We start from the raw sequence: 72,089 nt of genomic DNA, 5'->3' as shown, positions 1-72,089 counted from the left end.
CTGAACCTTTGTTTCATTTGGCCAATGGCTCTGAGGAAGACGAAGGAGACTTGTGATGCCTCTTTTAGGCTCCAAGGTTGTCCGAGTAGAGGGGGTTTGAGCTCCAGCAGGTAACAGCCTTCTCAAAATCAATTTATTCCTCTGATCTGAGAGAACTCTCAGATTGAAGGTAGTACAGATAACAGAAGTTTTGTCCAACTGGCCAGTGCCCAAGCAGTATATACACTTCTTGTGGGCATTGAATTGAGAATCTTATGCCCACAGGTAGTGCACTTCTTGAACCCAGTAGGTTTTTGGGTTTGTCTGACACAGAAAGCAGCAGCAGAGTCACACACACAAGAATTTACTTTAATTAACAAAAACACACACCCTCACACTCTGAGGCAGACAGCGGAACCGTAACTTAACTTCAGTCCCTGTCACCAGTGAGAAACTTTGCTAAATATGAATACAGTTAACTTTTTTAAATCCAAACTATCAAGTGTTAAACAACTTTAAATTTTTAAACTCTAAACTTTAAACCTTAAATCTAAGCTTTAACTTTAAACTTCAGCTTTAAACTCTAGACTATATATTAGAGCTACTCTACACCTAACCACACACATTATAAAGAACACACAAAAAGTTTAGAAACTATTCCAAAAGGAAGAGCTACACTATCTAAAACTAACTAACTCTACGATTATAAATAAAGAAAAAATATTACTGACGGTGGAAGTGAAAACACTATTAAAGGGTATCACCATGAGAGGTTGGATCTTCCATCAGTCTTTGATGGCAGCAGACAAGATCTGAGGGCTTTGAGATGCACTAGGGGATTATGGGTAAAGGGAGGAGCATGAGTCTAGTAGAATGTGACTGAGTCAGATCTGAGACCCAGTGGTTTGGAAGAATGAAAAGGACAACATCAGATCTATTGTTCTATCTGTAGATACAGAAGTTAAACAGAAGACCTGACAGTACAATTGCAATACATTTTAAATGCTATTGAAAGTGAATGAATAAACAGCATGGATTTTCAATGGTTTTCTGATATATATTACAAATCTCATTATTACTTTTCAAACATTTTGCTATTTAATTGGCACCTAAACAATGGCCCCTAGGTGAAATAATGATGCACACATTTAATGAAATTCTGTAGTAAGTTTTATATACTTCAGCAGTGCCCTCATACTTGTTTATGCATAACAATAGTTCTCCGTAGTGATGCATTAAACATTAAGAACTATTGGACACTGAAAACAGAAACATTTTATCAAGATTAATTAAGAACATTATATTTGCAAACACCATAGATAAGGAGACCATGGCATATCGCCAATGAAGGTCTACACATTACTGCATAAAGCTGTCAAAGACACTAATACCAAATTTGTAGCTCACTGTGCCCAGCTTCACTTTTTCCTGCTGTTCATGGGTATATTAAGCAGCATTTGTAAAGCTGATATATAGGGAAGATATCAGTAAGCCACTGTGGATAACATGTGTATGGATAGGCAGGGTACCTTGTGCTAAGGATAAGGATTAGTGATTGTTTATATACTACTGCATATAGTACTAGTGATTCATTGCAGTACAGTGTGACACAGAAATACCCCATAAACATGAAAGGAGACAAATGAGCCGAGTGGACAGCAGCAACGGCACTAAATCAGGTTCATAAATCTCATCAAAATATAGAGAAACTGTGTCACCTTTGACATAATTTATACTTCATATATCACAGATGGTTCATTATATGTAAGAAATAACTGGTGGAAGGCCTATAGACTGCTCAGTGTACTTATCTCTTGTGAAAAGTGTTTATGCAGGAGTCCTCCCATTCACTTTCAACTGGTCCCAGACTTCCTTGACTCACTTATTTTAGTGTATTCCACTACTTAATCTTACAAGTCATTTTAAAGTCCACACCTTCTCAAAAAATTTATTTTTTAAGTCTGACCTGAACCTTCTTTTTTCAGCTATTCCTTCTATCACATTGACTCCTTCATTTTTCCTTTTGACTGCCACTCATCACCTGCTTCCAGGTAATAAAAGGAGTATTTAACATCATCACCAAAACTTGATTGTGATGTTGTGGGTAACCAGCATTCAGAAAACTCAAAATCTCCTGCAGTGTATGTCATAGCCCAGTGATGCAGGGAAAGGCATCTAGTTATGCTGTCAATGTCAGAGGATAACATAGCAACCCAAGTGGTGGAAAGGTCAGTGAGGTAGGGAGGTTGTTATGGCCCACTGCTTGTATGCCTCGGTCATGGGAGGGCTGATGTCTTTTATCTGTGAAGCAACTCTTAGAAAATCCTTAAGAAAGCTACATGGGAGATGACCATGGTAAGTGCAGGTATGCACACTATCAGGAACAGAATGATGTGGTGCAGTGGGGTGCAGTGCTGGACTGCCGATCACTTGTGCAAACATCCCCAGCCTTAGCTATATGGGGATTATATCCTGCCGTGGATATAACAGCTGGACAGCTTCCAAAGCTTCAGGGAAACTTTCCACATACCCAGACTATCAGGCAGCTTCAGCTGACCCCTGAAAGGACAATGCTAGGAAGAACAAAAAATAAATAACCTTGGCATAAACAACACACCAAAAAACAAAGGGGATGGAGGGAGAGAGTGGATACTGCAGCAGTGATCATTTGAACATTTACTGTTATGGTAAGTTTACTTACACAACTGTACTATATTCATCATATTGATCACTGCTGCAGTAGCCTTGGCTATATGGGTACATTACCATTGTTTACTACACTTGGGAAGGAGAAGATTCCAGGAGACCTTGGAGAATAGTTCTTGCAAAACTTAATCTAGACCTAGAGAAGGAATCAGGCTTATAGTGCTTTGTAAACATTTGTGTAGATTACCAAATAGCAGCTTCTAGAATACTTCTAGAATCCAACCCTTTCCAAAAAGCCATAGATGAAGCCAATGCCACTGGTAGAGTGGGCCTTGACCTTGCTTGGAATCATTTTGTTGTGATGAGTATATCATTATAAAAGGTAACAGCCACAGACAAACATTTTGAAACAGTCTGTTTTGACAAAGGTTATGCTTTTTTCTTACCTTCACAAGAAATGAGCAATTGATCTGTAGATTCTGAAGATTTAGTTCTGTCAGGATAATACCCGAGTTGTCTGTGGACGACTAAAGTATGTACTATCCTTTCTCTGTCATTTTTGGGTTTAGGAACAAAGGAGATATATAGTTTGGCTTAAACTAAGCTCAGATACCACTTTAGGCATAAAAGAAAAATTAGTTCTCAAGGAATCCCTATCCCCATGGAAAATGAGATAGGGTTGACTCACCATAAGAGGCTTGCAACTAAAATACTCTTGCAGAGGTCAGAGTAGTCAGTAAAACTGTTTTCCATGTTAAGAACCTCAAGTCAGCCAGGATAGCCGATTCAAATGGAGCAAATATTAGTTTCTCTAACACACACACACACAAAAAAAAAGATCCCAAGGAGGGGCCACCCATTTTTTTGGAGACCTCTTATGTAAATCCCCTTTCAAAAACTTTTTAACATGAGAATGCATTGAAAGAGGAGGCTCTATGGGCAGAAATGGCTGATAAATTAACCTTGATAGAGGAGTAAACAAGGCCATAATATCCTAACTCACACAAATATTGTACAACCAGAGAAAAAAAACTAGCCCTGAATCAGTGCTGGTTGTGTTGTTTATACCAACTAGAACACATTTTCCATTTGCTAATATATGAATTTGTAGTAGCAGGCTTTCTTGCCTCCATTAGTGCCTGCTGCTGATCTTCGGTAAACAGGTGCCTAAAAGGAATTAAGACTCGTATCATCCAGGCAGTCAGCTGAAGTTGATTGGTGCCAGGATGTACCCAACACCCCTGTTCTTATGTGAGTAGATCCAGTCTGTGAAGAAGCTTCTAGTAACTGCCCCTGGTAATTACCAAAGGAAAGAAGAACCACAGATGCCTGAGCCAGAAGGGAGTTACCAGAATGATCTTGGAGGATGCCTCTTGAGTCTTCAAAAGTACCCTGGATATTAGTTGACAAGGTAGAAAACATGCAAGAACATTCCTGTCCAAGGAAAAGAAAAGGCATCTGTCTTCTAGGTCTTCTTGCATAGATTCCTGGAGCAGAATCTTGCCAGTTGATTGTTCAGAGAGGAGGTCTTTTTGAGGAATGCCCCACAGATAGATCAAATCTTGGAAGACCCTCCCCAATCTAGTTTTCATTCATGAATATCTACCCTTGTCCCGTGCAGCTTGTCTGCCACACAGACTTGCTCTGACAGAATGTAGAATGCATGTAGAGTGAGGCTGTATTGTGAAGCTATACACAAAGCTAACATGGCTTGTCTGCAAAGGGAGGTATGGCCTGATTTCCTCTTTACTTGCTGATATACCACATGACTCGGGTATTGTCTGTAAAAATTTGAAGAGGTCTTGGGAACCAAAGATATTTCATAGAGTTGAGTGCCTTGATCGGGACAAGCATCCCTTTTACACTTACATGCTTGCATCTGTTTTTGGTGTCTAACACATCTTGCACTTTTATCCCTCCTGAAGCTGATTCCCAGGCAACATCTGAGACATCTGTGGTTACTGACTGCTTTGGAACAGGAAGGGAGAAGGGAAGGACTCATTTTAGGGATACCTGTCTCTACCAAATGACTTCTCTTCTGACAAACCCCTGCACTGGAATATGAAAAGACAAGGGGTAATGGTACTAGGACCAAAGAGACTTTAGATACTACTGTATCTTTCTCATGTGGAGCCTTACTTGGGGTATCATGAGAATCAGAGAAACCATAATATCCAAAACCTTGAGGTATTCCCTCACAGTGACTGAAGTATAAGTAGAAAACTCTGGAAGTATATTTGGATATAGCTGTATTTTTCCTTTGGAAGAAAATCTCTTTGAAGTGTGGCATCTAACTGACACCCCAAAAACACAATCCTGTGAGAAGGAATCAAGAAAGACATTTGAATGTTCTGTTGGAATCCCAACTTGTGTAAGAAATCTCTCAACCAAGATACAGATTCTGACACTTTGAAAAAAGACTCTGCAAAGATAAACAAGTCAGCTAAATATGGAACAATGTGGATACCCTTTAGTCTCCAATGAGTTATAACTGGAGCTACACACTTTGTGAAGACTCTTGGTACAGTGGATAGTTCAAAGGGAAATTGATAATGTAATCCAGGCACACAAAACCTTACAAAATGCTTGAACAGTGTGATGATAAGCATCTTTTAAATCTAGTGTTACCAGGAAACTTAAATGAGGAAAAAAAGATAACAGGTTGTGAAGTGACATCATTTTGTATGTGGGTGCTATCACAAACAGCTTTTGGAAAGAAAGAACTAGTCTTCAAGCATTTTTTTCTTTGGCACTAAAACCATCCTTGAATAAAACTCCTTTCCCACCTGAGAAGTAAGAACTTGTTTTATCACTCCCTGGGATAATATGTGAAGGAGGACAGGTGGAAACATAAGAGTTTACTCTGGAGGATGATGAATTACCCCTTAAAAAGGATGAATTTCCTCCCATTGCCAGCTGCATCCCTGATGAGCAATCTTTAGAACACATTTGTCTGACACTATCAGTTGCCAAAACGAAAAGTGGAGATTCAGACTTTTATGAAAGGAAAAAAAGGGGCTGCCAGGTTGGGAAGGAGAACAAAATCTCTTAAACAGTCATTCTGACTTATTGAACTGTCCTTGGTTTTGGGAGTTTCCAGAATTCTTCTTGGAACCCCTTTGCCATTTCTTCTTAAATCTCTGTTTATCTCCATTTTGTTGAAACTGTTTATGTTGTTTTTACCAAAATTAGATGGAGTAACAAAGCCATATTACCATGTTCACATTTACAAATATATATTTCATTAAATGTTATAAATATTGTATTCTACAGAACATTACATAAATTATTAAATTACTACATTTTCTCAAACCTCATTCCTCCTCCAAAACATTTTTCTGCATATATTTGTTCCCACAACTTCCATTTTTTATGTAATTTGCTTCTAACCTTTACTAAAAATATCACTTCCCTGTTCTTTTATCTCTATTACAGTATTCACTACTTCAAGTATAGTTGGTTTAGATTTTAATTTCCATTTTCTATAAATTGCTTTTTGGCAGCCACCAGAATTAAAGGCCTTACTATGTCTAGGTAAGGTTACCACCTGTCCCTCTTTGAAAGGGACGGTCCCACTTTGGGCAGTTGTGTCCTGCGAAAAAACTAAAAAAAAATGGCAAATGTCATGAGATTTTAAGATAAAATATATTTCTTAAGTTTTCTTTAATAGTTGCACAAAACAGTTATTTTATATCTGGAATACATAAATATCATATGAAATAGTATAAGCAACTCAAATATTACAAAAATAAGCTTTTATTTGGGCAAAAAAGTGAAGTTCTGTCCTTTGCACTGGCCATGGGTATGTTTTGTCCTGCAAAATCTCACATTTCTACAAAAAATGTCCCCCTTTGGGCATTTGAGAAGGTGGCAACCCTATGTCTAGGCAAATCCGATTCTGTATCCTATCTCAGAAAAATAATTTCCTTAGTTGCACTAATTTGCTCTGTATACTGTAGGGAATTTTTAAAGTCTGCCAACTCATTACATTCCCAGAACATATGTTCCCATTTACCTCTTTCTTCCCCATCACACATCTAACTTTTGCCATCTAACTGAGGAAAAATACTTTGGAGTCTGATTGGGGTATAAAATTATCTATGCAAACACATCTGGGCAAAAATCCTAAATCTTCTAGAATTTGTTGCATATTTGGGAGCCATACATATATCTTCTCATCATCTTTTGTAAATTGCATATCTACTCTCTATTCCCAATCATTTCTAACCTCTCTGATTAATTCCTATACTTATCTTGCAATATTTCATATGCCCTACGAATTATCCTTTTTTAACAACAGCTTCTGTTCTAGGTTCAATTAAAAACTCAACCAATACAGATATTTCATTTAGGATTCCCCTATCCCTTTCTCTTTGCCTTTACTCAGATATCATTCACTGATAAGGGAGGCAATCACTAGCCTGCATTTCAAATATCTTCTTGGCCTCTTCCCATTTTATTACCTTTCCTTCTCTATTTTTTCCATTGTTTTAGTTCCTTTGCCAGCTTCCTGCAGCAAATTCCACCACCCTCTTGCCTATTCTGTGTACCCCTAATTATAGCCATCCCTATCAGCAGACTCTCCTTTCTGCATTCCCATGTTGAATTAGTTCTTAGTATAATTTCTGAATATGATATTTGGCATTACTGTTGTTATCCTCTTTAATGATCTGCATCCAAATTCCCATTCTTTCCTTCTTGCTTGAATTACGTCCTGCATCATCATTCATTTCCACTATGAATTATATCTATCTGCTTGTGTTATGTATAAGAACCTTAATTATGTAGCTGTAAAATATCCCTTCAAATCAGGTATGATTTCATAATTATTTGAATTCTTCTCTTTTTCTTTTAATAGGGCGGCTTCCTTATAACATTCCCTGTCTTTTATGGCACCTAATAAAACTACCCACCAGGTATGTAGTAATCTTTTATGTTACTTTTCTCACTTTTTCTTTCTTTATTAAATTCCTTTTGATTTATAATATTTTCTTTTTTCCTCAAGGTATTCTCCCTGCTTAAAACAAAATTGGATTCATTAGGAGAACAGGCGTTCCCATTACTTTATTTCCATCACAGACTCTCCCAATGCACTTCTATGCATATGCGGTTTTCCACTTGGTATTCACAGTGGCATAAAATGGTGGCTGCATTCTTTACACAGGTGATACATGAAGAATGTGCCGGATACCACTCCAGTGTTTTTTTAAACATATCATTTTAAATGTCTTTCCCTTTAAATATAACTTAAATGATCATCATAGTTTCTTTATTGTAAACTTCTCCTGTATCAATGATTTATATGATTACCTGACTAAATAGCTTTCCACCATCATAATGAATTTAATAATATATCTCTCAACAGGTAGTTCTGCCTACAGTAGTGTTTGCCATGTTATGAATGTATGCTATCATATATTACTTATAACTGGGTCTGTGAGTCCCTTTGACTATATTTCCTCCTGCAGCCTAGAAAATATTTGAGTTCTTTTTCTGCCTGCAGTTGCACTACCACAGTGAACTGAAGTATGGCCATTTCAGCCATATGATTTCTGTTACCAGTTGACTACAGTGTATAAACAGCTGGGTTATATCGAAGATGATATGGTCTGGCATTGCAAATGTATGTCACTATGTGTGACCTGAGTTGTCTTGTACAATTAACTGCATTAGAAATATATTTGGCTGCACCTGTGGCCTAGTTTGGGCCTGAAAAGGTCCTTCAGACTAGACCACCTTCCGGGTTTACTAGTAAGCAAACAGATTTATAAAATGAACAAAGGACCAGCATTTGACACCCACATACAGGTGTGTGTGTGTGTGTGTGTGTGTGTGTGTGTGTGTGTGTGTGTGTGTGTGTGTGTGTGTGTGTGTGTGTGCATGTGTGTGTTTGTGTGTGAGTGTGTGTGTATTGGTGAATGGGGGTAACTCGATGACTGTTGACATATTCTTTGTCAAACTGTAAAGCAGCTACTGACATTGCCTGGGTTACCTGCACTGTAAAATAAATAAGGATGGCTGTGCATATTATAATATTTCAGTTTGCTTCAACTACTTCTCCATTTCCTTTCTGAACATTGTTTACATCCATCCCATATCTTGACAAATAATCTGTAGTCTGAGTGTCTGTTCCTGATTTAAAATGTTGCATAAACATACACTCTTAAAATGACAATGACCATCTCATGATCAGCTGATCTAGAATGAATTATTATTAGAATAAGCAGAAAATGCATTTGTGACATATATCATGATTTTATATAACCTATTTAATTGCAAAACACTTTTTTTCCATTGTAATGTAATTTCCAACCCCAAAACACAACAGTGTTCAAGTCCATTGAACTTTTGTCCTAACACAGTTCCTAATCCCACATTTGAAACATCAACATTCAAGAAAATTGGCTTTGAGCTACATGATATCCTTAACTAAAGAGCATTAGACAATTGTTTTATCTTTTATGTTTCTTTGCAGAAATGATTCCACATGGTCCTATTACATTTATTTAATAATTCTTTCAAAGAGAATGTGTTTTTTGTAAATGCAGAATTAATGTTAAATAATATCCATTCAGAACTAAGGAGAATTGAAACTGACATATAGTTTGTAGAGAACATATTTTATGAATAACCTGTAGTTTGTCCTGAACTGGTAGTATCTTCCCCTTTTCCCACATGAATCCATAAGTGTTCCCCTTCCTGTATGCAAAATGTAAACTTACTTTGTTTAGCTACTAATCCAATTTGCTGCAAAAGTGAACACACCTGTTGAATATGTTGTACCTGTGAGTTGCAGTATAAACTGAAAACAATATCAGGACATAATATGTCATCTTTTAATCACCAAAAAAGAATATGTTCCATGTAAATCAAGTTCCATTCGTACACTGCATCACCCTACTGGATTTTAAAAAGCAATATACCTCATACTTCCAGATATAAGAATTTGCCCATATCCATATTGCCAATCTAGTGAAGAAAATATTTTGCTTGTTCCACTTGTTCAATGAAGTCTATCTTCTCTTGGCACAGAATATGTATCAAAAGATGATTTTGAATTTAAATATTTGAAACCAGTACAGGTTTGAATGCTTATCAGTATTTTATGTTGGCATACCTACCACTAGAGAGACCCAATCACCAGCAGGTTGGTTTAGTTAGGCCATCTTTCAGCATTTGATACAGCCCCTATTTATCACCCTATTTATCATATTCTTATAGCTGTAACAGAATCCCAAATAAGTGCCATTTTGTCTAAGTATCTGGCTTCCTCTGAATAAGAGAACTACTTTCTGTTATCACACTGGTTTGTTCTTAAAACTGTGGATATCTTGCTATATCTGTCATTATTGTTCTTTCTGTCCTTGTCGTGAGGGTCTGATACCCAGTGTATATTTATCAGACTAGCACTTTCACTTCTATGTTTTATTTTCATTTAAGTGATTTACTGCATGGAAAAGAAACTAATGTGGCATAGCTCATTTTCATTAGAGAAGCAGGACAAGCTGTTCAGCAGAATTTACATATTACAGATATAGATATAGACAAGCAGATGTGGCATTACAGGCAGACTGAGCAAGAACTCCAACAAATTATAGAGCAATGGAATGCAAAACTGTGATCCCACATAGGATGAAACTAAAGCACAGATAAGACAGTGGTAATAGCAGAAAACTGGGGAAATCAGAAGAAGCTGAGATTTGAGATAGAAGGGAAGGCAGTGGAACAGGTAAACAACTTCAATCATCTGGGAGGGGTGGTTGAGAAGAAGGGAAGTCTGAATGAAGAAGTCAAAGCTAGAATCAGAGGGGCTGCAGCCAGCTGGCACAGAGTATCAGGTGTAGTCTATGACAGAAGAATGCCAAAGAAGCTGAAAAGTAAGGTTTACAAGCTATTGGTGCAATCAGTACTACTGTATGGTACAGAAACCTGGGCAGTAAAGCCAGAGCAGATGAAGAAGCCAGAGGTGATAGAAATGAAGTGCCTGAGAAGGATGGTAGGATGTACTCTGTGGGACAGATGAAGAAATGAGGATATAAGAGCATGTAGCTCCAATTGCAGAAAAGATCAAAGAGAACAGATGATGGTGGTTTGGACACGTGCAGAAAAGCAGAAGACAACCTGGTGAAGAAGATTTGGGACGGACAGAAGATAAGAGGAAAGGCGGATGTCCAACAAAGAGGTGGATGGATTGTGTGAAAGAAGATCTGCGACAGTCAGGCATAAGTATCAAAGAAGGCAGGAGTGTGGCATTGAATCGAGAGAGATGGTGACAGTTAACATGATACGCTGACCCCATGTAGAAAAAAATGGGAAAAGGGGGGGCTGATAATAATGATGATGATGCTAGACAAGTAGAGACAAGGGAAATGTTCCATTTGCTAAACAATACTGTACATACCTAGTCATTACAGATGAAATTTATTTTACCCTCTGATAGCAATGGCAATACATATTCCCCAGTATGAAAATATTTTTCATTCACAGTTTTATCATAATATATAAGCTTTCATTCTTGAACTTACCGAGTATAAAAATGTGCCGTGTTGTAATACTTCTCTAATTCTGTGGTTAAGGTACACCAACATCCTACCAGAGTTTTATCCTGTGGCTTATCAGGCTGAGTCATGGTTTCCTGTGTCATGTCTAACAAGACTCTGGGATATTTCCCAAATATTAAATGGAAAGGAGTGAATTTAATCAATACCTGATGACTGTCATGATAAGCTTACCTTTGTTGTGTGCTTATCATTCAACTCATGCTAAGCACACAACAGCAAAGGTAATATAACATCCCAGCTGGTGTTCCCTTTGTCTACAGATTTATGAAGTAGCCATTTCATAGTTGTATCATGCCTGTCAGTGAGCTCATCTATCTGAAGACGATATGGTGAAATTGTCACTGGGTCCGTCAGCAAAATATATGAAGCTGTAGCATTCAGACCTTGATGTGTCAAACATCCCAGTTATAACCCAACACATTTTGCAGTGATCAATCCTGAATGGATAGTTTATGATAGCTTTATTCAGTAACTCACCAAAGCCAATCTGTGATGATGTCCCCTTCCTGACTAATACAACAACCCATAACAAGCATCCTAATAATGGAAAATGGAGCCCTAGGAGGAGCATACAGCATGCAGTAGAGCTTTTCTGGTTACTGGTGCCATTTTTTGATTTACTGAACAAAAGTGGTAATACTTCTTAAATATCCTTAGTCATTATGGTTCAGTATAAAAAGTATTGCCAAATTATTTCATAGGTATTGTCAACTCCCTGCCTTAAAATTCCCTTGTTCCAATCAGAAACACATCTTGTGGGAATTTAAGAGACTGACAGATGACAAATTTCTTCTGCTAGTATTGGATTTTCACTATCCTAACATTTTCAGTTTTTCTTGAAGCACTCTAAAGAACATGAGACATACTTCTTTTTAAAGCATATTTTTAAATTATAAGATATTTTTTCTAATATTTTATGCTCATTAAGTTTTTCTTTTTTTCATACTGAGCATAAATTATTTAACTCACGAAATAGAATAATAAATGTTAATATGAATATTTCTTGGGACGTAGTCTTTATAACATTCTAAAAGTTAGGATAACCCAACCAAATAGCTACACATGGTATGTAGCAATGGGAAGCAGTGCTTTGGTTAAAATCAGAATTTCAAACATTTGTAATGTTAGCACAAGTATCAGAATTGTTATATGATCGCAGAATGCTGGCATTACTTAATGGGGGTTCATGGTACCATAGCGATTGGGAATTTGCCCCTTCCCAGCAGTTATGTGATCTCAGAGTAGGTGTGTATGTGTGTGTGTGTGTGTGTGTGTGTGTGTGTGTGTGTGTGTGTGTGTGTGTGTGTGTGTGTGTGTCTGTATTAGGGGTGTGGGGGCACAGCCTCCACACATGGGTTGCTCAGTGGGCTTGCCCCATTGCAAAAATACATTTTTTATGTTTTTTCTATATTTTGACTTTCATTCTCAAGCTTCCACTCTATTAACTGCCAAGTCATATGTAATGCTAAGGGAATAATTTTAAATGTGTGTGCTGGCAACCCAGGTAGTTACCATGACTCACATATCTGGCACACCTCGCAACTGTATCAGATGTTCAGCTGGAGTGATATCCCACAGGCATAACTCTTAACATCTCAGCTCAAGAAATCTGGACAAAGCCAGGACTAATAGGGGACAAAGGTCCAAATATAGGAAGAAGTTTTAAAAACTGCTCTTATAAATGTAGAAAGTTGCTAGAATAACAGGTTTAGAATTATTATATATTTTCTGAAGTATATGAAGTTTGAAATTCAAATATCTTTTATTATTTACTATTATTTATTGACTTCAAAGTTCAATAATTTGTCAGAAAAAGACAAATTGTATGAGAAACAGACCAAAAATATGAGGCAAAAACCTGGATAGCTGAAAGGTATGCTCACAGAGTCATTTACTGGGGGATGCAGGTTATGCACTGGAACTATGTAATTGACAAAAACCCAAACCACAAAATTCTCCGATGGATGTGGAGAAAACACTACCGAGGTAGTGGAACCTGGCAGTCACTCACAATTGCTGATAAAAATTACGTAGATGTTGCAAAAAATTACGAACTGGAGCAGTGAAAATATTCTTTCAGATAATTCACTCGACAAAGACTCCGTGCTATTGTCACCGTTTATTACAAGTATTACCTAGGTTTCGTCCGTCTCCACGGACTTCATCAGATTACATAAACTGTGATATACAACCTGCTTATATATCTTAGATCAACTGAATAATTAATACATCAATTAAGTTTAATTAAATTAAATTGATTAATCAATTAATCCTGGGCATACGCCTTTCATTTAAAAACACAAAAAAAGTGTATATGTGTGTTATGTATGTAATAGGTAATATAAATCTGTATAAAAAAGTTAAAATTTATTTAACATTGTCTTAACAATCCACTTGAACAATCCACTTAGGACAATATATAGCTATGACAAATGTTATTATATACCGTATATAAAAATAATTTAAAATTTAATATTAAAATTTATACTTTATAAAAAATTGTGTATCAATGTTTTTTAATTATGTATATAACAAACAACGTTTAATATTGCATATGGATGTATAATATGTTATGAAAATATATAGATATGTTGAAAACATAAAACATGTTGTCTGTATGAGTGTGTACATCACTGGATATATTGAATAGCCAGCATACAAAATTAAATGTATAAAAATTATGAATATATAAATCCATTAATATATACATTTTTATAAATATATATGCATTTAGTTAAAAACTTTATAAAATAAAATAAAAAATAATCTATGTACATATGAATATATACATTGTGTGCACATCCACAAAATATTATTGAATAATGTATGTTGTATGTCAATCTACTTATACTACCTTCAAAATTATATATGTTATCTTCCTTTGATATTTTTTGTTATCTTCCTTTGATATTTTTTAATCTAAGAATGGGTTTAATACTACAACACTCGTTAATACCAGGCCAATTGTATGCATTCAACTTAATCTGCATTTTTAATTCTTCTGCATCCAAATCATAGGTGGTAATCCTACCTTGTTGATCCTTAATAATTTGTGATGCCCCGAAAAATCTAAAGTAATGATTGGTATTCTGTGTAACGTGTCTTGCCAATGCATAGGACGAAACCTAGGTAATACTTGTAATAAACGGTGACAATAGCACGGAGTCTTTGTCGAGTGAATTATCTGAAAGAATATTTTCACTGCTCCAGTTCGTAATTTTTTGCAACATCTACGTAATTTTTATCAGCAATTGTGAGTGACTGCCAGGTTCCACTACCTCGGTAGTGTTTTCTCCACATCCATCGGAGAATTTTATGCACTGGAACTATGGCTGATGCCCATTGAAGAACACCATAGTGATGAACACACTCAAACCAGAAATACCATAGAGCATGTGTTTGGGCTGCTGAAGTTGCGGTTCCAGTGCCTAGATAACATCTTGGGGAGCCCTGCAGTACAATCCAAGAACATGTACTGAAATATTCACTGTCTGTACCATGCTTCAAAACATCATTCTGAGAGAGCAGCTTCAGCAGGATGAACAAGAGGAAGGGGCCCACATCCCACCACCAATGGCAAGGTCATCACAGCCACACACAGGTGAGGAGTCAGAGGGGGAAATCAACAGTACTGTGGATGTAGGCAAACATAGGCATGCTCAATATGCCCTCCCACTGGCTAAGAGGCAATGCATAGCACAGTCATTCATGATATAAGGGACTAAAACCTTCATCCTTTGCACATACATACAGTAATACTGATGCAAGGCAATGCTCACAACCTTTATCTACCCATGTAATGGCTGTGTACTGCTAGCATCAGACAGAGTCAGCCTTGAAATGAAACTGTGCAACTGCTGGATTAACGTGTTGAACCTGGAGTGTATTTTGTAATAATATGAATGCATGGCATATTCTTGCATGTTGTTACTTGGTAATATAAGCAAATAAAAGGTGGGTGATTTGTACAGAGATGACTTTAACATGTGACAGCAGAGACTTATGTGACTTATATGTGTCCAGTATCAAGTAGTAGGCCTCGGGCATCAAAGATTCACACATTCATACCTCTCAAAAGTACTGATGGTCACTGAATGTCCTCAGTTTCCCCTCATACTTTTGTACTGCAAAATCATTAAAGAGAGAAGTTAGAAAGTAATGAGACACATTTCAGTTTCAAACTTCACAATCCTCAGAAGATTATTAAAAATACCGATGCAAAAAAGTTTTGATTCTATCAACTGTCTAACTTCCTAAGACCAAAATATGTCAAAAGTACAATTAGCTAAAAACAACAGAAATGCAGATATACTAAGCACTAAGTCGGCTATGCACTGTGAGCATCAGACACAAATGATATGTATCTCTGAATCCAAAAGATAGAAAACAAGGATATGGCACAGTTATCATCACTTGCACAGGGTGGTGTGTGTGTGTGTGTGTGTGTGTGTGTGTGTGTGTGTGTGTGTGTGTGTGTGTGTGTGTGTGTGTGTAAGAGTGAGACAGCATCAGGATAATTATTCTTTTTGGCTAGGAGCCTATGAATGGAGAGGTTTGCTGTCATGTATGAAAGACAAGTGTACATTTAAATGAAGTAAAAACCTTGTGAGTCTTTAGCACCTAGGCCTCCTTCAGACCTTCACAATCACATATTTGGTTGAAGTCACCTAACATCAGCTCACTGACTCAGCATCTTTCCTTTTCCATAATGTTGCATCTATTAAGGCTGACACAAAAGGTCAGTGAGTGAGTGTGAGTAAGAAAGAGAAACAAGCAGACATTCGGATAAAGTAACAAATAGCCAGTGAGGCAAAATGAGCTGTAAGCTTCATGGCTGAACCATGTAACTGTTATGGGTGTGTCTGTATGGGCCTTCCAGGTGAAATGGATGTGTGAGTGTCTGCAGGAACAAAGCCAAGCTCTGTGCTAGTTCTACATACTGGTATGTCAGACAGGTGTGAGACATACATAGTAGAGGTGGCAGTTCATCGTTTTTGTACCTAACCATAGGAACCGGCTCTGCCAGGAGTTGCATTGGCATGTCCATGCTCATGGTCAGATGCACTGCTGCTACCTGAACATGACTGATGTCTGTTGAACAAGCTCCCCTCACAAGGATGCCCAGATACATGACCCCATGTCCTGCCATGTCTGGGTGTAGACACCTCAACCACTGACAGAGCAGTGGAAGTAGTGCCACTATGGGAGCATGATCAGGCATGACCACGTCAGCTAACATCAGATAATGTGGCTAAACTATGCCCATGTGGATGGCATCCCCATTCTCCCAGCAGATGTTCCATGACAGACACTGCCCATTCCAATGTGTCATTCATCCAATCCACTGAATTAGCAACACAGTGAAGGCAGTCATGCATGTCAGCCTGTGCCACATCTACAACTCTAAGCATTTCTCTGGAGGACCTATTGGAACGTGCCTGCACCTTACGAAGGCCCTAAACATATGTCGAGTGGCACGGGAAGACACATCTGTATCAGGTGAAGAATGGACAGCAGACCTCCTCTGAGCACCCCTAACAACCCTCCTGCATATTACCTTGTCCACACTTTGGCTACAGCTAGAGTCAACAGGCACTGAAGCCGCAGTAACCACATGTCCCTAATTGAGTGTCTCATTTTCCATCTGTCCAATATCTGAGGGCTCACTGAAATGGGTTGGTGTAGGCCTACTGGCTGTGTCCAATGAAATTACAGGGGATGGTTGAATGTCAACTTCAGTGTCAGATTCAACATCTGCACTCCCCAAATGTGCCTCTGTTTGTCCACTATCATCATTAGAGTCTGTCAATACTCTGACATCAGATGGTAAGAGTTCTACACTTCCACTGTCATGATCACTTGTGATAATAAGCAACAAACACAGGAAAGAAATCAATACCTACACTACCATAGTCCAATATATTCTAACAAACTAACAGTGGTGCCACTACTACAGACAGTACAGCAATACACACAATAGTCTCGACACCCGCATCACACATATGGATAAAATAAATATTTCTTTCAACTGCTCATCAGTACTGACATTAAAACATTTGGCTTACCATGTGCAGATGATGCTATGCTTCTTATGGATGATGGTCCTGGAAGAAGTTAAGAAAAAGGTAAGGATACCATCATCACAATTAACAGTAACACAGGGGGTTAAAACATTTTGCCCTTTATATGTCCATTAATGCTTTTAACAAGAACTTGGATGACACATCCACCCTAATAGGCCCATGTGTAAACAACCAGAATGTATTGCTAACTGTATCAATCTACAAGTATCCCCCACCAAATGAATTTAATGTTAAACAGAACTGAAGTACTGCTGTCAGTTTTTTACTATACAAGAAGTATTTAACAACTGAGGTAGGTAGGCCTACCTGGAAGCTCCTCCTGGGACATACTTATCCTCCCTGAAACATGTCATCAATGACATGCTGTTTTGCACTTTACAGTGAGCTGTCTGGATCACTGACAGTGGACAGGAACCCTTCATTTGCTTTTAGCGGTGGGCTCTGTTGCAGCCCCACTGCTACCCATCCATTCATGGGCTACTGCAGCTGCTCTCCTCTGTGCTGATGAAACAATGTCAGTGACCCTATGGCGCACCTGATCATATATCTTGTTCTGGCCATATACTGCATTCACATCAGCAACTATCTGCTGACAAATTTGCATTCTGCCTGACAAATCCTCACATCCCCTCTCAAGCAGAAAGGCACCATGATGCCTAAATGCTTCCACAATTACTTCATTTTTAAGGCAACTGAAGGGGATTCCGGGGATTGGGTCGCATGGGTGCCATAGTCCTAGGTGACGTAAAACACAAAAAAGGATAATACACATAAATATCACATAAATAAAAGTCCTGTATAGATATAACACATAAAAGGTAGCATTTCATTATTACCCATTGGAGAAACATAAAACAGTCAAGATATTAAAATATAAAAAAGGAATTGTGTGGTTGTAACATATTACAATTACATGCAAATCAAGGTTAGATCCAAAACAAGGAGAGTAACAATAGCCAGAATCTTGTTTGTGCCAAAACAAAAATGCAACTTTGCTCCCCACCCCCAAAACAGCAGGCCAATGACACATTTTTCTAACAAACCATCAGTGAAATGCTAAAAGTGCTGTCAAATAAACTGTCCCTGAAGCATGTGTGCATATTTACCATAGAACATTCCAGTTTAAGCTATTGCCAGTCATGTCTAGCTGTGCCCAATGCCAACACTCCTCTAGAGGTGTGATTGGTCCATCCTAGAAGGCTAAAACTTCTGTGTCATTGACAATGTAGGATATTTACATTTTACAAATATAACCATAGAAGAGTATACAGAGAAAAGCAATTGTAACATTAGCACTTATGATGTGACTTAATAAGGCTGTGCATCTGAGAAAGTGAAATGCCCTGACAAACATGCCCATGCCATCAGTACACTTTTAAAAATGCATACAGATAAAAGTAACATTTGTTAATGTGTGTGTATATATATATAAATATATATATATATATATATATATATATATATATATATATATATATATATATATATATAAACAGATTTTTCTTATTGACATTTCAGCATATGCAGTATACAACTGAAAAATGAAAGCATACCTTATCAAGATCAGTAGTCTTCTGTGCACATAAATCCCAAAGTAATATCTTCTTCTGTGTTATCCACATAAACAAGTATCCTCACCTTCAGGTTTCCTAGCTACATGGTTCCCTTTTTATGATGTAGATTAAGGGCTGTGAGCATGGTGAATATGCAAATGAGGTATAAACTCATTAGAATTGCTGAATCCCAACTACTTGACTCTGTGTATCATATGTAAACATAGTACAAGTACTCCCTCAGTGTTTGTTGCTAATGGATTGCAACTGTGAAAGAATACTGGTATGGAGAAATAAAACATAGTAGCAATTTAGACTCCCCTACCTCCAGTGGGTGTGTCAGCCAGACTAGATTTAAAAAGTGTAGAAGTAATTGTATCAAGGTTTTAAATGTAATTAAGCAGCACACATTTCACAGTTTCTATTCAGTAACATCCAACCTCCCCTTCATTTGTTGACAACTATATATTATTGCCATTTAAAATCCTCACACATTTTAAGGACAATGATACAGAATGGCTTTCTGACTGCATGTCTCTGATTACTAGTCTGATAAGACAAGAATGAGCAGCAAACACAAAGAGAAGACAGAGCTGCATTTATATAAGCAATAGTCATACATGGTTGTGTGATCACTCAGTGCACTACATCTGAAATTAAAACATGTACAAACAACTTGTTATATATTTTGTTATTACTGTGGATGATGCTGCAGTTGGTTGTATGCACAATGATTTTAATTCTCTGCTGCAAAGCTGTTTGTGTAGCAAAGAGGGATAAGACACCCTTACTGTATTTTGAAGGTTTATTGGAGTGAGAGTTTAAACCCAGACCTGTGTACAAATATTTCATGTGTACCAACATACATTTTGTAGTGTGTATTTCATAATGTCTCTTCTTCATTTCAACTAATCCCCCCTTTTTTAAATGACAGTGTTTGCGTGGTGTGCAACTTAGTGCAAACAAGGCAAATGGTGAAACAATGAATGTCAGGTTTAGCTGTGCTTATTTTGTTTGTGCAATGCTTAGCAGTGCACAAACCTGAACTAGTGGCCCACACAGGAATCAGACAGAACACCTGCAGACAGGACATAGTGTAAAGGTAAAAAAGGATGCATTGTTACAGTTTTTGCTTTCCATCACACAATGCCGCTAAATGACATGTGCAGCAGTTAGCATGCTTTCCCAACATCCATAGCCATTGAACACCTGCAGACAGGGTACTTACAGTCAACAGTTTAAAATATTCTATTAATTCTGTTGGGCACCACACAAACATGCTAAGTGACATTGTGTGGCAGGTAACACACAGAACTTAAGAATGAGTAGGGAATTATGCATCCATCTACAGATGGCCTTGGGTTCTAATATAGGAAGTATAACATGTTTTTACTTTTGTGACAGTCCAGGTTTTAGTAGTGAACAGGAAATAGACAAGTGTTATTTCAACATTCTTATGGTGACAGGTATAAGTGTAGAGCTGCCATACACATGATCCTAGGTTCTAATACAGGAAATTCCAGACATTTTTACTGTTTCTCCATTTCACATTATATTCAATCTCACTTATAACACTTTAGATTGAATCATAAATAGTGGAGCTGATATGAATTATATGTATGAGGGATAAGACACCTTTTCTGTGTTTTCAGATGTATGACTGAGGGTATACTGTCTACTAAGTTTGTATAAGTATAACTCTGCCACCTGAACTTGGATGGCCTTCACACTTGACACATACACAAATGACTCTATATAGAATTACCTTATCAGGTCACACACATACATGGTTAACACCTCAGACTGTCACCTGTATTTATGAATGATTCATGACTGTATCTGAGAAGCACTTCTTTTGTGGCAAAGATGGAAAATCACTGCTGCAGAAGAAAATATTTTGTCTCTCATGCATAGTTTTGAATCTCACACTGTAAGAATCAGTTTTATCAGTGTATAAAACCAAACCAGAAATGTTCCAGGACATGAAATTTATGCCACCAGTGCATCTCTGTAAAGTTAAATCACTTAACAGTTACAGTAGCGGACACTGCTCAAACTAATATCAAGTGTCAGATTAACCTTCCAATTTCAAAAATTGTTTTCTTCCCTGCTTGGCACTGTTGCTCTCCACTTTATTATGCAAATATGGTTGGCATTGTTTCCTGGGTTTCTGCACTACCAGTAAATGCGATAACAGGAATTTGCAGGAAACCATCATTTGTCATTGCTCTACTTTTGGGATTAGACATGTCTAGCATTAGACGGAAAGGTTCCAAATTTAGGGCACAGAGATGGAGTGTTCCAGAGTCCAAAATATTTATTGGACTCTTGGTAAAGTGCCAAAGCCAAAGGCTTTTGCGAGGACTATTCTGGCTCCCAGTACAAGTCTGAGGCTTGGAATAGTCTGGCTACTGCTGTATACAGTACGACTGGCACCCCATGCACTGGAGAACATTTCAGTGACTTAAAAAGGTGCAAGAGGGATAAACTCAACCAATGGTTGGATGAGTCTCAGACTAATGACATTCCACAGTTGCGTAAGTATGCTAAGAAAGATAATTTATAATGCATTGAAATATAAACATAGCCAAGATTGGTGTGCACAATTCTCTTCTGTGCTTTTTTGTTCATAGCTAATCCTGAAATTGAGTTGAATCGGCATACTCATGTTCATCATTTGGAGAGAATGAAGGAAGCAAGTGGTATGCATGCAGCACAAGAAAAGTATTATTGTAGCTTTAAAATTAAAGAAATATTTTTTGTTTTCTATACAGAGAGAGAGAGAGAGTAGCAAAGTAATCATGGATATACTTACTGTAAAAGTAAGTGTGCATGCAAAGGTCTGTAGCACACACCAACTTTAGGAGTCAAGTGTAAGACTGTAGTCAGAGGTTGTGGGTTCAAATGCCACAAGTAACAACTATATAATACTGTATTTCTTTAATAATATTACAAAAATTAAACTCTCTACAAGTGGCATAAATGCCCTGCTGTTAACTGTAATCTCTATAAGTGGACCAAGCATATGTGAAATATATGCACATTGCAAGGATTAATTTGAGCAATTCATAATTATAGTTTGTAGTTATTAGGATGTATACTTAAATATAATATGTCAGATAAAATACTTGTATAATTATGATAATGCATTGTATGTCACATATGGCGGTACTAATTTTATCTCTCTTTTTTTCTTCTCACCCCAACACTTATCTCTTTTTTTTATGTTCTAATATGTGTCATTAAAATGTCTCCATGTTATCTATCTGTAACAAAAAACTAAATGCTTCACAGCACAGCAAGGTAGGTGAGCTTCAGTGGCTCAGCCTGCCCGTACTCCACCGGCTCCAGCACCAATGACCAGCACATCCGGGACCCAACCTGGCAGCACTGCCTCTGCTGGCCCACCTACCTGAGCCCTCAGGTAGTACTACCCCAGCAGTTGACGCTGTGTTACCCTTCGAGAGTATTGGCGGAGGTGGGGATTTCATCACCTGCCAGAAGATGCAAGGCTTGGTGCATAGGATTGTGCACACCTATGCCAGATGGAGAGGCTGCTCTCCCTAACAATCCATAGGAGAAGATGACGTGAAGCACATCAAAATCCATTGGAGTAAGAGGACAGTAATGACTGTCTCCATGTTTGATAGGCATTGTCCCATCCATCACCCCAATCATGGTGTCCCCCAAACTTTTGCATCCCTCACTGTCCCTATGTCTTGTCTTGTTTGTCTTGTTTGTTGTCATTTGTTTCCTCATCTACCCAACATACCTGACCCAGGCATGCCAATGTCTCTTACCAAGCATCCCTCTCTTCCTGAAGTAAAAAAAAAAAAAAAAAAAAAAAAAAAAGGGCATGTGTCCCACAAAAAAATATCATCTCATATATAGATATCCATTTCACACGTCTTCTTGACACACTTGATTTGACTATGCAACAGGACTGTATTGTTGTCACTCCTCTTTGTGGAGAGGTGACAGTCCAAATTCAGTTAATATTCCGTACATATTTTTAGTTTACACTTTTAAAGAAATGGATAACTATGGTTCTTTCCTACCTCCCTCTAATGGACATTCTTATATTACTTTCCCTTTGTTCTTCCCCCTGCTTGCCCCTATTTCACCACTTTCCTGTCTACCCAATTTTAACACCTATAATCTGGTCAAAGAATAGAATCATACACAACACACACAAGTACCAAGAAAACCGATGGAGCCCTTCACTTTTTCGCCTCTATGTTTGCCTAGTGTTTGGCATTGTGTACGAATGACAAGCGGTGGTGAAAGGCTCTTTTACTGATGTGCTTACCTCTGTGCAATGCTGTTTAAATACTTTGTGCTACATCAAACTATAGCAAAACATGGTGAAGCTAGAGTAATGTAAAATTGCATTGCTTTATCAATATCTATTTAAAACTAATATACCTGAATTCAAACCTATATCACCTGGGCTCAAAAATGAATGCACCAATGCATTTACACCTGCTGCCATATAATCAGCAGGTGTGTTTCATGCTCTCAGTACTGAGAACTCTCAGAATTTTAGCAATGATGCTCGCATTTGCACACTGCATAACTATGTGCAAACAGGGAAAGCAGTAGAAATGTGTATCTCACATGCACATACACTTTGCCAACCATAGAGCAAACTGACTGCTCACCGTTGCACTATGCAAAGTAAATAATAGCATTTATTACTTTTGTTTATTGTCCATTAAATCGTGTCATGAAACTAGATGTAAAAACATAAAAAATTAAGGCCCTATCTAAGAAAATATGACATATTTAGAATGCAGCTATGTGCTACCTCCACCCATGCACTGCACCCCTGGTCTCTCATTACTTGTTCACAAATATATCAACTACACTACATACATTAATAACAAATGTGTTATAAACCATGCACATCATTAGATTGATAATAACATTCAGATTTTGAAATACTTGTAGTAATGTGGACACCTGGTTGCATATGGTTTGTAATGCTGTCTCTTAAAGCATACCTGCACATTAGAACTCAACCACCACATACTACACATTGTATACTCATCAATCTGGTAACATGCAGAGCTATCTTGACAGCTGAACATGCCTACACATCCATTTCATGCAGTCCTCCCAACATCTTCTCTCCAACATACAGTGCTGATGTCATCCACTATAAGTTGTCCTGCAACCTTGTAAAAGTCAGGCTTGTGCTGTGGAACTTGCACAAAATACTATGTTTTCCAGTCTGTGTACTTAAATAGGTAGGAGTTCTGTCTCACTGCAACCAACTGGGGTGTTTGAGCACTTGATTGACATCAGAGAGAGCATTTTATACCAGCATGTGAGACACTGCTATTTCCATTTTCTCCTCACCAGACACTGGTGATGTCTTCAGCTATTAAGTGTTGTCTGATGCTATCCAACTCAGACTTGAATTGTAGTGCTTGCCTTAAATACAGAGTTCTCTAGTTGGTGTATTTAATAGGTAGGGCTTCTGTTTTCACTGCAGTCAGCTGGTGTGTGTGTGTGTGTGTGTGTGTGTGTGTGTGTGTGTGTGTGTGTGTGTGTGTGTGTGTGTGTGTGTGTGTGAGTGTGTGGGTGTACACTTCATTGACATTAGAGAGAGCATTTTATGCCAGCATGTGGGACATTGCTGTTACCATTTTCTCCTTACCAGACACATATGATATCATCACCTATAGCTGATTTGCAGGTGTGCAATATTCACATCAGCAGAGAGTCAGAGACCGGCCTGTAGGCCAGGCACAAGTCACTTCACCCTATATGATACAGATTACAGTGACAAGGCTTTCAGTCTATCCACATCCATCATGGCATGGTTTGTAGGGCCTGTATTTTCTTGGTGAGACATTATGGGCCTTTTCTATATGGACACTAGTAATATCCTGGTTGTGTGCAATAGACATGTATGAGATGTTAATGTTGTATCCATGTCTTTTACATTTGTTAGATGTCCTGAAAGAGGTCATCAAAGGCATGCATGATCAGAACACTATTATCCTGTGGAACCTGAACAGGCCAAGGCATTTGACACAAATCCACTCTGAGGCATTCACTCAACACTGTCAGATGCGGCCATAAACTCCTATATCACCAAGTGGGTAGACCACTGGTTCAGATACATGGCATGTAAACATGTTGAAATATGTGAAGTGACCTATATCTCTGGTCCAGTGATCAAGTCTTTACATCAGGGCTGTCTAAAAGGCCCTTTCCTGTACATTATTTAAGTCACAGATCTCCAGAATGACATACACATACTGTGTATGTGTATGCCCAGAATGACATACACATACTGTGTCCAACAGCTGTCTGGAGGACTACAGATTGTGGGCAATCATTGACTCCACCTGTGATATTAGTATGACACAGACAGTATCAACACAGACAAAGATTGCTGCCACAGCCATGACAACACATGAGATGAAACAAAAACATGGGGGATCTGTTACATTATGAAAACAAATGCACAACCAAAGGGTAACATAGACATCACACCCTATAATCAGGCCAAACTGGTATGTCACCTGTGTCCTAGGGTAGATGGTATGTGGAACATCCACCAGCATGTGGCCCCAGTGCAGAGTATTACCTTGTATGTAACACAACTACTCAGTATGTGCAGAACATCCACATCAAAGGTCACAATTCCTCCATAGTTCACAGCCTTCATCACACCAATAACTGAGTATAATACTCCCTTCTTCATGTACCACCATACACATCTTCCAGTGATGTGTAATTGAAGTGTAACACCTTTGCCACAGTGAGTTGTCACACATCTCATTGGCCATACCTGGGTATTCTTTTTGTTACATAAACATTACTCTCTGATGGTATGTAACACCCATCAAGGTGTTACACCAGATACATGTGTAATACCTGTTCTGGTGATGCACACAGTACATACATGGCTGTTTGACAACATTGATGGCATGAGTTACATTCATGACAGTGTGGATTGTGCCATGGACGGTGTGCTTGATTACCCTCATAGATTCCTGACATGTCATAAGTAATTGTACAAGTGTATCCATGCATAACCATCTATGATCATTCAGAATCATATATGTTGTGTCAGAGACATGGGATTACTGGTGGTATTATTCTGATATTGTCCATGATTGCGCATGCTTCTTTTAGGGTTGTCCATGGGCCTGTAACTGTGTCCCACTTGTTGGAGACCTATGCTGACATTACACTCATATTCAGGCAAATGAGTTTGCACAGCTTCACAATATGCACCCAGCATCAACTGTATATAACATCCCTGATAGATGTCCTCTCCATTGCTCATGTCAGGATGCTTATCCGACAAAGACATCTTCTCCATTGTTATGTCACCTTATCTGACAGTCACATAATAAACCATTTTACTGTGATGTCTGTACTGTACCATGTTGATATGTGACTAGTGTTCCTGCTACAACTATATTCTTTTTAAATACCTTCATCTGCTGTACATTATAATGTTTCACCTGTCCTCTTTCACTGTGTTCATTTCTACAATTCATACGTGTGTCCCTAAGCAATACACACACTTCCCCTGACTGTTTATTTTAAATGGTAGTCCATGTGCCCTTACAGATCATTTGCACAACTTTTGTACTGAATGGCTGGAATGGGATTTCACAATACTCTGCACTTTATACACTGTTCTGTACTGTGTTTGGACCATATGCATTACTATATAATAAACCCTGTAAATCATTGTGACATTCTGTGCAATCCTGCTAACCTAGATTGCTGTACTGTAAATAGGTTTCTATTCCTGTTGTTTTACATAGTTTTCTCATTGGCAATATTGTTGCCAGCCATGAAACTGTTCTTGTTTATATTTAAATGTAGTGCGCAGCATGACTGTGTAATTACTGCTACTGCTTACTGCACAAACACATAAATGTCATGTAGGCTTTGCTCAGACTACACAGAGTTTATTGAGTCCCACAGATAATCTTTCATTCTCTTCTGCATACACTGGTAATGGCATTAATAGATAAGTGGTAATATTTCCATGTGTACACATGAAATTTACTGCTCAACAAAATATGAACTCTCCTAGGGGAATATAATAAAAGTTTGTTTACCTCGTGTATGAAAAAAATAATTTTACTTGTTTTTAAAAGTGATTTTTACATTCATCTGAAAAACAGTTTTGTCTATGGTATACATAGAAAGGTGTGCTGAATTATATGAGAGAAGTGTTAAAAACAAAGTTTTGATTGTGGCAAAAAGAGTGAGAGTTAAGAGGATCTCTGTGATACAATTGTAAAATTGCATAGATGTATGCATGTAAACAATGCAAATATTATGCTAATGGAAATATTTAGATATGACACAATAAAGAACTCCCACTCTTATTGAGAATTGTTGTAAGGTCTTTTACACCCACTTTAGCTACCAACAATTTAGGCAGATAACACCTCAGTCAGCTTAACATCTCATCTGAATGATGGCCCATTGAAAAGTGAAGCACCCCCTCCCCCCATGCTGCCCTACAGTATCAGCACTGAAAAATTAATCTACACACCTAGTATGGTAATCAAATGCACAGCCTTCAGATCTTCTAGCATCAACATCAAATGTGTTACTTGTTGAGACACTTGTACTATTATATGATTTCATTAAAGAAGTCCCATCAGACACTGTCGTTTGAAGCTATACTCTTGGGAGAGTAAAGTTTCCTGTTGGTGGGTGATAAGCTGCCACTTAACTTATCCGTTCAGCATATATCATTTCTTTAACCAGTCACTGACTAGAACAAGGTAACATTTCTAAATAGTGCTATGACAAGTAACTACAGCACTTGAAGACCATGTTTATTCTGTGGTGGAATGTAACAAACACAGTTCTCTTGTAATTTAGAAATCATTTCTCAAGCAGATTACTAGAAACTGGAAATCATTTGTTGGAACCATTGCAAATATGCATCTGATGTAATTTACTGTTTTATCATGAATTTCTTGGATACCTTATATTTATTACCATTTGCAACGAATAACTGCCCATATACCTGCAGTGAGTTAGACATGTAGCCAGATGATATATCTGATGCTTTTGAAGTCCTTGATCCCAACTTCCACATATTCAAATATAATCAGAAAAGTCTCATTATCATAATATGGCCAGGACATATCTGGTAGAGCCTTGCAGTACTCTCCAGGCATGTGTGCCCCCATCTTCATAGTATGTGCCATGCTACACAATATGATCCTGCGGAAACAGCTGCAGCAGGGACAGAATGGTGAAGGCCCTCACAGCCCACCACCATTGCCAAGGGCCCCACAGGCACAGAGTGATTCAGACCACAAACAATCTGTGCCAGGCCCAGTAGGCAGATGGAGGTGTGCCCAGTATGCCCATGCCTTGGCAAAGAGGGAACATATAGCACACACACTGACAGTGTAGGCACCTATGGACTGACATCCTTCTCCACCTGCACACACAGTAAACATGGATGGCACACACACACACGACCATCTGTAAATTGTTATGTATAGGTGGTCTACTGTGTGCATCCTACATAGGCAGCCCTCAACTATTATATACACAACTGCCATTGGCACAAGGTAAGTCAATACCTGAACAGTAAATTAAGCTATCAGCGTGTGTCGATACTGTATGTATAGGTTCATAGATACATAGGTAGGTACTTGCCTAACTGCCCGAGGCCATTCATAAGCCTAGCAAAAATGTGTCTGCTGTCGCCACTCCATTGATTAACTAACTGTCCTTCTGTGGAGCAGAGCCAATTGCGGAATCCCTGGGGTGTATCCACTGTTCCCCACCAACTCTGTAAGGATTCCCTGGAGTGTTAGTGAGGGGCTTTGTATATTGTAATTAGGGATATAGCTCCAAAGCATGGGGAGTACCCATGACAGGAATCTGTCACTCCAGCATCTTCCAGTTATGGTTGTGGCAAGGTGTAGCTCATTAGTGTGTGGCTCACTGTGACATGGATTTCTATAGGTAGAGCATATCCATTAAGCCTGACTTGGACACGGCTTTGTTGGCCAGCAAATATCATCTCTGAGTAAACGAGATGCCACTGAGTAATGCAAGAGTTTATGCAGTCTGGCAGCATAGGACACATGTCTGAGGGCATTATTCCTCTTGGCGAGGTACGTTTGTGGCCCTTCCATCTGTTGGATGTGTCTTCTGAGGTACATCCAAAATGGGTTATCATGCTTGATGATGGGATTGATGAGTGATGAGTAAAGGGGCACAATAACCTCAGACTGTTTAGATGCAAACCCTTAAGTAATCAGATGGCCTACATAGACAGATGTCCTAACTACTTAGCAGATATGATTGTCAAAGGAGAGATCACTATCTAATGCAGTCCCCACATACCCATTACGTCATCTGAATTATAGTGTCTGCCACTCGTGTTAATATGTGTGTGTGTAGTTTCCCAAAATGGAATGGCCATGCAGTATGTGGCTTTTAGCTGGAGGCCATAACTCTGACACCCTGTGTTGGTCTATGTGAGGCCCCTTGAAGGATGTCTGTGACAGCTGGACTGTCAGTTATGGCTCCCAGTTTGCAGTAATCACCAAACACGGTCTGCTGTAGTCCACCTGTGTTAGCCCGTACCTCTGAGAAGTATATGGCAAACAGTAGGGGTCCCAGGACTGAGTCCTGTGGGACACCAGTTGTAACTGGTCATGAGCTGGACCTGGAGGCTGCTAGGCTTACCATGTGGATTCTGTGTGTAAGCATGTTGGCAAACCAACCTGTGATGTATGGGTGTATGCACTGGCTGGTGAGTGCAGAAATAATACCTGAGTGGGGAATGGTGTCAAAACCCTTGGCGAGGTCCAGGTAGTATGCGTGAACTACCACACCCCACACCTAAAGTCTTGGTGACTGTAAGATGTCAAACAGGTTCAGTAGGCATGATCTGCACTCAGTCAAGCTGACCTGGGTTGGGTGAAGTGTCTGGAGGTTACCATTGTCTATGTTAATGAGTGCCATGAGGATGCGCTTCATAGCCATGCAGATCAGGCTACTCAGGCTTATGGGGTGGTAGTTACCATGGTCAGTTATGTCACCATCTTGGTGAAGTGGAATAGCTGTTGCCATGTGCCATTGAATGGCGATGTAGCCTGTGTAGAGGCTGATGTTGAATTGCTGCTATATTAGGTGGGGGGTCACTTTGTCTTGTAGTGTTTGCAGGATGCATTCTGGGACACCATCTGCCTCCATTGGTGCTCTGTCATGTCATTTGAAAGGGCCATTACCACCTGTATGTCTCAGATGTCTGGAATACCGTACATTTTGGGTATTGTTGTGGGCCCTGTAGGGGGTGAAGCTTGCACCGAATGTATCATCAAGTGTGTTGGTGATATCAGTAGGGTCAGTACATTCAGTACAATATTGCACCAGCACAGTGCAAATCTGTGTGTTACTGCTTAGATCCTTGACATAGCGAAAGGAGCCTTTGTGGTCATCTTCTGAATCCATGCCTATTTACCTGTGGATGTCAGCCTTGGAAGATTACATGAGTAACATAAGTGTCTTACTAATACTGGTCGCGAATGTCTCCATGTCTTGGGATTTGCTGTTGTTCTGGACTACTGTCCTACTTCAGTTGTATAGCCTGTATATTGCAGGGGTTCAGCAGACTGGTGTCCTTGTGTAGGAGTAGCGAGTCCTGGTTTACCATTGATGGCACGACCCATACATCTTTGTAGGTGCTTATAGAGTGCATTTCTAATTCTGTTTGTATCTTGAGCAGTGTCATCTCTGAGCATGGGGGCTGTGAACCCTCCCACCTCTGTCATTAGTACTGTGAATTTAGCTGTAGGAAAGGTATTCACTGTGTGTTCCTTGGGTGGGGGAGATGGTTGGGAGTGGAAATCATCAGTGAATAGTTCATGGCCAGATCTAAACAGTGAGCAGTTTACTTCTGCTGTAGTGCACCTGTTGCACATGTCAGTGATTACCACTTCTAGTATGTTTTTACCTCTTGTTAGTCCATCTACCAACTGATACAGGCCATATGAGGTGATAAATCCCAGGAAGTGCTGGGCCTGGAAGTGAATACTTGAGTTGGTTATCCAGTTAAGTGTAGGGTAGCCGACATTGACCAATAACAGGGTGTCTGATAGGACTGTCATGTTTACCACTGTCTCCAGATAGTTGTAGTGGTGCTCCTGGGTCATGGAGGGTTATCTGTAGCAGCTCACAGTTTGCATTGCAGTCGTGGCTGATGTTAGCTTCACATGGATGATCACAGAGGTATCATGTTGCCCCACTAACTTGGAGGTGTAGGTATCCCCGATGAATATGGATACACCCCTTCCATGTCTGTGCCAGTCCATGTTCAGTGGCTGGAATGTGTGTTATGGGGTGTAGTCTGGTAGTGCCGGTGTGCTCACGGGAGCCTTATACAGGTCCCAGTCACAGAACAGATATAGATGTTGTCCATACTGAGGGGTGTTGTGAGCGCGTGCATGTTGTGAGTACTACTGCTGGTGTTGAGTAGCCTAACCCTCATTGATTCCACTATTGTGCAGGCAGTTCATGGTGGTGAGATTCACTTGTAAGACCTGCCTAAAAACGGCACTATGGGGGTGCCAATAGCCTTGCCCAGTATTCCAAAGCCTGAGGCTGACACATGCAAGTTGGTATGGCATTGTTGCAGGCATGTTCCCCGTCTGTGCTTGTGTCCCATCTTTCCTGTAGGTAACCTACTGGTAAGCAATACAAAGCCTGAAACCTATACAAGTCCACTAGCTTCCAAGATAGCCTTTTGAAGTGATTAAGTATCAGTAGTCTGTATGCTCTTGCTGTACTTAACTGCTGTCTGACTACATGGTGATTTTACACTGTATATTGTGATCAGAAAACTCTGTATAATCACATATGATGTTGGAGATGGCCTGCACTGTAGAGGTTCACAGATAGGTAGTAGGCTATCTGCCCAAGGGCATTTAGAAGCATAGCTACAGTGTGGTGGCTTTATCTGCATCATTGATGAAGTAACTGAGCCTCTGTCAAGCATAGCCAATGAAGTGATTCCAGGCAGAGTTGCTGGAAGCTGTTGAAGACTGGGGTGCTGTAGGGTGATAGGGGCACATAGTGATCTCAAAAGGGCATGTTAACATGACAGCCCAACAGCATTCAATTTTCCCAACAGGTCTTGCAGCTATAAAACTGGAGTGGCTCCCCCACACCCTGGCTGTATTTTTCTGGGACACATGATCCCAGGGATGTATATACTATTGCCCAGTCACACATCAAGGTCTCCCCTGAAGTGTGTCAGTGAGGGGCTATGCCAAACGTAGTTATGATGTTAATGTATAGTCTCCCAATTCATGTGTTGTCGGTATTTCAAGAAGCTCAATGGGTGTGGGTGGCTCCACCTGTTGTGTAGCCAAGCTTACACATAGGATTCATGGACATAGGAAATAGGCAGAAGGAACGTTAATGTCAACAGTGTAATGGCTACAGCATTTGCATAATATCTGTGATGTTGTGGTTCAAATCCCAATAAAGTCAGAGATGTTTTACATGTTACATAGTATACCTTAACCACAGCTTGCATATATAGGTAGTATTCCACAGAATAATAAACATTTGGAACACACATAAACCCATGTGTGCTGGAGAGTACAGTTAACAGACCATGTAATGTTATGTGAGCACATAGTGAGATGTTACGTCACTGAAATGTATCTATCCTGAGTAGTTAGCAGAAGTGGCCATATTTGTGTGCACAGGTTGTAGGATGTAAAGTTTGTTTAACTGTGTACAACCGCTGGTATAATGTTGCACAAACACCTTTAAACCTGCTTATAACTGTTTAAATTAGCCTTATTCTGTAGTAAAACATGTCTAATACATTGCAGGTGTTGAACCCTGGACCATGCACACCATAGTCATGGGACCTACCACTAAGCCATCATATCTGTATACATCCACAAACCGGGTATATACTTGTTTTTTACTTTCATTTGGCCTGTGGTATCTGTATACATGGTAAGTGCTCGTTATACTACAGGCATTTCACAGTACAGACCACAAATGGGACAGTCACTTTGTGTACATATGTACAGTACATTGTAATGTACTGTAATGTGTGACTCAACATATACAAGTCTACATATGTATAAGTGTTACAAATTAATACTAAATATATATATATATATATATATATATATATATATATATATATATATATATATACATACATAGGTTCATAGGTAGGTACTAGGCTATTGGCCATAGGGCCTATATAAGCCTAGCCAAAAAGGTACCCTGGCTTTCATCACCCAAGAAAATTATTTTCCTGTGCCCCATGTTGAGCAGAGCCATAGACGTGATCCCTGGGGTGAATTTCCTATTTCCCATCCAATCATCATGATTTTTCTTGAAGAGTGCTAATAAGGAGCTTTGTTTGCTATAGATAGTTAATTTGTTCCAGAGTATGTGAAGTCTGTGGGACAGGAATCTATCCCTCCAACATGTTCTGTTTCTTGTGGTGACAAAGTTTAGGTTTCTAGAGCGTGTAGCTCGGAGGGATTGGGATTGTTGTTTAACAGCTATGTATGGACTGTGTGTGCACCACCGGAACAGATATCACACATGCATCTGATGTAACACCTTGATGGGGGTTCCGCTCTATCAGACAGTAATGTTTATGCAACAAAGATATTACCTCGGTATGCCCAATATGATGTGAGACAGCTCAGTGTAGCACAGGTGGTACACTTCAGTTACACATCATTAGAAGATGTGTAGGGTGGTACATGAAGAATGGTACATTGTACTCAACTGGTGTGATGAAAGCTGTGAAATATGGAGGTAGTATGGCCCTTTAGGTGGATGTCTTTCACATATTCAGTAGTTGTGTTACATACAGTTAACCGGCACCCATGGAGATTGGTAGAAACCAGATAACTGCAGTTTCTGGTTGCTTGAGAGTTACTATTAAAAATAGGCCTGACTAATACTGTACCATATACAATTTGTTTGGTTTGACTTGTCCTCAGGTTGGGGAGAGTGGGAATTTATTCCTATCTTCTTTCTTAAAGCTCTAAAACTCTAAAAACGTAAGGTATGTTTCTGCAGGGGAAAGCAGAAAGTGCAATACAGGAAAATTGTACTATACGTCACTGATGTGTGCACATAGAAATATGTATATATCTATATATCTATACATATATATATATATATATATATATATATATATATATATACACACATGTATATATATATATATATATATATATATATATATATATATATATATACATATAAACATCTATGAACACACTGTGACACAGAAGCATTCCAAATGGATAGAATTGTATGCAAAACACATGCAGCTCTGGTATTCTAACTATTAATATTAACCTAATTCCCTATGGTTGCTGTGTATGTGGAGAATGGCATGGGGGAGGACCGCCAGCTAATGGAATATGCATCAAGGAGGGCCTGTGTCGGATGTTCATTACGTGAACTGGAGGGGTACACATGGAGTATGGGCACAATGTAAAAAGGACACAAAACAAGAACCATTCTCATCCATAATACACCCTGTCAGGTCACATTGCAACACTGACTTCAACAAACATATGAACATTAACAGGTATCATACATATGTACACCAAGTGACTTACACATTTGTTTGCAGTAGTGAGGAACTGTTGTAGTACACTGTACACACTAAACACCATAAAAGTTGTACACATCTCAGATGCCTCAGTGGTAAAGCCAGTGAATGTGATGTTCATGGTCCTGGTTTCAAGAACTGCAAGGGCTGTTATGTAATTTTGAGGTCCCGGATAGGGGATGTTGGATGCAGGTTATTAAAGCACTTTTAAACAGACGTTAGTGGGTTATTGCGCCGGTTAGTGCCGGTAAGCGGTGCTTAAACATGACTACACGGATAAGCGCCACACAGGTTTAACCTCTGCTGAACATCGCGCAAATCATGGGCAAAGCCACTCACAATTGCTGAAATGTGTGTTAATCACCCTTGCACTAACAGTGCCTGCTCTGAGAGGTAAGATGACCACTACCAGGATTAGAACACGCAACCATGTACACAGTCTTCACAATAACCTACCGCTAAGCTACCTGAGATGTACCAATGGCAGTTGTGTATTCTGACAGGCTGAAACACAAAAGGGAGGATTATGTGGGAATAGGACAAACCGCTATGTACCCAATGAAAGGTGTATGCTATATCTATCTATTTATATATATATATATATATATATATATATATATATATATATATATATAAATCAACATATATATAGCGAGAGAGAGAAAGAGAGATATATAGGGATATACATATATATGTATATATATAGATAGGTTAACAACATCTACACAACCATGGAGGTACATATAAACGGAATACCTACCAAATACCGAATGCTTGACATACCAACATGCGTAATCATGAGGCTTAAAGACCACAGTACTGAAACACCAGAAGCATGAGTTTTAAAATCCCGATGTTAAGGGACTTTTAATTAGTGCTTCTGGTGTTGTGGTTCAGGTAGGTTACTGTGTGTAAGTGTGTTTCTGAGGGCTTTAGTATGTGTAAGTGTGTGTTCTGAGTGTGTTGTGTGCTTCTGGTGGACTGTAATGTGTGGGTGTGGGTTTGCTTTGTGTGTCTGTTTGTGTGATCTTGGAGGTAGAATATTAAAGTAGGGAGGTGTGGGGGGCACAGCCACCCACATGGGGGTGTAGGGGGGCTTGCCCACCTGCTCATACGTAGTGTAGGATGGTTTGTTTGGATGTGGTGGGTAGCAGTGTGTCTGTGTGTGCATGTGTATGTGTTCTGTGTTTGTGTTACTTTCGCGAGTTTGACTGTTGCAAGTTTGAGTGTTCAGTAATGTGGGATTTGGGAGTCTAGGCCCGGTACTGTGGGCGTCGGAATTGTGTGCGTTCGGGATTCCGTAGGTATCCCGTATACAGCGGTTGAAGTGTTCATATATGAGTATAACATGGACCATAGCAATCACACATTCCTCCACGACCAAACTATATGAACAAAGGATATGGAGGGTATATGCCTATACACTATTACAAATATGTGCTATCGACATGAGCCAAAGATAGGGTTACCACCTGTCCCACTTTGCGAGGGACAGTCCCTCTTTGGGTAGTTGTGTCCTGACCAAAAATATTAAAAATGGCAAATGTCCTGAGATGGTAGGACATAATTATGTCCCATATTTTATGTAATAGTTGCATAAAATAGTTATTTCTGTATCTAAAATACCTAAATGTTACAAGAAACAGGATGAGCAACTAAACTGCTACAAGAATAAGCTTTTATTTAGGCAAAAAAGTAAAGTTCTATCCTTTGTACTGACTGTGGGTATGTGTCGGCCTGTAAAATCTGATGTGTGTCCTGAAAATGTCCCACTGTGGCCATTTGTAAAGGTGGCAACCCTAGCCAAACAGGGTCAGTCACCAACACAACTCCAATGACTGCAAATACCTATGACAGAAATACACAGTCAGCTTTCATGTAGCAACACTTTATTACATTCCGATGTATTGCTGAAAGGACTCAAGGACTAACATCACCTGCATGCTATACAGGAATCATTTAACAGTGCCTTAATGAATCGGCCTGCAATTACCATAGTATTAGTCCACTAAAGGATAGGTGTTCAAATAGAGAAGGAACCCTCACACACATATCGAATATGTATAAAAGCAGTTCCTACACACCTGCATTTGCTATGTACACCCACCATCTCCCCCACACCCAGACCAATGCAATGCATACTGTAATAACATCACAAATCATTCACTCACTATACGACATCTGCATAAGCCTTAACATACCTTGTCAGAGACACACTAACATGGCCCTATGTGAAATAGTTGCTGTTATACAATGGAACAGCTGCTGATGTTACAGTGTTTGTTTGCACTAATCCTGTTTAAGAAGGTTGTATGTACACCAGGAAGTGTTACCAATTACTGATTAACAGCACAGTATGATATACATGTACACCAAACCAAATATGTCTGGTGAGCACACTGTAAACCACCTAACATTATATGCATAGCCATACAGCCTTGAGCTGCTCAAACATCCTTGCTAGACTGAAACATCTGCAGAAGTATCAGGTACAAACAAACCCTGCATAAGTAGCAATGTTCTGAAATATAACAGCTGTACTCATATGTAGAACAATATCTTCTAGGCATTACACACAATCCACGGGAGTCATGAAGCTAATATATCTCTCATACCTCTCACCCTGGAAACATCAAAAATCTGGACAAGGCCCATGAAAAATAGGTACAAATCTGTACACTGATTAACATGTAATTTGCATACATAATTACGTAACCCCACCCGCTCCAATGGAATTGTGGGATACCAACTTTCAAACGCAAACTGAAGAACAGACAACCAAAATATGGCACCAGTGTTCCCCTGCAGCCATTCCAATGTCCCATTACCTGGCTATTTCTCCCCATTTACCATAAACACTAATGTATGCATACTGCTTTACTTCTACAATGATTATTTGGATTTTATTTTTACATTTCACAGCACAGAAATGCAGAAACAGTAATAGACATCATCTGGTAAACAATGCAATACTGTCTCACAATGAAAATAGGCTTGACATTAAAACTTCTCTGCCCTTGAAACTCACATTCATTGAAACAGCATTGAAACCCACACCACATCCAAAGAAAATGCATCTGGCCAGTGGTGGATGAAGATTACCTTTAGGCAGTTTTCAAATCATTGGCCCCTTGCACACAGTACAAGAAACATACATGTGTTCTTTTCTTTATACACCTTCCTGACTTTATTAAATTATATTCCTTGTATAATACAACACACTTGTTAGAGCGCATTTTAAATTTATTGTTTGAACATTTTGCCAGTAGGCTGTACTGTAGGCAATGAAACAAAACACACGAACCAATAATGAAAAAACTGTCCAATTCAGAACATTTCCATCATAGAAGTCTACTTCCACACCCACACTATAAATAGAATGTCAGTAATGTAAGCCATAGGCATCTTGCTCAGCAGCTCCACATATTTTCAATTTCATTTTTTGGGGAGAGGGGATAAAAGTTCAAAAAATCTGGACAAAGCTAAGAACAGAACTCTCAACTCTTAGCAGAAAAAAATGTTCTTTCTTCTCATCATAGTTCTCAACTCAGTACAAAAAAAATTTGGACAAAGCTCAGAACATAACTCTCAACTCTTAGCAGGAAAAAAAAAACGTTCTCACTTCTCATCATAGCTCTCAACTCCTTCTCATCATAGCTCTCAACTCTTAGCACAAAATAAATCTGGACAAAGCTCAGAATGTGATACTGAGTGTGATATATGTTTTTTTATCTCTACACAGAATAACAATAAATAATTATTGTTATTCATGCTGCCATCTACAGGCCAGACTACAAAACTAACTCTAGAGGTGCATGCTTTTTTCATTTAAATCACTTAATAGATCCTAAGAGGTAGCGTATCTCAGAACAAGTCTATGCCATGGTTTGCAGGGCCCAAATTACCCTCAGCATCAAAGATGTAGTTATAAATAAAGCCCTGACCAGCACTGTAGTTTGCCTAGAAAAAAATGCAATAATGATTTTTTTGTAGCAGTAAAAAGCTCTACTAGAAGTGTGCAACAAACAACAAACAGATTACTTTTGAAAGTATAAATATGACCAATGGAGAGGGAAGCCCATAGCTACACTCACATTTTTAAACATTAGCAAACAGTTCTTAAAGCCACATTTAGTAGCAAACATAAAATATTATCAAAATCAGGACTTTAAATGATATTCACAGTTTGTTTCAGGACTTACAGTGAAAACATGTTGTTGTTGTTGTGTCTTTCAGCTTTTCCTGGTTAGAGGTCACCACAGCAGAACTCCGGTCTGCTAATGGTTGGCAGTTGATTTTTACGTGCTGAGTTGCCAGCCCTAATGCACAACCTTCAACGAAGGTACGCCCATTCATGCATGTCTCCACAGAAGACGCTCTAGCTGAGAATCGAATGGGACAATGTCTTGCTATGAGGCGACAACGCTACCACAGCACCACCACCGGGTAATTTTAGATCATGACTGCTTTGAGCTGTATTTGGTTAAAAACTTAAAAGTTGTATATCAAATAAATGCACTATTCAGTGTATAGGCATTAGCTGATATTCACAGACATCAGAAATAGCATGGCAGATCATAATTTTGTATGAGAAAACTAGTCTGCAGTGTAAAACGTAAATATATTATGTTGCAAAATATAACAAGCAGCAGGTAGTGAGAGGCACAGAACAAACTAAGAAATGCAGTAAAATAGGGCTTAGCAATTATACATGAAATACATGAAAAGAAGTAAATATGGTAGTATGACAGTGTAACCTGTAATGTGTATAACACAGTCAGCTTAGAAATGGTGGTGGCTAGAGGGACATTGGGCTTTACAGTCAGCTTAGAAATGGTGGTGGCTAGAGGGACATTGGACTTTTTTATTCCCTGTACTTTTCACACACACACACACACACACACACACACACACACACACACACACACACACACACACACACACACACACACACACACCAGTTCAAGCTTACCCTGAAAATGAGTAGTTCCTCTGCCGTTATCCCTGCTCACAAACAAGTTCCTCTGCCGTTCCAGCTTTGCAGTTCTGCCTGCTAGCAAGTTCCTCTGCTGTTCCAGCTTTCTGCCATTATTCCTGCTTGCAAAACAAGTTCCACTGCTATTCCCATTCCCTCCCACTCGCAATTCAATTTTGGACAGCCGGAAATGATGATGTGAGCTCCTTGAGCTCAATTCCGACTGGTTGGTAGCCTGACGGAGCTGAAGTCATCGCGCATGCAATGATGTCAGTTCCAACAGTGCGAAAATTAAAAAAACAAAGCAAAAAAATCAGAAATGAAGGGGTGCCACTCAGGAATTATGGCACCCCTTCATTTGGACCCCAAAACCCAGTAAAAACTGAGTAATTCGGAATGGTTGGGAGGTCTGATATCTCTGTGTCTCTCCATATAGCTGTTGCAATACATCACAAACAACACATACAGGCCGTCCTCCTCAAAAGTAAGGCAAAGGGACAATGCTCAAGTGGAGTACTCAATTATACACCACTGTTGCCATGGTATTGGCTAATGGAGTAGCTGCACAGCTGATGTGCATGTAATTAACTACTTTGGAACACCAAATTGGTGGTCAGGATAGCACATGTTACTGATATTTAACTATAAAAGGATGGCTTGTCACACATTCAAACCATCTGTATATACCAGCAGAACATTACAAAGAAGATTGAAACACAAACTGAAAAAGACTGAAATAACAGTCAACGACACTTCATGTTACTAATAAGGTATGTAGAACACTCAGTATGTCTGTGTATGTAGTGCCTGTTCTGTAATAATTAAAGTGTATGCAATGCATATAGTGCAAACAGTTATCTTGTAGTGATGTATTGTTGAGCATAGTAATGCTTGTAGTATTTATGTGTGTACTGCTGTAGGTCACAAGGCAAACACCTCATACACCACAAGGGATGCTATATAAGGGCTTTGAACCCAACATTTCCTCTCCAGCCATTGTCAGTGGCAGGGTTGGTCCAACAAGTACGTGCTATAACAGTGGATAGTATATGTTGATATATTGTAAAAGTAGGCATATGTAGGGGTGTATTACTGAGACTAACATGTCGAAGGTGGGCCTACTGTGCAATTATGATTTGCATTGTGGGATACTGTGCCAATAACTGTGTAATGTACAGTATTGTAGGCAGATATGTATTACATTTTACATAGCATTACTGTTATGTTAGGCAAACATTAGTTATGTCTATTGGCATTTACAATACACAATAACAGGATACATATGACTTGTAGTCACCCAGCAGTTTATCAGCATGATAGCAAAGTAAAATGAAAGAGCTAGTTAACTATCCCTGCACATAAGACATGTAATAGGTTCATAGGTTCATAGGTAGGTAGTAGGTTGTCTGCCCAAGGGCATTTACAAGCCTAGCTAGAGTGTGTTGGCTTCCGCCACCCCCTTAGGTTAGTTCCCTGTGCCTCTGAACAGCAGAGCCATTAGTTCCCTGCACCCCTGTCCAGCAGAGCCACTGCAGTGATCCCTGGGGTGCATGTCTGTCTCCCATCCACCCGTCAAGGTTTCCCCTTGAAGAGTGCTAGTGAGGGGCCCTGCCTTATGCACATTGGAATTATGTTCCAAAGCATGGGGAGTCTCCGGGTCAGGAATCTATCCCTCCAGCATGTCCTAGTTATCGTTGTGGTTAGGTTTATATCCCTAGAGCATGTGGCTCTCAGGGGCTTTTGTTTAGGTAGAGCATATCCATCAATACTGGGTTGGACATGGGCCTTGTATGTCAAGCAGAGATCACCTCTGAGTACGCGGTATGCAACCGAGTACAGCTGGAGTTCTTTAGTTGGGCTGCATAGGTCATCTGTTTGAGGTCAGTAATCCTCTTGGTGTGGTACTTTTGCGTTTTTTCAAGCTGTTGCAGTTGTCTTGTAAGGTACATCCCAAATGGGGTGTTGTATTCTTTAATGGGTCTAATAAGTCATGAGTAGAGAGGCACAATGGCCTCCTTTGTTCTGAATACGAACCCATTTGAGATTGGGGGGCCACGTAGAAGGATATTCTAACCACCTTGGCAATATGGTTATCACAGGAGAGATTGCTATCTACTTGGGTTCCCAGATCCCTTATTACCTTTTCTGTATGTAGGGGACTACCACCTATGTGGTAGTCAGCGGGTAATTATTTTATCCAAAGGGGATGATTATGCACTTTTTGGCATTCAGCTTGAGGCCATGATATTGACATCAGGTATCTGTCTCAGTGAGACCCTTCTGGAGGGTGTCTGTATCAGCTGGGGAACCAGTTATGGCCCCTAATTTGCAGTCGTCTGCAAACCTTTTCAGCCAAAGTCCTCCTGTGCGTGCCTGTACCTCAGAGAAATATACCGAACATGAGGGGTCCTAGGACTGAGCCCTGGGGGACGCCACTTGTAACTGGTTTACAGTCGGACTTAGGGTATGCAACTCTCACTGTGTGGGTTCTGTTCATGAGCCACTTTGCAAACCATCTCGTGACGTAGGAGTTAATGTTCAGGTGGATGGGTATGTCGATAATACCAGAATGGGGAATGATGTTGAAAGCCTTTGAGAGGTCAAGGTAGGCTGTGTGGACCTCCTTACCCTCATCTAATGCCTTGGTAACTGTCTCAAAGAAGTTCACCAGGTTTAGGAGGCATGGTCTGCCCTTAAAAAGCCAAACTGGGTGGGGTCAAAGGTTTGGAGGTACCCAATGTCTCTGTGAATGAGATCCATGATGATGTCCTCCATAGCCTTGCAGACCAGGCTAGTCAGGCTTATAGGGCAATAGTTCCAGTGGTCCATTGTGGCGCCACCTTTGTGGAGTGGGATAACTGTTGCTGCACACCATTCAGGGGGCACAAAGCCTGATGCAGGGCTATTATTGAACATGGTGCTTAAGTGGGGAGCCAGTTTGTTCTGAAGTTCATGTAAAACGCAGCCTGAGATGTTGTCCAGTCCCATGGATACTGTGTTTTTGGCTTTAGAGAGTGCAGCTTTTACCTGCATAGTTGTGATTACAGGGACTTTGCATTCTTCCTGTATAGATATGGGCCCTTTAGGGGGTGAGAGGGGGTAAAGTTAGCACTGAACCTATCTGCCAGGATGTTGCCAATATCAGTTGGTTCTGTAATTTTCGTGCCTTTGTGCTGTAATTCAGAGCAGATCTGGGTGTTGCCATCGAGATTCTTGACATTGCTATAGAATGCTTTGTGGTTGTCCTTGGAATTAGTGGTGATTTTGTTTTCATAGCTAGCTTTGGAGGATCTTATAAGGGATCTCAGCTTCTTACTGAGGCTGACCAGGGAGCTTCTCCACTCATGGGATTGTACTCTCTTTTGCAACAGTTTTTTCCTTCTGTTGTACAGTTTGTTTATGGCAGGGGACCACCAGATTGGCTTCCTTTTTTTGGAGGATAGCGTCTTGGTTCTGTTTTGGATAGCACAATCCATGCACTCGTGTAAGTGCTTATAGAGTGCATTTGTGTAGGATTCAGCAGTTGTAACTGTATTGTCCATCTTCATGGGTGTCACGAAGTTCACCACTTCTGTCTTAAGAAGCATGAAGTGGCTTTGGAGAAATATTTTACTGTGGTTTCCTTAATGGGGGGGTGGGGTTCGGATGTAGATATCAAGAGTGATTAGCTTATGGTTGGATCGGACCAATGAGGAGTTAACTTGAGGTGTGGAACACCGGTCACTCATGCTAGTAATGACTAGGTCTAGGATATTGTTGCCCCTGGTGGGGGTGTGGATAAGTTGATCCAGGGCATTGGAGTTTATGAATTCCAGAAAGCATTGAGCTAATGAGTTGGTACATGAGTAGTTTTCCCAGTTAATGGTGGGGTAGTTGAAGTCACCCATTATTAGGGTGTTTGGTTGAACCCTAATATTTTCCAGTACATCAAGAAAAGAGGAGTGGGAATCCTGGGGCATGGTGGGGGATCTGTAGCAAGCTACGCTTTGGATTGCAGTTTTGCCCAGAGTTAGTTGTACTTGGATAACCTCGGATGCATTGTGCAACTAGCCTGGAGGTGTGGAGATCCTTAATGAATATGGACACACCTCCACTATTGGTGTTTCGGTCCAGGTTACATGGCAGAAAAGTGTGGTATGAGTTATAGCCTGGTAGTGCAAGGGTGCTCTCTGGAGCCTTGAGCCAGATCTCAGTCACTGCACAGATATCGATGTTCTCCATTTTAAGGAGTAAAGTGAGTGCATTTTGAGATTTAGACTTCTAGCATTGAGTAGCATTACCCACAGTTTTTGCTTGCCTGTTTCTGTTATGGTGGTGAATTTGTTATTTGAACCTTGCCTACAAAAGGCACTATAGAGGCAGCAAGAGCCTTAGCTAGTATCCAGAATCCTAGGGGTGACAGGTGCAGGCCATCTATGGCAAAGCATTGTGGTCTGTCGACCATGTAATCCCAAGCAGACAGATACTGGATCCCCTTAGAATGACACCAGAAGCTTAGCTAATTGTTGAAGTCAACCATTTTGTCCTTGTACTTGTGGTATCATTCTGGGCAATGGCAAAAATGCTACTCAGGGCTAGGTTCATACCTGCCTGGGCTACAAGATCAGAGAGCTCTTCCATGTCGTTTTTCATGTAGGCCAGGGAGGTATGTCTCAGGTCATTTACACCAACATGGACAATGACAGAGTCATATTTGTACTTGTTGTGGAGTACCTAAGTGCGTGGGTTATGTGGCGGATCCTGTCACCCGACAGGCAGCTGACAGTAACCTTCTCCTTGTTTAGCCTGGTGAGTGGGACATCAGTGTGCCTGACTATAGAGTCACCTATGACTAGTGTGTTGGGTACGTTGTTTTGCCTTATTGGCTGTGGTTGAGTGGCACACTGAGTCTGTGGGCCATGTGTCATTTAGGTTGTGTTGGGGGATGGAGGCTGCTTGTGTTTCTGCTTTGGAGGTCTCTGTTGCTTAGACAGATTATTATTGAGAGCCTCCACAAATGTTTTTGTGTAACTATGTGTGGATTATGGTGGTGTAGGTTTATTGAGACTATGTGATGAGTATGGTGTGGTACAAATGTTTACCTTCTCCACATGACTGTCAAGTTCAGTCTTAGTTGGAGAGAGCTTTACCTCCAGTTTGGCTAGATAAGTGCATCTCTCACAGGTTGTAGTGTTGGATGGTAGGAGGAGAGGGTTGTCTGTGTACATGAGGCAATTTCTACATTGCTTCAAGATACCCAGATTCATCAGATAGACAGGAGAGAACACTGGGAGCTGACCCTTGGACATGCCTGAATAAAAAAACTATTTTCCTCTAGATAAATGAGGAAAGTGAGTACAAGAGCTGTTTTTCTCTAAGCAAGTGGAAAAGTAAGTACAAAAACTGTTTACCTCTAGGTAATGAGGAAGATTGAGTGTTATAGTAATTAGTAGCTTATTTAGTGCTAACAAGTTCTGAACAAGTGCTGAGCATGAATAAGCAATCCAGATAGGGTCTTGGATAACATAAATACACTGCCCCCCCCAACAGGTACACAATCATATTTCCATGTACACTACAGAGCCCCTGTAACCACAGCTATGCAGGTACAAGCTGCACTCAGGCTGCATGGGACCTGTCCACACATATGGCAAAATAATTTGCTCTCCACATACACAGCATGTAAAACATAGCATCATGTCCAGCTGTGTACACACTGAATGATGCACACCAACAGTTATCACAACCCACAGAGGGGAAGACACCACTGATAATGGGAAGTACTGTACTACTACCCTGCTGAGACTGGTCTGAAAGGCCATGAACCTTGATCAACTTATTTGATGTCAGCAGTATAGATGTAGATGACAGTAAGGTTGATTTCACACAGCATATTATAACCTTGGCAGGTCATAGGACATCATCACCCATACTGTGTTCCACCTACACTCAGTATACTAGATGTACATTCCTATGTCACAGGAGTGTTTTGCAACTAGACTGCTGGCAGAACCAACACTACAGAAGGTGTCTGAATAATACATGCAGATCACACCAGTACCAGCTACTGTATGACAGGGTTAATTCATTGCACTCCCCCCTTATTGTAGTCTATACCACACAGACTAACAGAAGGCATCTGCCTATTGAAGTATGTGAATGACTATCACCTAGGAGCAATAGCTGTCTCAATGTGTGTTGCGGACAACATACAGAAGGGCTTTGTGGGTGAGGTGTGTGACATATGGCCACAATCTGACAGCTACATATAGCATTGTCACCCCTATGTTAATAACCCTGTACCCATGAACTACCACCTAGGCAGAGGTCAACATAATGGACACTGTGTGTAAGGGATGCAGCTGGGAAGTTGTCTTTCCTGTGATAGTTATGTCACCACACCTGTCAGGTAGTCAAGTGGCAACCCTAATCATGACAGGGTGCCATCCATGAATATAGAGATCATTGTTCAGCCATACTCAACAATCAAGTGACCCATACCAGATCACATATTTCCTTTAAGGGGTATTGGCCATGTTCAGATGGCCTACACCAGCCTTCCCAATCCCCATCTCCATTATGTAGCATGATGTCTACCCTGAATAAAGCCATGTCCAACCCAGTGATGTTGGACATGCTACACGTACACATCCTGATCTCAAACACATACTTCATGGACATCCACCTTCCTAGTACAAGGATCACCACATGCTGGACAGATCCTTGTCCCATATACTTTACATACTCCTGCCATACTAAGCATCCCTTTCCAGCAAAGCTGCACATTGCCCCTCTTTCAGACATGGTGTGATGACCGCATGGTCAATATATCATTAACCCTGTGGATCAGTTATGTGGCACTGCTTGACCTGGCCCCAGAAACATGCCTGTTGGCTACAGCTAGGTAACTTTTCATCCTAGGCTCATACATGGCCCAGGGCATATATCCTACTAGTTGACTTTGACCGTACATGCTATAGATGATATCCAACCCTGCAAATACCATCAGGCTAGCCATTATCCCATGTGTATCACATGTGCAACATGGGTGATACATGGCAGGATGCTGAACTGCTGTACAGTGCCGTGTAGATGTATATGGCAAAACTCATACATGCAGGGTCACAGGTTATGTCCGTTAAGGCAGTGTAAGTCTTTATATATGACATATACACAGCATCAAGGTCGACTGCATTATTGTGGACATATCCAGTCACGTGCTGATAGGTAAGAACACCAGTACAGGCAAACAGACATGCCCACATCAAGACAGCATCCACATGGAGTATGAGCAATGTAATCAGGTGACACACGCACACACATATATGGTGATAATATCCAATCACCATTAAGTGTCAAATGTGTGTGACACAAACATGTCAGTGGTGTCAGTGTCATGTAGATTTGCAAAGTCAACTATTTAATCATAATAAATGTTCTCCCTACGGGCTCACTCCGCTCCCCTACCCTACCCCCAAATCTCACCCACCCCCAGTGGCCCTAACCTTATACTTGCTCAGCCACACCCCCAACTTATTCATGTCCTATCATATTTCCTGCCTTGTTCACACTTTCTAGCACTCCACTCCTGTCTTAGTGCCACACCCCACTCCCTACCAGCCTAGTAGTACTAATTACTCAACCTTGCTAAGCCTACCAAACTCAATATGACCTTGACTTTCAAGCTACTGTACTTATTGCTACTCCTGAATATCCTTCTTACATACTATATCCTTACTTCCTACGAATACCATACCCTTAGCAGTTCTCCTAGTTTAGCTAAACACACAAACTCTGTCCTTCCTCTAGCTAAACAAACCTATATTAACCTCCTATCATCCTGCCTTACCTTTCCCCTCACTATCACAGAGTACTTTACAACAGGTATCTCACAACTAGAAAGCTCTACTTAATACCCTCTAAAAACTCAAAAATATTTCCACTCCCACAAACACTCTTACTGTTACACGGGGACATTCATCCCAACCCTGGACCTGAAAATTCCCTTTTTGACATCCTCTCAGACCAAACTACTAACAATTTAAGGTCTCCTTTCTCTTCTAACTCCCTCTCAATAGTGCACCTAAATATTCATCGCATTAACAATAAAATCACACAGCTCCATGCTTTAATTGACCTCTACTCATTTGATATCCTCTGTCTTACTGAAACCTGGCTTAAACCAGGTACCAAGGACAATGAAATTACTCCTCCTGGCTACAGCATTTTAAGACAGGATCATCTAAACAAAAAGGGTGGGGGAGTTGCTCTACTTTATAGGTTCATAGGTTCATAGGTTCATACTAGGCTATCTGCCCTAGGGCATTTATAAGCCTAGCCAGAGTATGTTTGGCTTTCGCCACCCATTTTAAATTAATTTTGCTATGCCCTTTTTCGAGGTTAGTATACTGTGCCTCTGTCTAACAGTGACACAGAAGTGATACCTGGGGTAAACCTACTATATCCCATCCACTCATCAAGATTCCTCTTGAAGAGAGTCAATGAGGGACTCTGCCTAACCTGGACTGGGATTTTATTCCAGAGTGAAGGGAGCCTCTGGGTTATGAATCTGTCCCTCAAGCATGTCCTATTTATTTCAGTGCTCAGGTTCAAGTCTCTCAAGCGTGTAGCTCGATGGGATTTGGATTTTTTGAGGTGCAGCATGTCCCTTAATTCCGGGTTGAACATAGCCTTATACGTCAGGCACAGGTCGCCTCTGAGCAGGTGGTATGCCACTGATTAGAGCTGGAGTTTCTTTAACCGGGCAGCATATGGCATCTGTTTGAGCCCTTTGATCCTCTTGGTGAGGTACCTTTGGGGTCTTTCCAGTTGCTGCAGGTGTTTGGTAAGGTACATCCCAAAAGGGGCATTGTACTCTATTATGGGCCTGATGAGGGATGAGTAAAGAGGCACGATGACTTCCCCTAATCTAGATGTGAATCCCTTCATGATTAGCTGGGCTATATAAAATGTTTTTCTAACCACTTTGGCCACGTGGTTGTCAAATGAGAGAATGCTATCAACTTGGGTCCCCAGGTCCCTAATTACTTCTTCTACACTTAATGGATTACCAACTATGTGGTAATTTGTGGGCACTTTGTTTTTTCCAAAGGGGATGACTATGCACTTTTTGCCGTTTAGCTTGAGGCCATGGCTGTGGCACCAGTTGTCTGTTTCTATGAGGCCCTTTTGGAGGATGCTTGTGTCGGCTGGAGAGTCGATTATGGCACCCAGTTTGCAGTCATCTGTGAACTTAGTCAGCCACAGTCCTTCCATGTTGGCCTGTACCTCCAAGAAATATATACCGAACAAGAGAGGTCCCAGGACTGAGCCTTGTGGGATGCCACTTGTAATTGGTTTGGAGTCTGACATGGCTCCAGCAATTCTAACCATGTGGGTTCTGTCCTTGAGCCAGTTTGCAACCCATCTAGTGACATAGGGGTTTATATTTAAGCTGGTGAACTTATCTGTAATGCCCGAGTGGGGTATTGTATCAAAGGCTTTTGCGAGGTCCAGGTAGGCTGTGTGGACCACCTTCCCTTCATCAATGGCCTTGGTGACTGTTTCAAAGAAGTCGACCAGGTTTAAGTGGCAGGATCTGCCCTTAACAAAGCTGAACTGGGTAGGATCCAGTGTCTGTAGGTCCCCAATATCTTTATTTATGAGGTCCATGATGATCCTTTCCATAGCTTTGCAGACCAAGCTAGTCAGGCTTATGGGGGCGATAGTTTGCAGGGTCCGTTGAGGCACCACCTTTGTGGAGAGGGACCACTGTTGCTGTACACCACTTTTTGGGTACATATCCTGTAGTAAGGCTGAGATTGAACAGTAGTTTTATGTTTTGGTTTAGCTCTTCTTTGAGTTCATGTAGGACGCAGCCCGGGACACCGTCTGGTCCCATTGATGCTGTGTTTTTTGCTTTGGAGAGGGCGGCTCTTACCTGAGCATCTGAAATGTCAGGGGGGAAGCATTCTGCTGGGATAGATATTTGCCCTTTTGGTGGGGGGGGGGGAGAAGTTTGCACTGAACCTATCAGCTAGGTTGTTGGCAATGTCTGTGGGTTTGGTGTAATTTTTGTCATTTTGGACTAATTCTGAGCATATCTGGGAATTCCCACCCAGGTTCCTAACATAACTAAAGAAAGCCTTGTGATTATCCTTAGTGTCCTGTGCAATTTTTCTCTCGAAGCTGGCCTTAGACGATTTTATGAGTGCCCTTAGTTTTTTGTTAATACTGATCAGAGATACCTTCCCTTTTTGGGATTTTGCTTTATCATGTAGTAGCTTCCCCCTTTTATTGTATAGTTTGTTTATGGCTGGGGTCCACCAGACAGGACGTCTGCATTTGGAGGATTGGGTCTTGGTTTTATTTGGGATTGCATGATCCATGCATTCCTGAAGGTGTTCATAGAATGCATTTATAAAGGATTCTGTGGTCTGGGCCGTATTTTCCACAGGCCCGGGGGCTTTGAAGGATTCCACCTTGATTTTGAGGAGTGTGAAATTTGCTTTAGAGAAGTTTTTCACTGTGGTTTTCTGGGCGGGGGGTCAGGATGTGAATATCTAGTGAGATCAGTTTATGGTCTGATCTTACCAGTGAGGGATACACTGGTAAGGAGCTCTTTGATTATGTAGCCCAGGCAGGTATGACTCTGACCTTGAGCAGTATCCTACCTTCAGCAAGAATGATGCCACAATACAGAGACAAGATGATCAGCTTTAATAATTGGCTTAAACTCTGGTGTCATTCAAAGGGGATCCAATGTCTGTCTGCCTGGGATGACATGCTGGACAAACCACGCTGCTTGAAGGGAGCTTGCACCTGTCACCCTGGGCTTCCGGATATTGGCAAAGGCTCTTGCCACCCCATAGTGCCTTTTTAGGCAAGGCTCAAATTCTAAACCTACCACCCTAGAACACAAAAAAGGAAAAAAACTAAGGGTAATGCCGCTCAATGCCAGAAGTCTCAACCTCAAGATGCACGCACTCGAGGCCCTTCTCAGTATGGAGAACATCGATGTCTGTGCTGTGACTGAAACCTGGTTCAAGGCTCCGAGAGCACCCGGCACTATCAGGCTTTACCTCATATCATGCGTTCCAGCCCCAAAATCCGGACAACACCAAGAAAGGAGGGGGGTGTCTATATTCATCAAGGACACCCACACCTCAAGGTTGGCGGCAACGCACGATGCATCGGAAACCATCCAGGTGCAATTAACCATAGGCAAGACTGCTCTGCAATTTGTAGCATGTTACAGGCCACCCTCTCAATCTCAGGAACCTCACATAGCTTTCCTGAAAACACTGGAGGAGATAAATATATCTCCAAACACCATCATACTAGGTGATTTCAACTACCTGAATATAGACTGGGATCACTACTCAAGCCCAAACACTCTAGCCCAAAGATTCCTAGAGTTCATAAACTCAAATGCCATGGAACAACTAGTCACCATCCCCACAAGAGGAGATAACATACTAGATCTCATCATCACGAACATGGGGTCACAATGTTCAACACCGGAAGTATACCCCTCACTGGTGAGATCAGACCATAAACTAATCTCACTGGAAGTCCACATCCCGCCCCCACCTGAGATAAAAAAGGCCACAGTGAAGAACTTCTCAAAAGCCGACTTCACACTTCTAAAGACTTGTGTGGTCTCTTTTAAGGCCCCTGAGACTGCGGAAACCATTACTCAAGCCGCTGAATCACTTGCAAATGCCTTCTACCAGCACCTACAGGACTGCATGGATCAGGCAATCCCAAACAAAACAAAGACTCTTTGTACCAAAGGCAAGCATCCAGTCTGGTGGACCCCAGCCATAAACAAGCTCTACAACAAAAGGAGGAAGCTACTACAAGATAGAGCAAAATCCTTAAAAGGGAAAACACCCTTGATCATTATAAGTAAAAAACTAAGATCTCTCATAAAATCATCCAAGGCAAATTTTGAGAGAAAAGTCGCTAAGGACTCAAATGACAATCATAAGGCCTTCTTTAGCTATGTTAGAAACCTGGGAGGAAACTCCCAGATATGCTCAGAATTAGTTCAAAATGATGTAAAAATTACTGAACCTACAGACATTGCCAACATACTGGCTGACAGGTTCAGTGCAAACTCCCCCCCCCCAAAAGGTGAGATATCTATACCAGAGAATTATAGCCCCCCCAAACATCTCTAACGCTCAGGTGAGAACTGCTCTCTCCAAGGCAAAAAACACAGCATCCATGGGACCAGATGGTGTCCCTGGTTGTGTACTCCACGAACTCAATGAGGAATTAAACCCGCAGTTAGGGCAGCTGTTTAATCTTAGCCTCACCTCAGGATACATGCCTAAGGAGTGGCGTACGGCAACTGTGGTCCCACTTCACAAAGGCGGTGCTTCCACCGACCCGGGAAATTACCGTCCCATCAGCTTGACAAGCTTGATCTGCAAAGCTATGGAGAGGATCATAATGGAACTCATAAATAAAGACATAGGAGACTTGCAGACTTTGGATCCGACCCAGTTCGGCTTTGTCAAAGGCAGATCATGCCTTTTAAACTTGGTTGACTTTTTCGAGACAGTCACCAAGGCCATTGATGAGGGAAAGGCAGCCCACAGAGCCTACCTCGACCTGGCAAAGGCTTTCGACACAATACCCCACTCAGGTATCATTGAAAAACTCATCAGCTTAAATGTAAACCCATACGTCACAAGATGGGTTGCAAACTGGCTAAGTGACAGAACCCACAGTGTCAGAGTTGCTGGCGCCATATCAGACTCAAAGCCTGTCACAAGTGGTGTCCCACAGGGCTCAGTCCTGGGCCCTCTCCTGTTCGGCATCTACTTTTCAGAAGTACAAGCAAACACAGTAGGATTATGGCTGACAAAATTTGCAGATGACTGCAAACTGGGCGCCATAATTGAGAACACATCTGACACAGATATCCTTCAGAAAGATCTTATAGAAACGGATAACTGGTGCCAGAGCCATGGCCTAAAGTTAAACGCCAAAAAATGCATAGTCATACCCTTCGGGAAAAACAAGGTTACCCCTAGCTACCATATAGGCGGCAACCCACTAAGCACAGAAGAGGTTATCAGGGATCTGGGGACCCAGGTTGACAGTAACCTTTCATTTGACACTCACGTTGCCAAAGTAGTTAGGAAGACCTTCTACATTGCCCACCTGATCATGAAAGGATTCACATCCAGATCAAGGGAAGTCATCGTCCCCCTGTACTCATCACTCATCAGACCAATGATTGAGTACAATGCCCCATTCGGAATGTATCTGACACGACACCTGCAGCAACTGGAAAGGTCCCAAAAGTTCCTCACCAAAAGGATAAAGGGTCTCAAAAATATGTCCTATGCTGCCCGACTGAAGGAACTTCAGCTCTATTCAGTCGCTTACCGTCTGCTCAGAGGTGACCTGTGTCTGACATACAAGGCCATGTCCAACCCAGAATTGATGAACATGCTTCACCTCAAAAAATCTAGATCCCTCAGAACTACAAAAGCGGGAGACTCATACCTTGACACGGTTATTAATAGGATGTGCTGGAGGGACAGATTCATCACCCAGAGACTCCCTATGCTGTGGAACAAAATCCTGGTACATGTGAGGCAGAGCACCTCGCTGGCTTTGTTCAAGAGAAATCTTGACCAATGGATGGGAGATCGCAGATATACCACAGGGATTACCTCAGTGTCACTGCTTGACAGAGGCACAGCAAAATAATGGGCATAGTATCCTCCAAACTAAAGGGGTGGCGAAAGCCACAAAACTCTGGGCGAGGCTTATAAATGCCCTTGGGCAGATAGCCTAGTATGAACCTATGAACACTTCTGGTCTGGAGCATAGAGTCCCCATGTTGGTGTTGATCAGGTCCAGTATGTTTTCCCCTCTTGTGGGAGTGGTAACAAGTTGTTCGATAGCATTTGAGTTTATGAATTCTAGGAACCTTTAGGCTAGGGTGTTGGAGCTAGAGTAATGCTCCCAGTCTATGTTTGGGTAGTTGAAGTCACCCAATATAATGGTGTTTGGAGAGACCTTCATATTTTCCAGTGTTCTCAGGAAGGCCGAGTGGGGTTCCTGGGTTTGGGAGGGTGGTCTGTAGCAGGCTATAAACTGGAAGGCAGTTTTACACACGGTTAGTTGCACATGGATAGTCTCTGATGCTTCGTGCTTTGCCACCAACCTGGAGGTGTGGGTATCTTTGATGAATATCGATACTCCCCCTCCTTTTGTGGTTCGGTCCAAGTTTTGGGGCCGAAAAACATGGTATGAGGTATAACCTGGTAGTGCTGGGGTGCTCTCAGGAGCCCTGAACCAGGTTTATGTTACTGCACAGATATCGATGTTTTCCATGCTAAGGAGAGTTTCGAGTGCGTGCATCTTGAGGTTTAGACTTCTGGCGTTGAGTAGCATTACTTTTAGTTTCTTATCCCTTGTGATACCTATGGATGTGGGTTTGTCTTTTGAACCTTGCCTATAAAAGGCACTATGGGGGTAGCAAGAGCCTTTGCCAATATCCAAAAGCCCAGGGGGTGACAGGTGCAAGCCATCCCTAGTGAAGCATCGTGGCTTGTCGAGCATATCATCCCAGGCTGACAGGCATTGGATCCCCTTTGAATGACACCAATACTTAAGCCAATTGTTGAAATTGATCATCTTGTATTCATATTGTGGCATCATTCTTGGTGAGGGTAAGATGCTACTCAAGGTCAGGGTCATACCGGCCTGGGCTACATGCTCAGAGAGCTCCTCTATGTCTCTTTTCATGTAGTCCAGGGAGGTATGTCTCAGGTCATTCACACCAGTATGGACAACGACTGAGTCATATTTGTACTTGCCTTGGAGTGACCTGAGTGCTTGTGTTATGTGGCGGATCCTAGCGCCCAACAGGCTGCTCACCGTGACCCTCTCCTTGTTCAGCCTGGTGAGTGGGACGCCAGTGTGCCTGACGATAGAGTCGCCTATTACAAGTGTATCAGGTGTGTTGTTTAGCCTTAAGGGCTGTGACTGTTCGGCACACTGGCTTTGTGAGATATGTTCTGCACGTGTTTTGTTTTAGGGTAGCGGTTGCTTGGGTGTCTGCTTTGGATGTCTCTGCTGCTTAGGCAGATCTTTATTTAGAGCCTCCGAGTATGTTTTTGTGTGATTATGTGTTTGGTTTGCTGTCATGGTAGGTCTATGTGAGACTGGAATTGTAGTGAGTGTGGTTTCCTTCTCCTCCTGACTGGTTATGCCAGTACTGAGTTGAGAGAGCTTAGCCTCCAATTTGGCTATATGGTTGCATCTCTCACATGTGTTGGAATTTGTTGGGAGGAGGAGAGGGTTGTCTGTGTACATGAGGCAGTTGTAACATTGCCTCAAGATTCCCAGATTCACCAGCTGGACTGGAGAGGAGATTGACAACTGACCTTTGGACATGCTAGAATAATATTGGGAATTCCTTTATAATTGAAAACAAGGGCTAATGGGGAGTGAGAGTGTAGTGCTTTTAATTTTTAGTGCTGACTTATATAATTGCTTTAGTGAGCAAGTGCCTGGTAACTTAAGTGCAATGTGTTACAGGTAACTTAAATGCAAAAATGACAAACAGTAACTTTGTTTCAAGTGAAACAAGGAAATAAGTACAGTAAGCAATGCAGATATCACTAGGGATCCACAGAAGCACTGAGAAACCGCGTTTTAGGTGGAATTAGCGTTCCAGGGAAATAAGCAAACAAACAACAAGCATACAAACAAGGCTAGATTCAGCAGGCCTGAATCTAGTCTATGCTACAGCAAACAAGGTGTACCAATTTCAGTAAGATACAGTTCAAATATTCAGGCACTATAAACCTTTAACCAGAAATTCCCAGCTCAGAAGGGCAGAGTCCAGCCTCTTCTCCAACAAGAGTGCAGACCACGAACCTTCTTAATGTAAAATAACTGGCCTGAAGCCCATGTGCTTAAACCAGAACTAATACACTTCAAGAATAACAGACACTGGGCTCTCAATCAGCAGTTCCCAACTTAGAAGGATGAAAGCTACCTGTCCTGCCACCACAGTGCATGCCACAAACCTTCCTAATGTAAAACAAGTGGACTGAAGCCCAAGTGCTTAATCCAAAAGACTTAGAATGATAGCTACACTTTAATCAAGTTACTACCAAGCAGTAATAAATACAATTGAATACTTTAAAGAATGCCTGGATTAGTGCTCAAGTTACACAAACAAAGCTAGATCCAGCAGGCCTGAATCCAGTCTATGCCACAGCAAACAAGGCGCACCAACTTCAGTAAGAAGCAGTTCAGATATGCATGCACTATAAGCCTTTAGCCAGAAATTCCCAGCTCAGAAGGGCAGAGTCCAGCCTCTCCTCCCACAAGAGTGCAGACCACGAGCCCTCTTAATGTAAAATAACTGGCCTGAAAGCCCAAGTGCTTAAACCAGAATTAATACACTTTTAGAATAACAGACACTGAGCCCTCAATCAGCAGTTCCCAACTTAGAAGGATGTAAGCTACCTGTTCTGCCACTACAGTGCAGACCACAAACCCTCTTAGTGCAAAACAACTGGTCCGAAGCCCAAGTGTTTAAACCAAAAGGCTTAGAATGAGTTACACCAAGCAGTGATAAATACAACTGAGTACTTTTAAGATGACGCAAAAGCAAAATAAAGTAGGAAGAAACACAAGTACAGTAAAAGCAGATGAAATTTTTTATTTTCAGAAAAGTAGCAAAAGCAGTAGTAAATACAATTCTCATGCAGTGCAAGCTGGCACACTTGAATATGTAGCAATATTAGTCCACACACAGTTTGAAAAAATATAATTAAATTAAAAAGGACTAAAAGCAAGTGCAGAAAGAGTTTATTAGGTAGAATGCGGTAAAGAGATGGGCCTGGGGAGTGTCTTAGATCAAATCTACAGTGAGGCGGGCACTGCAAAAGCCACCAAATTTAAACTACAAACAAGAAGAGGGAGGGGGGTGGGGAAAAACAGTTTCACACAGATGTGAGGAATTATTATAAAGCCAAAAAAATATATACTGTTCTCTATATATTTGCAGAGCAGTAAGACACAGATATCTAATCAAACAATTTAGCTCTATAATACAGAATAATACAGAAAATATATACTCAGCTCTATATATTTGCAGATAGTTCTGTAAGGCTGTCTCTCAAACTAAGGTTTCAGTTTGAATGCAGATTGTTAATTAACAGTATACAACACTAGCTCAATTATATCAGCTGAAGACAAGGCAGGAAATGGGGGGGGGGTGGAACAGTTTCACACAGATGTGAGGAATAATTATAAAGCCAAAAAAATATATACTGTTTTATACTTTATAAATCTGAACTACAGGTGGCCTCAATTGACTCCCTGCCTCCTTCCCCTGCCAATGCTGAAATACTCTGCAGCAAACTCCAAGTAATTAAAAACAAAGCCATATACATAATATGTTCCTATATCCCTCCTGGCAATAACTTAAATACACTTGAAAACATCCTTAGCTGGCTCTCCGCTACCTTTCCTCAGAAAACCATAATCTTAGGAGACTTCAGTATTGATTGGAACTCCTGCATATCCCCCAAACCCACCTATCACCTCAACCTTTTTACTTTTCAACAAACCATAAACTCCTCAACTAGGATTCACAAATCTACCAATAAACAGGCCATCTTGGACTGGATATTGGTCAACAGTAATCCCCTCTCATATAAAACTGGAATACTTCCTGACAATATCAGTGACCATCTTCTCACCTATATCACTAAACAAAAAAAATAACAATAGCAAACAGGCTAGCTATCGTACTCTACGTAACAAAAAAAAAAACTTCATCCTTCAAAACTTCCTTAATGAACTCAAAGGATGTAACTGGTCAGCTCTAAAACATCTCCCACTTGATGAGGCAGTTACCCATTTCAACAACACATTCCTCCAAATTCTTGAGCGTCACGCCCCCTCTCGCTTAATTAGAACAGGATCCAAAGCTGCTTCTTGGCTTTCTAAAGAAATCAAGCAAACAATGCTATTAAGGAACAAACTATGGACAAAATGGAGAACTACTAAAAACCCAACTGACCATCAAAACGTCAAATACCTTAGAAATACCGCAAAAAATCTCACCCTTATTGATAAAAAAAAATTTTTACCTCCAATATCAACAAAATCAAAATCATAACCCCAAAAAATTCTGGTCAGGAATCAATAAACTGCTCCATCCAGGGAATACCAACACACCTACTCCAGCTAACTTAGCTCAGACCCCTCCTAACATAATAGCCAATAAGTTCAACAACTTCTTTTCTGAAACAGTCACCTCTCTAGCAAAGACCATGGTTCCCCCCACTTTCCTTCAAAAGACCTCTCCTCATAAAAACACCCCCACTCTGAAATTTAGTAGTCTCCACAACCTATATTCATAAGCTACTTTCTAAACTTAAACCATGTACTCCTTCAGCCGACCAACTACCAGCTGAATATCTGCAGCTATCAGCAGCAGTACTAGCATACCCAGTCTCCATCTTAATTAACAGAACAATAACCGAATCTACTATTCCCTCCCTCTGGAAAGTCTCCCATATCATTCCAATGCATAAAGGAGGAAACACTAATGAACTTTCTAACTTCCGTCCTATAGCCTTACTATCACCACTATCTAAAATTATGGAACGTTGTATACACCATCAACTTTTAAATCATCTTCTATATAATAACCTACTTGCAGACTCCCAACATGGTTTTAGACCTTACCATAGCACTTCCACTGCTCTTCTCTCCTTCACAGATTCTATCAACAAAAATCACAATAACAACCTATTCTCCTCTGCTTTATTTCTCGACCTCTCTAAAGCCTTTGAGATGATGAACCATCACCTTCTGCTACACACTTTGAAATCTCTTTCTCTTGACTCTTTGGCATTGCGCTGGTTTAAGTCATATTTGATAGATAGAAAACAAGCAGTCCTTTGAGACAGCCATTTATCCTCTCTGCTCCCAGTCACTATCGGGGTCCCCCAAGGATCCATCTTAGGTCCCCTTCTCTTCTCCATATTTATAAATAACCTGTCTACTTCACTCCCAACATCCACATGCATTCAGTATGCAGATGATTCAACACTCATCTGTTCTGCTATATCTCCAACTGAACTTCATTCTTCCACCCAAAAAGTGTTTACAGCAGCAGAAAACTGGTTCCAACATATCTGTCTCTTCCTTAATCCCCCCAAAAAACAAATTATTACTTTTTTTTCCAACCCTTAACTCTGCCCTTTTCTCCTTTTCTATTGTCTCTGACAACGACACTATCATTACACATGATTGTTCCACTAAACTACTAGGTTTCACAATAGATAACCAACTAAACTTTGACTCCCACATTGACCTAACCATCAAAAATGTTAATAAAAAGATAGGTGCCCTCTATAGACTTAAGCCCTTTCTTACAGCAACTACCAGGGTGTCTCTAGCCCAAACTCATCTCATCTCTACATTATTGTATGCCTCTCCATCTTTTATCACCCTGTCAAAATCTAACCTTCAGAAACTAGCCACAGCCTACCATAGCATTGCCAGGTTTGCCACAGGTTCCCCATTTCGTACTCATCATTGTGTTAATCTCAAAATGCTTGGCTGGCTTGAACTTCAAAATCTTATTCTTCTACATCAATTAGTTATCACCTATAACATTCTCCATTACCCTACTAATACACCCATACTTAACAACCTTGTTGCCCCTTACAGGAATCTTACTTCCCTTCGCTCTGCTAACAAACTGCTAGTAGCTACTCTCAAATCACACAAAAAATCTGGTGACTCCTTGTTCACAAATGTTGTTGGCTCATACTGGAATAAGCTTCCCACGGAACTGACTACTGTAGGCTCATCACATCTTTTCAAGAAAGAATTAAAGAACTATTTCAAATCTCATTGGCTTTGCCCTTGCTCAAATCCTGACTGACCTCAGCATCCAACTCTCACTATAGTTCTCTCCATTACCTGTTGTTATACATCCATCTCCTCTACTTGTCTCTCTCACTAGTACTACCCCTCCTCTGTAGCTCACCTAACATCCACTTGGATATTACTATTCCTATAATGTCACTTTCTCTTTACACCAGATATATTACTGCAACCTGTCATCTGACCTATTATTTAAACCTGTATGTTGCTTCCTACTGTGCAAATCTGGTTCTTAAAACTATTGCCCTGGCACAAAATGTTTATCATAATTGTTAATACTTTAAATATTGTATAGACTCCAGTGTTTGTTATTATCTTTTGTCATTTTCATTTCCTGCTTCTGCAAAGAATATGGCATTAGTGATCCTTACTGTATTTTTCATTTGTTAAATTGCTTCTGTACTGTTACTATACTACATTTGAATAGTTCTTTAGATTCTTATAATTGTCTCTTACTGTGCTGTTTTTATGTTATTTACTAGTATATAGTGGAGCTTTTCACCTCGGGCCTCTGCTGAAAATGGACATGTATCCAGCCAGACTAGCCCGGTCAACAAATGTAAAATAAATAAATTAAATAAATAAATGTTCAGCTGTAGCTCTGTACATCTCTGTGAGTTACTGTGACCTGCCTCCATCATTATGTCTTCCAGGTATGCCGCATGCATGGCTGCCACCTTATACCTGCTTGGAAGATGAGGCCCTCATCCCATACCTACTTGATAATCATCATGTACTGTTCAGCCATGTGCCACAGGATGCACAGCAGCGGGATGCCCTGTGGCAGGAAATTCGCAGGAGGGTTAATGATGTGGGTGGCCACAACCGCAGATACCAGCAGGGGTGCAGACACTGTACAGACCTAATTAGATGGGCAAAACAGTGTGCAAATGCAATCGCCAGGGAACAAGGAGCAACAGGTGGTGGGCCATCAACCCAGCCCCCACTCACACGTACCGAGAAGCTACTGGTCAACCTGGGGACACCTGCAGAACAACATCCACAAGCCTTAGCTGATATTGTGGAGGTGGGTGTCTCTATACCACCGAGCCTGGAGTTGCCTGGTAAGTCACTACTGCACTTATAACAACTATATTCCATATAGTTACATGTGTCACTGAACAGTATGTAATGTAACATCATATGCAAGGCATGTACACACACATGCCGCCTACTATAGCATACCTACTATAGTATGCTACTCTTTGTATGCACACATGTGCATACTCCATAATATAGTCTATTGTACTGGTGTATGTGTTAACATGCACATTGCACCCTGTAGCTATCATACAGGTGTGGATAATGATCATACTGCTGTGTCACTCCTATTTAGGTACCTTTGGCATTCCGCTGTGACAGCAGCCCATTGCAGGTGAGACTGTTATTATTTATCAGGCATGTTAATGCACAAATCTATCTGCCATATGGCCATTTACCACATGTACACATAATGTATGGTCCTGTCACAATATACAGGTTGGACCTGCAATGCATCACAATGGCTACCCATGTGCAATACTTGTAAACTATGTGAAACACCAACATGAAACCTCACAAACTGTCATTGCCAGATGTGTGGACAGCTCTGCATCCAATGGTGGAGGTATTGTTCACTGTAGGGACATGTACTACAGATCAGAACTACACATGTGGGGAATACAAACAGTACTACACAGTGAGCTGGAGTATGACCAGCCCACAGGATTCACCGGTGTGGATTATACCCCTGCTAAGAATATCACACAATGTTATGTGCTATCTGACATGTCCATGACATCTAGTGGGCTGGCTGCAACACTGCATAACTATCCTGAAATACATATCCCACATGCCAAACATACCACCCTTTGTCTGCATAAGCCTGTCATCATTGGAGCATATGACATCTATGGGTGTATGTCATATGGGACAACACAGGCATGTGAAATAGACACCTGTCACAACCATTTGGCCAACACATGTTCACACATGGCCATGGAGGATGGCCAGAGACATGAAGCAACACACAGTAGCCGTGTCGTACATTGGCTCCATATGGTCCAACTATGGCCTTTGTGTAATGGTTATATTGCAGATGTGGAACACTAGATATCCTACAGGCCTGTGCACATCTTGTGTAGGCGTGACATCAATCCATCACATAAGATGTGTTGAACATCTTGAGTGTTTCATGACATGACAGCAGTCACCTGTACAGTATCCACATACATACACAGACAACCACATGAGCCCACAGATGCAGTACATTCCCCTTGCTGGTGTCGGACATCACTGTCACCACTGCTCCTCGTGTGTGTGCGTGTGTGTGTGTGTGTGTGTGTGTGTGTGTGTGTGTGTGTGTGTGTGTGTGTGTGTTTGTGGTACACAGATGTCATGTGGGACATGATGTACCGATGAGTGTCACACATTACATCATGGTTTAGTATGTATACACCTCAGTGACGTGGGTCACATTCCACAGTATATATGTATTGTATCTGAACACAGTCATGGCAATGAACTGTGTGTGTAACTCACACTGTATAGCAATAGAGACGCCACATGATTCCCTGTAATGACCAAGCACATCAGCTAAATGTGCAGTGTATCTGTAGAGCGGACAGACAAAACTGCGTCAGTGGAAGGTCCATGTTAGTATAGCACATCCCTGCATTGGGACACCATTACTCCACTGTATATTTGACAGAACACCATTGTGTTAAACATGTATGCATGTCATTGCACACATCAGCAGACCACATGTCATACTACATGTGATTGTCAAGGTCCTATGCCACACATCAGGCAGGTGTACTGTTAACCTGTGCTGGTCTACATGGTGTAACACATGGATGTATGCTAACTACTACTATGATTGTGTAATGTGCATGCCTTCTGCTATGACACATGCATGCTGTTGTGTGCAACCCAGGGATGTATGATAACTATCACTATTATTGTCTGAGCTGCATGCCATCTGCTGTATCACATGCATATGGCATGCCTTCTGTCATATCACATGCATGTTGGGTGCCGTAGTGTGTGTGTGTGTGTGTGTGTGTGTGTGTCTATTGTATAGATTGTAATGTACAGTTCTTGTTTGCTCCTCACAGGTGTTGATGTAGGTGCGTTCCCCTCCTGCGGTCCATCTGATGTTAGTGTCCCCACAGACTCTAGCAGTGATGATGAACGTATGATTGAGGCACAGGCAGGGTTGTCAGGGGCTGAATCTGTGCCATTGATTGCCATTCCACCTATATCCCCCTCATCCCTGCACACAGTTCTCATGCCAATACATGCCCCATCACCAGTGGCTATAGAGGAAGGACAGTTGGCATGTGGTAGCTTGGAACAGGAAAGTGTGGAGGCTATGGAAGGTGTGCCTGCACACCATGGTGTCAGCCAACTGACTGGTGATGCCTCACACAGACATGTGACCAGTGCTGCTCATAGGAAGACCTCTGCCCAACATGCCCTGCAAGAAAAATCGCAGCAGCTGGTGTCACCAGATGCAGGTTTCAGGCTGTAATGGAGGCATAGGCATGTGCTGAATGGTACAACAGAGAAGGTCAGAGGCTTCAGAGGGCTGCTGTCCATTATTTAAACAACAACATCCAGGCAATGGCAAATGCTCAATAGCAGCTTGCTGAAGTTTTGCATAGATGATTGGGTGACATGGAGTCCTTGACCGTGGCATGACAATCTGCGAGCATGAGATGTCTGTGCTGGAACATCTGGTAGGAGTGAGGCATCAGGCACGTGGATGTAGGCCAACTACATCACCTGTTGCAGGTCTACATGAATGAGCTACTTCACATGCCCGCTCCCATAGTGGTGGTAGCAGCAGGAGTGCAGCTGGTGCTGTGCTTTCCACACCAGGACACAGCAGGCCACATGCATGTGGCCCTGGATAGTCCCAACAGGGACACAGTTCCAGTGGACATGTGTCATCAGACAGTACCCAATCTGCACCTCTGCCTGGTAATGCCCGTGAAACCCTTGGCAGGCACAGGTCACATGGCCGGACACCGTGAACTGTAAAACCTGTCCTGTACAGTCCGCAGCTGTCAATAATACCCTGTGTAGGCCAGACACATGTTAGAACTGTGTGCATACACACACACACACACACACACACACACACACACACACACACACACTAGAAACATATTTAGGGCAGCGCAACACACACACATGCATAACATCCACACATGCCCAATGAGATCAAAGGCCCTAACCCACACACACATGGTGTCATCCAATGGTGCAGCCTAGGCCTCTGGCAAACATTATCACCCTGTGCATATGATGATGCCTGTGCCGCATCCCTGTCATCCACACCATCCGTGCAGATACATGCTCATATGGTCTGATGCACAAAGGTGGACAGACTAGGAAGATAAGTGTAGATTACAATTGTTGTGTACTGTTGACAGGCAGCAGACATACCATGTAGTACAGGTTTAGAATGCATTTTGTACTGTTAACAGTGTGTGTCATGTGTAACAACAGTAACTGCATGTTGGTCTTGATGTTCTGCCTTCCTCCTTCAGGTCTAATTGCATGTGCCGTTGGATGTAAGTGTATGCAGTTAGTGTCCCATATGTAAATGTGGACTACTCACAGGTATGTATGAAAATACCAGCATGCACTTTGTAGCTTCCACATCACAGTTAGAAAGTCCCACGTAAGTCCCAGTCCAGTAACACACACACACACACACACACACACACACACACACACACACACACACACACACACGGCTGCACAGACACACACACACACACACACACACACACACACACACAGACACACACAGTTGCTAGTGTTGAGTTGGGGACCCCTGCCTATGTGTAAATCATCATTACAGTACTGTGCACTTACATGATGCGCCACAGAGATTGCACATGTACAGGACGTCAGTATGGCGTAAGATCGAGGACATCAACAGAGATAGTAGATTGCATTGCCTGGATGGGGGGAGGGGTCTTATCAGTTCACTATGGTAACATACATCCTCACTCCAGGGACCAGACAGCCATACACACACACACACACACACACACACACACACATACTGTGATTTGAATACACCTATGTTATGCACATACAGATACCGCACATGTGTGAGATACACACCCCTGCCTATGTCCTGCTTTCTACATTGCAGTCTGTACAGATGTCTACAACAGAGTACAGGAGAGTGAGTAACAATTGAGATGTATTCCCCACCACACGTGACATATAAGGACACACACGCAACCACACATGCCAATACTGTGAATCAAACACCTGCCTATCTCATGATATGTATGACAGACTTACAGCAGTATTGCACATGTTACATAGTGTTCTGACACTTCCTTTGGCAACTGTGCTGATATATGCACATGGGAGGTATTAAATGTTACAGGTGTCAAGTGATTTACCTTCGATGTCGCCCTGACTGATGTCTAAGTTGTGTGTGTTCCCCTTCAATGACAAAACCATAGCTTAGCGGTTCCACAGGTTATTGTAGGACTGCTTGTGACACACCTGTGAGCTGCCCTCAGCAAACATCCATCTGCAAAGATGCCCCACCACTTAGTTATGTCCACACATCTGTCCATACCTGATGTACATCTTACCGTACTTTCAGCATATCACCATATACAGTTGGCAATATTGAGGCTGCATTGCAACTGCTTGATGTATTAAGACACACGTCACCTGCAAACATTAGCAACTGCATGGTATCCGAATGCGCACCACTACATGTACATCTGTGTAGGTCCTACATTCCTGTCATTTGGGCATGTTTGTAGGCATTGCATTTGGTGGACATGTGTAATGACATACATGACACATGGACTGTTGTATGATATGATAGGTGTCATGGGTGACCAGTACAGAGGGAATGTTACCTCTCTCAACATTGATATCACACCTTATGTACTTTTAGCATTCAGCAGCCATGGATCTACCTTGCATGTGTGTAATGGCTGTAGCCACCTTTCTGCACAAAGGACAAATCAGCTATTCTATTTACATATATGTTGTATCTGTGTGGCATGTACATATCCAGGGCAGGACATGTATGTCATATCCAAACATGAGGGTGTTTGCTGGTGTACAGCAACAGTCATCTGTTAATGCTGTAAATAACCGAAGGACCCTGGTATGTGTACAGCTGACCTGGTTACAAACAGTGGTATCATTGCATTGCATAACACATGATCCAACTGTGTCAGTACATGGGTACTCTGCACAGTAGATGTAGAGCTAAGTACAGTCCACTGTTCAAAGGTCACATGGTGTTGTACTATTATATGTCCTACCACATGTATGGATGTGTGTTGGTGGTCCGAGGGCATGGTGGTGTCTGAGGGTTACATCCTAGAATGCAGCTTTTGACACTGTGACCTGCACCTGACTCATCTGTGATGCCTTTTGTGGGAGTACTGGTCAGTGCATGTGAGTGGCCTTTATGTATGTGGGGACACCACCACCTGGAGCGGTCCGTACCTGTGTTATGTCCCACATGTCTAGTTCTGAGGTATATGGTGGTAGTGCTGTTGTGCACTACAGAGCCTTCAGCCAGGTGTTCCTCACTGCACAGATGTCAGTATTCCCCATTGTTGGATCTACAGTGAGTAGCTGTGATTGTGAATGCTACACATCTAGCACTGGTTAGCATAAGCATACAATGCAGTTGTCTTCTAGGTGTCAGGGTGTTATCCTGTGTTTAGGACATTTGACTTGGAATGGCACTATATGGGTGAATGTGACCTAGGTATGACAAACACTGGACAACCTCGTAATTACAGCAGGACATTGGCTCATTGTGTTGGTCAAGCAGTTGCCACTCCTAGCAAGACATCACTGTGAGTGGTAGTATTCTGCTTGGTATGGAATGGTACATCTAAGGTGACGGACAGCAGCAAACATTGTGTAGAAGACTGGTGTCAGATATATGTAGTGCAGCGTTCCTGCTAACAATGACAATTACTAACACCAGAGTCCATTACAATGTGTTCTTTACATCTAACTGTCATAGCATGGCCACTGTGGCCTTCCGTGTTTAGAATCAGAGTGCATCCCAAACAGCTGTGTGCTACTAAGTGTATGAGCATGCCCAGTATAGCCTTGTGTAGATGGAGACATAGTGCATTCTGAACAGTCCTGTGCTCAAAGAAGTTCACCAGGTTTAGGAGGCATGGTCTGCCCTTAAAAAGCCAAACTGGGTGGGGTCAAAGGTTTGGAGGTACCCAATGTCTCTGTGAATGAGATCCATGATGATGTCCTCCATAGCCTTGCAGACCAGGCTAGTCAGGCTTATAGGGCAATAGTTCCAGTGGTCCATTGTGGTGCCACCTTTGTGGAGTGGGATAACTGTTGCTGCACACCATTCAGGGGGCACAAAGCCTGATGCAGGGCTATTATTGAACATGGTGCTTAAGTGGGGAGCCAGTTTGTTCTGAAGTTCATGTAAAACGCAGCCTGAGATGTTGTCCAGTCCCATGGATACTGTGTTTTTGGCTTTAGAGAGTACAGCTTTTACCTGCATAGTTGTGATTACAGGGACTCTGCATTCTTCCTGTATAGATATGGGCCCTTTAGGGGGTGAGAGGGGGGTAAAGTTAGCACTGAACCTATCTGCCAGGATGTTGGCAATATCAGTTGGTTCTGTAATTTTCGTGCCTTTGTGCTGTAATTCAGAGCAGATCTGGGTGTTGCCATCGAGATTCTTGACATTGCTATAGAATGCTTTGTGGTTGTCCTTGGAATTAGTGGTGATTTTGTTTTCATAGCTAGCTTTGGAGCATCTTATAAGGGATCTCAGCTTCTTACTGAGGCTGACCAGGGAGCTTTTCCACTCATGGGATTGTACTCTCTTTTGCAACAGTTTTTTCCTTCTGTTGTACAGTTTGTTTATGGCAGGGGACCACCAGATTGGCTTCCTTTTTTTGGAGGATAGCGTCTTGGTTCTGTTTTGGATAGCACAATCCATGCACTTGTGTAAGTGCTTATAGAGTGCATTTGTGTAGGATTCAGCAGTTGTAACTGTATTGTCCATCTTCATGGGTGTCATGAAGTTCACCACTTCTGTCTTAAGAAGCATGAAGTGGCTTTGGAGAAATATTTTACTGTGGTTTCCTTAATGGGGGGGTGGGGTTCGGATGTGGATATCAAGAGTGATTAGCTTATGGTTGGATCGGACCAATGAGGAGTTAACTTGAGGTGTGGAACACCGGTCACTCATGCTAGTAATGACTAGGTCTAGGATACTGTTGCCCCTGGTGGGGGTGTGGATAAGTTGATCCAGGGCATTGGAGTTTATGAATTCCAGAAAGCGTTGAGCTAATGAGTTGGTACATGAGTAATTTTCCCAGTTAATGGTGGGGTAGTTGAAGTCGCCCATTATTAGGGTGTTTTGTTGAACCCTAATATTTTCCAGTACATCATGAAAAGAGGAGTGGGAATCCTGGGGCATGGTGGGGGATCTGTAGCAAGCTACGCTTTGGATTGCAGTTTTGCCCAGAGTTAGTTGTACTTGGATAACCTCGGATGCATTGTGCAACTAGCCTGGAAGTGTGGAGATCCTTAATGAATATGGACACACCTCCACCTTTGGTGTTTCGGTCCAGGTTACATGGCAGAAAAGTGTGGTATGAGATATAGCCTGGTAGTGCAAGGGTGCTCTCTGGAGCCTTGAACCAGATCTCAGTCACTGCACAGATATCGATGTTCTCCATTTTAAGGAGTAAAGTGAGTGCATTTTGAGATTTAGACTTCTAGCATTAAGTAGCATTACCCACAGTTTTTGCTTGCCTCTTTCTGTTATGGTGGTGAATTTGTTATTTGAACCTTGCCTACAAAAGGCACTATAGAGGCAGCAAGAGCCTTAGCCAGTATCCAGAATCCTAGGGGCGACAGGTGCAGGCCATCTATGGCAAAGCATTGTGGTCTGTCGACCATGTCATCCCAAGCAGACAGATACTGGATCCCCTTAGAATGACACCAGAAGCTTAGCCAATTGTTGAAGTCAACCATTTTGTCCTTGTACTTGTGGTATCATTCTGGGCAATGGCAAAAATGCTACTCAGGGCTAGGTTCATACCTGCCTGGGCTACAAGATCAGAGAGCTCTTCCATGTCGTTTTTCATGTAGGCCAGGGAGGTATGTCTCAGGTCATTTACACCAACATGGACAATGACAGAGTCATATTTCTACTTGTTGTGGAGTACCTAAGTGCGTGGGTTATGTGGCAGATCCTGTCACCTGACAGGCAGCTGACAGTAACCTTCTCCTTGTTTAGCCTGGGGAGTGGGACATCAGTGTGCCTGACTATAGAGTCACCTATGACTAGTGTGTTGGGTACGTTGTTTTGCCTTATTGGCTGTGGTTGAGTGACACACTGAGTCTGTGGGCCATGTGTCATTTAGGTTGTGTTGGGGGATGGAGGCTGCTTGTGTTTCTGATTTGGAGGTCTCTGTTGCTTAGACAGATTATTATTGAGAGCCTCCGCGAATGTTTTTGTGTAACTATGTGTGGATTTTGGTGGTGTAGGTTTATTGAGTCTATGTGATGAGTATGGTGTGGTACAAATGTTTACCTTCTCCACATGACTGTCAAGTTCAGTCTTAGTTGGAGAGCTTTACCTCCAGTTTGGCTAGATAAGTGCATCTCTCACAGGTTGTAGTGTTGGATGGTAGGAGGAGAGGGTTGTCTGTGTACATGAGGCAATTTCTACATTGCTTCAAGATACCCAGATTCATCAGATAGACAGGAGAGAACACTGGGAGCTGACCCTTGGATATGCCTGAATAAAAAAACTATTTTCCTCTAGATAAATGAGGAAAGTGAGTACAAGAGCTGTTTTTCTCTAAGCAAGTGGAAAAGTAAGTACAAAAACTGTTTAGCTCTAGGTAATGAGGAAGATTGAGTGTTATAATAATTAGTAGCTTATTTAGTGCTAACAAGTTCTGAACAAGTGCTGAGCATGAATAAGCAATCCAGATAGGGTCTTGGATAACATAAACACACTGTCTCCCCCCCCCAACAGGTACACAATCATATTTCCATGTACACTACAGAGCCCCTGTAACCACAGCTATGCAGGGACAAGCTGCACTCAGGCTGCATGGGACCTGTCCACACATATGGCAAAAGAATTTGCTCTCCACATACACAGCATGTAAAACATAGCATCATGTCAGGCTGTGTACACACTGAATGGTGCACACCAACAGTTATCACAACCCACAGAGGGGAAGATACCTCTGATAATGGGAAGTACTGTACTACTACCCTGCTGAGACTGGTCTGATAGGCCATGAACCCTGATCAACTTATTTGATGTCAGCAGCATAGATGTAGATGACAGTAAGGTTGATTTCACACAGCATATCATAACCTTGGCAGGTCATAGGACATTATCACCCATACTGTGTTCCACCTACACTCAGTATACTAGATGTACATTCCTATGTCACAGGAGTGTTTTGCAACTAGACTGCTGGCAGAACCAACACTACAGAAGGTGTCTGAATAATACATGCAGATCACACCAGTACCAGCTACTGTATGACAGGGTTAATTCATTGCACTCCCCCCTCATTGTAGTCTATACCACACAGACTAACAGAAGGCATCTGCCTATTGAAGTATGTGAATGACTATGACCTAGGAGCAATAGCTGTCTCAATGAGTGTTGCGGACAACATACAGAAGGGGCTTTGTGGGTGAGGTGTGTGACATATGGCCACAATCTGACAGCTACATATAGCATTGTCACCCCTATGTTAATAACCCTGTACCCATGAACTACCACCTAGGCAGAGGTCAACATAATGGACACTGTGTGTAAGGGATGCAGCTGGGCAGTTGTCTTTCCTGTGATAGTTATGTCACCACACCTGTCAGGTAGTCAAGTGGCAACCCTAATCATGACAGGGTGCCATCCATGAATATAGAGATCATTGTTCAGCCATTCTCAACAATCAAGTGACCCATACCAGATCACATATTTCCTTTAAGGGGTATTGGCCATGTTCAGATGGCCTACACCAGCCTTCCCAATCCCCATCTCCACTATGTAGCATGATGTCTACCCTGAATAAAGCCATGTCCAACCCAGTGATGTTGGACATGCTACACGTACACATCCTGATCTCAAACACATACTTCATGGACATCCACCTTCCTAGTACAAGGATCACCACATGCTGGACAGATCCTTGTCCCATACACTTTACATACTCCTGCCATACTAAGCATCCCTTTCCAGCAATGCTGCACATTGCCCCTCTTTCAGACATGGTGTGATGAGCGCATGGTCAATATATCATTAACCCTGTGGATCAGTTATGTGGCACTGCTTGACCTGGCCCCAGAAACATGCCTGTTGGCTGCAGCTAGGTAACTTTTCATCCTAGGCTCATACATGGCCCAGGGCATATATCCTACTAGTTGACTTTGACCGTACATGCTATAGTTGATATCCAACCCTGCAAATACCATCAGGCTAGCCATTATCCCATGTGTATCACATGTGCAACATGGGTGATACATGGCAGGATGCTGAACTGCTGTACAGTGCCGTGTAGATGTATATGGCAAAACTCATACATGCAGGGTCACAGGTTATGTCCGTTAAGGCAGTGTAAGTCTTTATATATGACAAATACACAGCATCAAGGTCGACTGCATTATTGTGGACATATCCAGTCACGTGCTAATAGGTAAGAACACCAGTACAGGCAAACAGACATGCCCACATCAAGACAGCATCCACATGGAGTATGAGCAATGTAATCAGGTGACACACACACACACACACACACACACACACACACACAAACACACACACACACACACATATATGGTGATAATATCCAAACACCATTAAGTGTCATATGTGTGTGACACAAACATGTCAGTGGTGTCAGTGTCATGTAGATTTGCAAAGTCAACTATTTAATCGTAATAAATGTTCGCCCTACGGGCTCACGCCGCTCCCCTACCCTACCCCCAAATCCCACTCACCCCCAGTGGCCCTAACCTTATACTTGCTCAGCCACACCCCCAACTTATTCATGTCCTATCATATTTCTCACCTCGTTCACACTTTCTAGCACTCCACTCCTGTCTTAGTGCCACACCCCACTCCCTACCAGCCTAGTAGTACTAATTACTCAACCTTGCTAAGCCTACCAAACTCAATATGACCTTGACTTTCAAGCTACTGTACTTATTGCTACTCCTGAATATCCTTCTTACATACTATACCCTTACTTCCTACGAATACCATACTCTTAGCAGTTCTCCTAGTTTAGCTAAACACACAAACTCTGTCCTTCCTCTAGCTAAACAAACCTATATTAACCTCCTATCATCCTGCCCTTACCTTCCCCCTCACTATCACAGAGTACTTCACAACAGGTATCTCACAACTAGAAAGCTCTACTTAATACCCTCTAAAATCTCAAAAATATTTCCACTCCCACAAACACTCTTACTGTTACACGGGGACATTCATCCCAACCCTGGACCTGAATATTCCCTTTATGACATCCTCTCAGACCAAACTACTAACAATTTAAGGTCTCCTTTCTCTTCTAACTACCTCTCAATAGCGCACCTAAATATTCGTAGCATTAACAATAAAATCACACAGCTCCATGCTTTAATTGACCTCTACTCATTTGATATCCTCTGTCTTACTGAAACCTGGCTTAAACCAGGTACCAAGGACAATGAAATTAT

Source organism: Protopterus annectens, chromosome 11.part0 (genome assembly GCF_019279795.1).
Source record: "Protopterus annectens isolate FY-2018-M chromosome 11.part0, PAN1.0, whole genome shotgun sequence".
Taxonomy (NCBI): Eukaryota; Metazoa; Chordata; order Ceratodontiformes; family Protopteridae; genus Protopterus; species Protopterus annectens.
Note: the sequence above shows the minus strand (reverse complement) of the source record.